General features: G+C 33.4%; 2 protein-coding genes and 2 long non-coding RNA genes across 6 annotated transcripts; 2 read left to right on the top strand and 2 right to left on the bottom strand.

Moving 5' to 3' along the window:
* Positions 1-44899: 44899 nt before the first annotated feature.
* On the bottom strand, positions 44900-48514 carry LOC139431347 (uncharacterized). Its single transcript, XM_071199002.1, has one exon. The coding sequence runs from the start codon at positions 48512-48514 to the stop codon at positions 44900-44902; it is 3615 nt and encodes a 1204-aa protein (XP_071055103.1).
* A 6436-nt stretch (positions 48515-54950) lies between these two features.
* Positions 54951-56183, top strand: LOC139431348 (uncharacterized). The gene has a single exon (XM_071199003.1). The coding sequence runs from the start codon at positions 54951-54953 to the stop codon at positions 56181-56183; it is 1233 nt and encodes a 410-aa protein (XP_071055104.1).
* A 4051-nt stretch (positions 56184-60234) lies between these two features.
* Positions 60235-60995, top strand: LOC139431169 (uncharacterized). 2 transcript variants are annotated; one of them, XR_011641477.1, is made up of 2 exons: positions 60235-60481; positions 60562-60995. It is a non-coding gene; the product is annotated as an uncharacterized lncRNA (long non-coding RNA). The 2 variants fall into 2 exon arrangements; XR_011641476.1 differs by having other exon boundaries at positions 60235-60477.
* A 4393-nt stretch (positions 60996-65388) lies between these two features.
* Positions 65389-66456, bottom strand: LOC139431172 (uncharacterized). 2 transcript variants are annotated; one of them, XR_011641480.1, is made up of 3 exons: positions 66036-66456; positions 65688-65982; positions 65389-65592 (listed from the first exon to the last, which is right to left on the bottom strand). It is a non-coding gene; the product is annotated as an uncharacterized lncRNA (long non-coding RNA). The 2 variants fall into 2 exon arrangements; XR_011641479.1 differs by having other exon boundaries at positions 65688-66456.
* Positions 66457-72089: the final 5633 nt, after the last annotated feature.

Below are 72089 nucleotides of genomic sequence, written 5' to 3' on the forward strand. Positions count from 1 at the left end.
CTATAGAAGCCAGGCTGGTTGGTCCGCGTCGGGTTAATCCGATACTCGCCGAAGCGAGCGTTCCCCTATCCGCCACCTGGGGACGCGCCCGGTGGGGGTCCAGCTCCCCCGCGGGAGTAATTAATTATTATTTGTCTTATTATTGGTTCTTTTGCTTTATAACTATTTATTAAAAAATGACATACATTTATAATTTTAGATGCCTATTTCTTGCGCAATTAAAAATTGTCGCTCATCTTACTATGTGTCCAGGGTTATTGGGTTAAATATATCGTTATAAACGCATAGATTTTTTAGCGGATATGGCCATATTGGAAAACTACAATAGAAGGATATATAATTACATTTTATGGACTGATGAGAAACGATTTGTAAGTAATGGACTTCCAAATAGGCAGAATGAAAGATACTGGGCCACTGAAAATCTTAATGAGATTAATGAAGTCGAAAATCAAGGCCACTTGGGAATTAATGTATGGTGCGGCATAATCGATCGATATTTAGTGGGTCCATATTTTTTCGATTACAATTTTAATGCACCAATCTGTCTCCATTTCTTAGAAAATGAAGTGCCCGATTTATTGGTAGATATATCTCTCATGCAGGAAAATGTATAGTTTCAAATAGATGGAGCGCTCTATCACAATTCTGCAATTGTTACGCAATATATGAACCGCGTATATCCTGAGAGATGGATAGGAAGATCTGGTCCAGTGCATGGACTTCTTTTTATGGGGCACAATCAAGAATATTGTATATAGTACTCCCACAAACAACGTTGAACATCTTAAACAAAAAATTCGTGATGCCTGTAATACGATACTCTTAGAAAAGTTACTCATAATGAAGTGACAAGCCGGTTTGACGGCGAATGGTGGTCAACTTGAGCACACTTTGTACGTGCAACATATTATGTTTCTGTTGTTTTAATTTATTAAAATCAAAATTTATTGTTTTAAGTTTTAAAAATTTTATGATTGTCTCAACAAATTGTTCTATACATTTATTTCGTTGTTATTTTGTTACTATTCAGTTTATTAAAATGTTTTGTAAACCAACTTCCTGATCTATTATATTATTATTTTATATTAGTAAATTATTAATCCATGGCTACCTATGATAGAAGATATATCAGGATAACACTCGTCAATATTAATTTATATATCCCGCTCTATATTAAAAACTATTAGAGATATAAAAAAACGTTTTTATTCAATATTGCTAAGAATTATATAGGCATCCTATTTCTAAACAGAAAAAAATATGTGTTCGTTGAAAAAATAAATTTGTGTACGTCGCGACGCCTAGCGTCGTCGTCCAAAATTTGTAACGCCTGATGTTTCTTAAAGCTGAGAAGATACTATTTAAAATGGTCTCCATTTTTTTTTTTTGAAAATTTTACCTGTTTCCCATAAAAGAGGTGGGGCGTCGAGTTTCGCTGACCCTGTACATTGGAATAAAAATTAAATGGTCAAAGAATCTTAAATTTAAATTTACAAAATGAATAAATAATAATCAAATTCCAAAGAAAAAACAATAAATACGACAAACTTAGTTGTTAGGTTAAAAATATAGAACATAGAAAAATATAAGGGGGGGGGGAGGAAAGGAAATTAGTCACTGGGACCCCAAGATCTGCGAAACATCTGTGTGGCTAAACAGATGAGTCCTCGGTATCTTGGGGAAATGGGTTAGATAAGAATTTGTATATTGGGATCTTTGAGTTAAATACCTAGTCATTGAGACATTCTACATCGTTTACATTATTCCTAAACCTGTCTATCTCATAATTTTCTAGTAAATTTAATTTATGGCCTTTATTTTGAGAGTGTAGCAATTTGACATTTTTGTCTATATAAAAATCATGATTATGAGTTAAAAGATGTGTACCAAAATTTGACTCTTCTCTTCGGAGGTGTTCTTTTATTCTATTCTTTAATGGGCGACCGGTTTTACCTATGTAGTAGGCTCCGCAAGTATCACAGGTCAATTTATAAACCCCATTCTTGTCTAATATATTTATTTTATATTTAGCGTTAATAAGAATTCTTACTTTTAGAATTAAATAAATTAATTACTTAATTTAATTTTTGTAGGATAATTTAATACCGTGATTCTTACAAACATGTTTAATGATGTGTGCTACTTTTCCAGGATCTATAAATTTCATCTTTGGAATTAATTGGTTGAAGAGCTGTGGAATTTTTAATATTTTATCTATTTATGGGTGTGAAGCCGTTATTTGTGCCAATTAATTTTATTATGTTTAATTCTTTATTTTTGTTTTCTGCTGCTCTATTTCTATTGTAAAATTAATGTTGCTGTGTAAGTTATTAATGTATGAGTGGAAATCCTCAACCAAATTTAGACTATCATCATTCCATATTATTAAAGTGTCATCCACATATTTACGCCAAAGAATGATGTTATGTATGTTAAATATTCCAGTATTTGTTCAATACTTTTATTGTTAATTTCAATTACCTCTATCCAGTTTGAATAAAAATCTACCAAGACAAAGAAAATGTTACTTTTATATTCACATTTACACTTTTATATCATAAATCAGATGACAATATGTCCCATGGTCTTGTCGGAATTTTTCTGTTCAATAATGTTAGTTTAACTAACAATATTTATGTGCACTGTTAATTAATAAAGATGTTATATGAACATAACATAGTATGGTAATATACTACCATGGAAATTTGGTATCATGGTCATGGTCAAGAAACAGCAAACGGTTACATTATCAACAGCCGAATCTGAATATGTGGCAGCTGCAATGTGTTGTACGGAAATTCTGTATATGTATAAGTGGGCTGGTTAAAGACTTCGGAAACAAAGATGGTGAACCAGTACTGTATGTGGACAATCAAAGCGCAGTGGCCATGATCAATAATCATGAAAATACAAGAAAATCAAAACACATTGATATTAAATGGCATTTTATTAAGGACGTTTTGCAAATAAACAAATTCAAGTAAAATATTATAATATCACAGCTTCACTTTAGTGTTAAGAGATGGCGTTAATAAAAAAAATAAATAAATAAATAAAAAGATAATAGTAAAAAAACATAAAAAAGTGATAAGACGGACTTTTTGAATTAAGCAATTTCTGTTTGAACCTGCAACCCGAAATATTCTATTATAAATTAAAAAAATTGTATTTTGATAAAAAATAAACGATCATCACAATTTTTGGCGCCCAACGTGGGGCAGGCAAACAAAAAAAGCAGACAAAATAAATACAGTGTGTCCGCGGATTGTGTCCCCGTAAGGTATAATTGACGATACATTTTTGAATTCAAATTCCATCTTTTGCAATTAAAGTCTGGATGTCATAAAACGAAATATAACCAAGTTTTATGTCAAATGTCCTCAAAGTACCAAATAACCAAATAAAATACCAAATTGACAATTGTTATATTTATTGATTATAATTACTATTATTTTGTTATTTTATTATTGTATTTTTTTTGCCGTTGTTATTGTTATTACATTTCCGATCTTAAGAGCTAAAAGCAATTACCTTATAGTAAGTAATAGTATTTAGCACTGGTGATTCTGGTGAATGGCAGGGGCGGGTGTTGCGGGGGCACACGCACGAATAAATTTGCAGTAAAACTAAAATATTAAAAATTGCACATTTAAATGTGAGATCACTCATACCTAAATTTAGTTTATTATTTGACTTAATTAATGCTCATGATTATGACGTACTAGCGGTATCTGAAACTTGGCTAAAGAGTGAAATTACGGATAATGCTGTAAGAATTCCAGGGTTTGATCTTATGAGAAGGGACCGTGTTGGTCGCGGGGGTGGCGAGGGTATCTATATTAGGGCAGATATACCTTTTAATATTATTGAAACGGACAATTCCGTAGAGCAAATCTGGGTAAGGATAAAAGTAAAAAATCAGGTCTTGAGGGTTGGACTGGTTTACAGGCCCCCAGGTGATAATCTACCAAATTTTGTGGATAACTGTGAGAACTCAATCTCGGAATGCATGACGTCGTCGGATTGTACGTTGTGTGTTGGGGATGTAAATGTTGATCTGTTGAATTCTCAGTCAGGATCATCGGTGCTGCTTGAGTCATTCCTAGCATCTGTTGGGTTGTATCAATTAATTGATGAGCCCATCAGAATTACCTGCACATCGCAGACACTTCTTGATCTTTTGTTAGTTTCGAACAATGATCTCATTAAGAATGTAGGCACTTTGCATGTCCCTCATATTTCAGATCATGAATTGATATCATGTCAAATTATACACGATACTGGTAAAAAGCCTGCAGTTTACCGTACATATCCAGACCTCAAAAATATTAATTATCAGCAATTTTATTCGGATTTAAAATCAATACCTTGGAGAAATATTTACTATTTGTCTGATGTAAATGATAAACTAAATTACTTGAATGATAGTATCCTGACTTTGGTAGATTTGCATGCACCCATGCTGACTAAACGTTTCACCAAACCGGCAACTCCATGGTTGACAGATAATGTAAAATCAATGATGGCTCTGAGAGAAGGCGATGCCTTTCATAAATTTAAAAGAATTAAAAATACAACTGATTGGACATCATACAAAATATTACGAAACATAACTACAAATGCCATAAGGACTGAAAAGAGGGTGTATTATGCAAATGCTTTCTCACGAGATGACTCAAGAACGCTTTGGCGGAAACTTTGGAGCTTAAAAATTGACAATAAGCACAATAGTGAACCTGTGTCCATTAGCGTAACTGCAGATGACTTCAATGATTATTTTGTTGGCGGTGTGACTGTGGCCAATCAGTGTGACGCTGAGCTGCTGAATTTTTATGGTACTTCTGTTTTTAGAAGCGATTGTTCAGAAATGATCTTTTCATATGTGACTGAAGAAACTATTTTAGGAATAATTAACTCCATAATGGTTGTGATCATATTAATATCGACGTTATTAAATTTTGTTTACCATTTTTATTACCATATCTTACACATATTGTTAATTCTTCTATACGTCAGTTGGTTTTCCCTGGGATTTGGAAGCAATCCACTGTGATACCTTTACTAAAGAAATTACCTCCAATGACAATATCGGATTTCAGGCCTATCAGTCTTTTGTCAACAATGTCAAAAATTTTGGAACAAGTGTTAGCTAAGCAAATTTGTCGCCATTGTAATATTAATAACGTATTACCCAGTCACCAGTCTGGGTTTAGGCCGGGTTATAGTTGTTCTACAGCCCTGTTGGAGGTCACTGACAATATATTCGCGGCTCAGAGTGGCGAACTGGCTACAATGCTGTAGGCTCTGGATTTTTAAAAGCCGTTCGATACAATAAATCACAAATTAGTAATTAATAAACTTCGTTATTTTGGATTTTCAAATTCTGCTATTCAGTTGGTTGCTTCTTATTTGCATGGTAGATCGCAGCGTGTACGCTTTGATGGTTCTTTGTCATCGATATTGAAAATATCGTAGGGTGTACCACAAGGCTCGGTCTAGGGTCCCCTCTTATTTGCTCTGTATACTGCTGATATTCACACTGTTTTAAAACATTGTAAAATACACTTATACGCGGATGACATGCAATTGTACTTGCATTTTCCCCCATTGGATGTGGAAAAGGCGTGCGAACAACTTAATGATAGAGCATAATTTGAATCTTAACCCTCAAAATTCGTTGTTGGGACTGTTTTGCTCAAAAAATTGTAGAAATTCCTTAAAAAGCAAAATATCTAATGCAGTATTAGTGGGTGGCGTGGCTGTTCCTGTAACCGATACTATAAAAAACTTGGGTGTGATAATTGATCATAGGTTGAGATTTGAGCAACATGGTATACTGTTTGCGGGGGGCGTATACTGCATTGCGATTGATTTATGGGAATAGGCATGTGCTGAATAAACAATTAAGAACACGTCTTTGTGATACCTAGTCCTGAGTCGCATGAATTACTGGTGTATGCTCCTAATCCTACAAGGGTGACTGCCTGCCGGATACAGAAACTTCAAAATTGTTGTTTAAGCGTGATCCATAGCAAAAGGAAATATGATCATATATCACATACGTTGATGGACAGCGGTTGGTTAAATATGCAACAAAGACGTGAGTTGCACTTTGCTTCATTGTACTGCAAGGTAATTAACTATAAGTGTCCGCCTTATCTGGCTGAGAAACTATCATATAGAACAGATGTTCACAATGTGAATATATGACGGAAAGACGTTTTAACAATTCCGAGACATGCTTCCCGAAGGTCTTTCTCCTATTTGATTGTAAAGACTTGTAATAATACACCCATTATCACTAGTACTAGATCTTTCAATTTATTTAAACGATATTTTAAACGTCAACTTTTCACTGATTTGTGCTAATGTGCTTCCGCTTTGCTCTGTCCTTGTTCTTGTTATTGTTATGGTTATTGCTGCTTTTCTTTTTTTTGGTTTATTAGTGATTTTTTATTTGTATTTAGCTCTCTCGAAATAGGTATTAAGTGGAAGAGTAGACGTTCGTAAGAACAGTCTGAACTTCGTCCCTTGAAAACACACATTAAATTTTATTTTCTATTATGTTGTATTGTTAAGTTGTACCTTGTTGGTTTTCAATAAAGGCATATTATTATTATTATTTTATGTTAAATTATAGCGATATGCCGAATTTTATTAATTTAGGTTATAAAAGCAAAATGCAGGTTTTTAAATCATAAGATTAACAAAACATTTTCGATCTAAACTAAATTAACATAAAAGCTTATTCAATGATACCACCACCAACACTAATACATAATCAGCCCTCTTTCGACATTGTTTATAACTTTTTCTAATATGGTCCAACGGAATTTCTGTAATAACACCAACAAAACAAATAAAATGTCTGAGAGAAAAATAAGAACTAAAACTTTAGTAGAAAAAGAAAGTGGTGAGAAAGAAACTAGGATAATAGCTACTACGAGTTTTGGGAATGAAGAGAAAAAAACGGGACAGACAAACATGATGGACATGATTAAGCAAATGTTAATGGACATTAATAAAGAAATGAAAAAAAAGTATAAGAAAATATACTGGAAATGAAACAAAATTTAGAAGAAAACAAGATTGAAATGAAACTAAATTTAGAACAAAAATTAGAAGAAAACAAGATTGAAATGAAACAAAAATTACCTTTATATGTAGAGAAGAGAGTAGAAGAGAAATGCAAAATCATTTTAGAAGAAGGAAACGAGAAGATTACAATTATAAATGACCAAGTTATTGAAACTAATAACAAACAACGACAGATAGACAGAGAAATTGAATTGATTGAGGACCAAATTAAGACGAATATCGATAAGATTGACAAGGTGAAAAATTTTGGGATAGCTCTTGAAGGGAAAATAAATTTTAGTCAAGTTCAAACCGAAGGGAAAGACCATTATAAAAAGATGACAGAAGAAATTAGAATTATTAAAGAACGAGGAATTAAAGTTATGAACAAAGAAAATATTTTATATGAAACTCAAAGAATAATAATTATTATATTTTATTAATTGGTACGACTCTTACATGTTGATTTAACAATAATTAATGACTACTTAATATCTAGTTTCACAATTTGTAATAATAATTTTCCAATAAGCACAAGTCATCACATTACCACATTTATTAATTGTTTTGTAAAATATTAATGTGCTTCCTTTGCACCTTTCCCCTTAAAAAAAAATTGAAGTGGCACAATTAATTTTTTTTTTTATTTTCATTTTACATATAATAACGCTTAACTTTATTTTTATGTACTTCCATTAACTTATTATCTATTTTTAACGTAACGTTCGTCGCCTTATCACTAATTACCTTATAAGGTTCTGTAATGGTTCTAATTTATTGCCGCTTTTATTTCTTAACAGTACCTTATCATTAAACTTAAAATCAACATTTGAACTCTTAATATCAATAAACAAACAACCGGAAGGAAGGATTTTACCATTAACACGTTAAAGAGAGGAATAATAGAAAGGAAACATTAGCAGCGACGGGAATCGAACCCAGGTCTCCGGTTTGCCGGACGGTTGCAGTGACCTCTATGCTATGCCACAAGATGTAGGGAAATTGATGAAGAAGGATTCCTTTTAACGTGTATATTTTTGGACCGATTTAATGTCATTTACATGCACAACCATCATGCAATATATTGTTGGGTAAGCTACATTTTTCCCAAAAACTAACTCGTATGAAGTGTATTTCGTTTCAGTATGAACACTATCGTTATATGCGAAACACCGAAATTGTACCCATGAGCTCCACGTTTCTGGAAATTTTGAAATTTGCATGCGTAAATAGGAGCCTAAATGTTTGTGAGAATTTTCCAGTGATCCCAAAGTTTGATGACGATATGCAGTTGAATTAAGTTGTTTAATACTTAATAATTTTGAAGTTGCTCGGAATAATTGAGGTAAGAATTCTGTACCTTGATCTGTTACCACCTCTTGTGGTATATCTAATCTTAGCACAAAATTATGTACAAAATCTTTTGCTACTGTTTCTGATTCTTTATTTTTAATTGGATATGCTTCTATAAATTTTGTTAATTCACACTGTATAGTTAATATGTATCTGTTATCATCATCATCCTGATTAATGGGGCCCATGATATCTAAATAAATTTTTTGAAAAGCCGACGAGGCACGAGTGGTGATGGTCTGAGGTTCTATGTGCGATCGCGAATGTTTATACCTCTGATAATCAACATACTTCCGCACAAAATTTTCCACATCGCTTTTTAAATTTTGCCAAAAGTAGTATATCAAAAGTAGTGTATGCAAACACTTCTTGATGTTTGCATACATTCGATTTACACCTGCGTGTCCTCCTGTAGGCAGTAAATGGAAATCATTAAGTATCAACTGTCGAGTTTCTTTACACTCTTCTATTCGTTTTACATTGTCAATAATCGAGATTTTAATGTCGCAATCATTTAATATTTTTGGTACCTTGAAATTTTATGACCTAAGTACAATATTTCTTTTTTTAAAAATGAATATTTTAATGGATTTAATTTTAAGTTGGTTTCTCTTAGTCTCTGTAGAACTTTAATTAAATTTTCGTTATGGTTTTGCAAATCTTTACCAAAACAATCAAGTCTTCTAATTATATAAAACAGGATTCAAAGTTCAAACCTGACATTGCTACGGGTATTACTCTTGAAAAAGAGCTACGGCTGGTTGTTAAACCCATCGGTAGTCTTGTCATTCGAAACTGTACTTTACGTGTCGTAAAAGCTGTACAATTTCTCCTTTCCACATCTAATTCCACTTGATAATAACCTTGTGATAAGTCTAGGTGAGAAAAGTAAAATGCACCAGACAATGAATCTAAAATTTCTGAAATATTTGCTAACGGAAATCTATCACTATCAAAATTGGAGAAGACCAAATAGACCACCGTCATTTAACATTTTATCAATCTGCTTATCAATTTCTGTCTTTTGAAAATGATTTGGAAATGTATGATTTATTGTTAATGTTTAATTTTATTAAGACAGAGTAATTCGGTGCAACAATGTTTCAGCTGACAATCCAGCCTTTATCAAGCACGACTATAAAAAGTGAAGGAGAGAAATTATTACTATTAGTAAAAAACATGAGCCATTTTGTAAATTTTCTTTTTTTTTGTAAAATAAGAAAGATATTTACCGTCAATGAGAGTGCCACAGATTAGGAGAGAACGTTATCGAACTGTATATTAGATGATTTGGGATTAACTTCGCCACATTAGCTTTGGATACAATTTAACAAATGTTTGAATCGTGAAACGCACGTGTTGGTTATAAAATTGGGTTAAGTTTATTCAAACTGTAAACTGAAATAAAAAGTAGATGAAAGTATATGAGGAATAAGCATTTTGGTTTGACCAATTATCATAGTAGAATATAAAGTAAAATTAAACAAAAACGTAAAAAAAAGATGAAAAATTCGACAAAAATGTACAAGTTAAATTTAAAAAAGGTAAAAGGTGATTCTAGCGTGAAGCGCTAAGAACGACTGAGGTGAAGAAGAAGAATGAACTTGAAAGTAAGAAATTGGAGGGGTGAGATACGTGAAACATAAAAAATATAAATTTAAATGAATTTAATAAATTGTCTATAATTATTTATCTCTGTATTATCATTCATGATTAAATGTCCGTCCCTTAGTTTACCGTCATAAATGTAATATTCCTTATATAACTCCCTTGATTTTTTAAAAGTTTGACATTTTGAAATGAAATTTTATGATCGTCTGTTGAAATATGTATGTTTAAAAACGGCAGATGAGTCTTTAGTTGTGTGTTCTCTGAATCTTATTTTTAGATTTCTGCCGGTTTGATCTATGTTTAAACTCCACTCGATTGTTCGATTCCAAATCTATGTTTGGTATTGTTAATAAGTTTGCAAATTTTTAAGCCTGATGAAAACGCAGGAATAGTGTTAAATTTTTGTAGATTATGTTTAAATTTAAATTCAAGGGAGGGCATGTATGGGACAGATATATTTAATTGGTGAAGTAAAATGTGGATATATTAATTTATTAATGTAAGAATTATGAGTTTTATTATAAATTTGTTGAATATCATAGACGCTGTAATTGTTGTTAAGACCTATTTTTATTATGGTTTTTAGTTCTGTATTATGATTATTATCGTTAAGAGGTGTGTTAAAAAGCGTATTGAACATGAATCTGAAGGCAGCTTCTTATTGCTATTTGCAGTTAAAAGAACTTTTAGGTATTACAGCTTCGGTGGTAGTAATATGTTAAAGTTAAGAGTATTATCCTTAAGATTTTTAGTAATTGTGAGATCCAAGAAGTTAAGGCTATTTTGTTTTTCTATTTCTACTATAAATTGTAAATTGCTCCGAAATGAAACCTGAAATAGGTATCATTTCCTTGTTTCATATGGTAGTATTGTTCGTTAAAAAGGAAAAAATTCTGTTCACATACGACTCCAAGTAGGGCGATGAATGAATTAATTTCTATAATGCTCAAGTTTAAAATGTGAAGGTTATTTATTAAGTGTTGTTTGATGATTTGAAGTGAGGTATTTATGGGTGTATTTATGTCTAGTGAAATTATTCTGTGTTTATCAGTGTGCGCTCTAATTATAGGCGACAATAACAGCGGAGGTGCTGGTTTCAAAAATTAGCAATAATAAAAAAAAAACAAGATGATTGTAATAAAAAAATATAATTCTTAATTAAAAATAAAAATTTAAATAAAACAAATGATAATTGATTAATTACCTTCTGAAGCGGCGTAGCGATGCGGTAGAGAACTAAACTGAATTTTTGGCGGATGCGAAGCGGATGCGTAGTATTCAAAATGCGGGTTAACTGAACTGAGTCGTAATACGTATTAAATTAAAAGCGGAGTGCGTTAAGGGTGCGCATGCGGACCAAGCGGGTGAAACTCACACTGAGCGGGGGCGAATGTCGCACATGCGCACTAATAATATAAGCGGAGCGAACAATCAGTGATATGTATCTTTTTCAACTTTTCTATAAGTTGTGATGAATTTTTTATGTTATATGAAAATTGATTTTGTAATGTCTTGTATAGAAAACTTTGTATTGTTTTGGCTATTTTACTAGAGGGTGTAGTTGGCAATGTTGGGTCTAATACTTTTATCTTCTTTATGTAATTTAATCAGGCTTTTGAGAGTTGGTATTAGAGGATTTATAACTATGGAGTTGTATATATTTATGTTAAAGGTATGTAATTCATGTTGATGGTCTTTGATACATTTCTTTAATCTATTGTTATAATTATTAGTGGGGTTTTTAGTTATAGTGGTAATGTTATTTTCTCTGTATTTTCTTCTATGTAGGTGTTTTTGTTCATTATTACATATCCTGCGTTTTTATCACCCATCGTGACGATAATTTCGTTATTATTAAGTTTTTGTTTAAGGAGCTTGAGGTCTTTATCAATCGAGTGGAATTTGTACACTTCGTTTTGTTTATCATTAATGTTATTTATAATGTTGTTATTTTCAAGAAATATTTGTTTGATGTTAACATTCAGTAGCTGTGACTCTATTTCTATGGCAAGATCCACACTGTTAAAAATTTTACGTAGAGATTTAACTCTTTCGGTATAATGTGAAATATTACCACGAAAAAGTGATAGATTTAACTAAATTGTAGTAACTTGTAACTCTTTTTAGAGTGAAATTCATCTTTTTAAAGATGTTAAAAATACGGAGTTAATATACTTACTCCATATGGGTGTAATTCTACACTTTTTAACTCCGTGTGTTAGTTCATATTAGAATACAAATAATTCGGTGTAATTTAACTAAATTTAAAATAGTATTCACTCCGTTAGGTAGTAGTTGTAATCACGTGATTTGCCATGGGATTTAAAGAAAAAGTATGCTATCTCTTTCTCATGTATGTGCCATAAATCTATCTCTCTCATTCGCTGCACCTCTAGCGTTGTTGCACTGTCGGCGTTGCCGGTGGCAAACGAAAACGAACGAACTTGGTTTATTCAATCGGCTATGGAGTTTATCGAAGGGTGCAAACACGCATAACGTCAAACCGCGATATAATTTATTGTACCATTTATAGCAGTGGCATTATAATAATTATCAAAATGTACGATTAGTTTGTACGCGTAAAATACGGCGGGCGAAAGAAATGGGTAAAGATAAGTGGTGAAGAATTGTCTTAGGAATTAATTGATATATCCGGTAAGTACATATATTATATTTAGCTATAATTTGTTAGTATAAATGACTATTATTCGTTTAATTCATAATATATTCAATAATGAAAGCTGCAACACCGTAAAATTTGCATGTAACTCTATTATAATTGTTCCCAATGCCTAAAAGTCGCGCCACATGTTGCACGCCAGTACTGTTTGGCGCTCTTACCGGACGCCATTACGTTTAGGTGTTGATTTTACTCATTTAAGGCATCTACTCGCTAATGGAAAGATTCGGAAAGGTAACATTTCAATCGATTCAATTGTTCTATCGATAACAGTGTACTAGCATTGGACTCTCTATCGAGCATTGGACTGCACGGTGAAATTTGATAACGATATCTATCGGGGTACAATAGATCCTTAGGGTCGCGGTGCAAGGTTGGTTGGTCCGCCTACCCGATATGTATTCTATGTAATGTAATGTAATGTAATGTAATGTAACAGTGTACTAAAATATTGTTTTCGGAAGCAATCTTGCTAAACTTTCAAGTGTTGCAATGTTGATCCAATATTGTTAACTTTTTTAAATTTACTAAATTTACCAGTACTATTATAACAAGTATTTTAAATTACAGTTAAACAACGTTTCGAATTAAACGAAACAGATACTATCGAATACTTCGACGACGCACGATTTGATATTGGAAATATCATTTGTGATTTTATCTGGTTTAGCGCACGCGGAGTGAACATTGAAATCAAGCTTCAAAACACGGAATTTGAAGAACTGTACAGGTTAATTGAAAGTACGTATAACTTGCACTCAATAATTACTTCTTTTAGAATTGGTTATGAAGCTCGAATTTTCTGTCTTTGTTTCTAATTATGCATTCGCTTAATTGTATATTTAATTAAACTTCATAATGAAAACTTTAGAGACTTTATAATCGAGTCGAAATACGTATCACGTGTGAATGTTTTGCTCCGAGATAAAACCATAATAATTTGGGAAATCTCGAGTAATAATTCCATTAAAACGAAGTAGTGAGATTGTTCTAGTGTTTATGCAGTGTGATTAGTTGGGGAAAGTGGAAAGAAAGCTAAATCTGTTAAATATCGGCAGTTAAATAATATAAATTGCGAGGAACGGACAGGGGACCGGTTTTCGACGGGTCGACCGGAACCGACTCTCTTGGCGTGGAGTTGATATACGGGGTTGATATGTCTTGTATTAAATGCAACTTATTAATTAACGAGAAAGCAGATAAATTTATTAAATGTGATGGGTGCTGCAGAGTTATTCATATTGTTTGTTCTGAATTATCTGAAACTGAATTGAAGTGCTTTGCATTGCGTCCAAATACTAGACGTAGGATTAAGTACATTTGCATGGAATGTGAACAGGGAGTGCGTCAAATTCCGAAACTAATTACGTTAATAAATGAATTGAGGGATGAGGTTCGGGAGTTGAAGGGTAAATATGAAAAACTACCTAATGCTTCAATTGCTGCAGATTCTACTGACATATTTGTTACTGAAGAAATAATAAATGAAATCTATGAGAGGAATAAACGCTCACAAAGTATTATAGTATATGGTAGTGTTGAGGATGGTACATCTAAGGCTGATCAAATACAACGTGACAACGTCTTAGTAAAAAACGTACTTCAGGAGGCTAATGTGGTGGTTGAACAATTAATATCGATTAGAATAGGTAAATATGATAACACAAAACAATCTATTGCACGTCCAATTAAGGTCCGACTGTCCTCCTCTGATAATGTATTTGCTGTAATACGCAAATTCCGAGAAATAAAAAAGAATACTCGTTACTCCCACTTATCTGCCTCACCTGATCGTACGCCGAAGCAGATTTCTGTGTTTAAGGCCGTAAAAGCGCAGTTGGATACTCGTATTGCGGGTGGCGAGACTAACTTAAAGATTAAATACCGGAATGGCATTCCTTCTATTATTCAAGGCAATTCGGAAAACTGATAACACCCAACAGGCAAAATAGTTCCTTCTCTTTTTATTACCAAAACGTTAGAGGCTTGAATTCAAAAACCCACATTTTCTATAACAACGTTATTAATGTTTCTGCTGATGTGGTATTGATTGCGGAGTCATGGTAGAATCAATCAATTTATAACAACGAACTTTTTACTAATTATTATAATGTTATTCGTAAGGATAGGGATTTTGCAATGATTAATCGTGGGAGGGGCGGTGGGGTTTTGCTTGCACTAAAACATACCATACCATTTGACATTATCGATACTAGTCATCTTCGTGCAACAGTACCTATGATAGATTTAGTAATCTGTAGGTGTCTTATTAATAACAAGTCTATTTTAATCATACTAGTCTACATTCCTCCCGATATATCTTCTGATGATATGGAGACATTTACTACTGCTCTTTAGGCTATTATAATTAACCATTTCTTTGTATTGGTTGGAGATTTCAATCTCCCCGATTTAATCTTACCTACTAGTCAACATTCAATTAAAACCAGGGCTTTTATTGATTTTTTAAGTGTTCTTAATGCCAAACAGTACAATAACGTTAAGAATGAAGATGGCAGAATGTTGGATTTGTTGATCTCTAATGCTGACCTGAATTTTCACATAATAAGATCTGACAATCCAGTTGTACCAGAAGATTCTTATCATCCCAGTCTTGAAGTGGAAGTTTACTACTCTACACCTACTAATTAACAGCGGTTCCCATCTTCTGATAATTTACGCTATGACTTCCATCGAGCAAATTACCCTGCATTATATGATCACTTCTTTAAGTATGATTGGTCCTTTTTGCTTTCCCACACCGATGTCAATGAGACTTTGGATGCCTTCTATGATGCCATTTACTCCGTAATTAATACACACGTCCCTGTTAAAACCAAATCTGATAGTTCTTACCCACCGTGGTTTTCGCCGGAAATAAAGAGACATATTAATATCCAAAAATTCTATCACAAAAAATGGATCAAAACAAAAAAAAATTGTATTTTATAATGAATTTAAGCGACTAAGGAGGTTGTTAAAAAATGAAATAAACGACAGTTACATTAAGTATCTTAACAACATACAAAATACCATCAAGACTGATCCGTCCAGTATATGGAATTTTCTCCGAGCTAAGAAACGTACCATAAGAATACCCTGTAATCTGATTGATAGTGAGAGCAATGTTCTTGCTGATCGTCAAGATATTGTAAATGCTTTTGCTGACATGTTTTCTGCTGTTCACACTGTATCTACTGACCGAACTTTCACTGAATCTAATTTCAATCCGTTGCCATACTCTTTTCATCCCACTACAGAAGAGGAGCTAATTAAATTAATGGCAACGTTTTCTAATAAGCATACTGCTGGAGATGATTTGTTGCCAAGTTTTATGGTCAGAGATTGCCGTTATATATTTGCTTGCCCTCTTAAATTTATTATTAACTTGTCCATTACGTCCTGTGAATTTCCTGAAAGATGGAAACGATCAAGAATTGTGCCTGTTTATAAAAAGGATGATCGTACGTCCCTCTCAAACTATAGACCAATTTCGATAATTTCCAATTTTGCTAAACTATTTGAAAAGTTATTATATTCTTTTATGTACACCAGCACGTGCCCCTTTGTGTCAGCTTCCCAGCATGGTTTTGTTTCCGGTCGCTCTACAGTTACCAACTTGGCTACGATTTCCGAGTTTATCTGTAGCACCTTGGATAGACGTGGGCAGGTGGATGTTGTATACACTGATCTATCCAAAGCCTGTGATCTGATTGACCATAGAATTCTCTTGTATAAATTGAGCTCTTTCGGATTTGTTCCTTCAGCAATTCAACTTCTGGCCTCTTATTTGCAACATAGAAAATGTTATGTTGCTTACAATGGATATTTTTCTAATGAGTTCACTCTTACCTCAGGGGTTCCACAGGGATCAAATTTGAGCCCTCTATTATTTATTCTTTTCATAAATGACTTACTTCTAAAAATTGATTGTCGGATGTTGGGATATGCTGATGATATCAAGATCTATGCCGAAGTCTCATCGATGGCAGATGCAGATAAGCTGCAGCACAACTTAAACACAATAGTGCAATGGTGTAAGACCTACAAACTTAACCTTAATATAGATAAATGTTGTGTATTTACTTATAGCCGATGCTCGTCACCATGCATATATCCTTACAATATTGCCGGCAGCATTTTAAGTCGTGTTGAGGAGTGGGATTTGGGGGTCCTGTTTGATGCAAGTCTTAATTTTAAAAAACATATCAATAATGTGTGTTCGGAGGCCTTTAGGTCCCTAGGTTTTGTGATGCGTATGTCTAAATATTTCACAAGTGTCAGCTTATTAAAGACCTTGTATTGTGCTTACGTTCTGAGTAAGTTAGAATACGCTTGCCTGATTTGGAGTCCCTTATATGCATGTGAGTTCTTAAGCCTTGATCGAGTCCATCGTAGATTCTTAAAATTTCTTTCTTACAAATCTGATGGAATTTACCCTGAGCGAGGTATACCACAAAATGATTTGCTTGCACGACACAATATGATTTCCTTGATGGACAGAAGAAACGCGTTTTATGAAAGGTTTCTACAAAGGCTTATCGAATATAACATCGATTGCCCTTTCATTCTTGAGCGACTAGGGTTTGTTGTTCCAAGGAGTAACTCAAGATGTAGCTGCGTATTCGTCATTCCTTATGCTAGGACAAACATTATGAGACGGGCGCCAACATACACCCTCTGTAAAGTGGGCAACGGGATTCCAGACAATCAGTGATCACCTGCATGCAAATTCACTTATACATGTAAATTCACTTATTTAGTTTTTATTTTTATTTTCTTTATAATTCGGTCAATTGTTAATTTCTTGAATTTTTTGTAATTCTTGTTTTTTTTTTCTCACATACAGATACATATTATTGTATTATTACATTATGTAATATATATTGTTATCCTTTTTTGGGCTATGCCTGTTGGGTAATAAAGGAATATTATTATTATTATTATTATTATTATAATGGTAGAAACTTGGCATTTCTTACTATAATATATAACTTCAGACGTGCTAATTTTTCTGACATTGATTCGTACCTGTCTACTATTAACTGCTATTGATTTCTTTTATTACCATTTAAATTTTGCCATTCAAGAATTTACTCTGATCAAGCGCAAATTCACTAATGGTTTTCCGTTGTGGTTTTCGCGAGATACTATCAGAGTGATCAGAGAAAAGCGAAGGGCTCATGTTAAGTGGAAACGGTATGGAAAACTAATAGATTATTTAACTTTTTCATTATTGCGAGGGCGTTCCAGGTTTCTCATTCGGCGCGACTATGGGAAGTATGTTGGTGGTGTCGAGAGCAGTATTAAAGCTACTCCTAAATACTTTTGGTCTTATATTAAAAACAAGAAAGGTGCGGATTCCTACACCTATGACATTAAATGGGGCTGTTGCCGGGGACGGTAAGGGTGTCTGCTCGCTATCCGCAACATATTTCTCTTCGGTGTATGTCCCTCCCTCTGTTAATTCAATTAATTCACTTCACTCTGTTAATGCTGACCTTAATAATACTACATGTTTGGGTCCGATGCACTTTGAGCGGCCTGAGGTTGAGGAAGCACTTATTGCTTTAAACATAAATAAGGGTCCAGGCACTGATGGTATTCCTCCTATCCTAATAAAATCATGTTTTGAATCTCTTTCTCTACCACTTTACATCTTATTTAACAAATCTGTAAATGAAGGTACGTTTCCTGCCTTTTGGAAACGTGCATATATTTTGCCCGTTTTCAAATCCGGTAGTCGTAACCTTATATCTAACTATCGCCCAATATCTATATTGTCTGTGTTTAGTAAGGTTTTGGAGAATCTGGTTTATACCAGACTCTTCTTTAGCCTTAAATCCAAAATCGATCCCAGACAACATGGTTTTTTTGCGAATCGGTCAGTGGAGAGCAACCTGCTTGAATACACAAATTATATTTTAACATCATTTGACCAATATTGTCAAGTTGATTCTGTTTACACCGATTTTAGCAAATCTTTTGATCGTGTGGACCACAGCCTTCTTTTATCAAAACTTCATGGTTATGGTGTTCATGGTGGGTTGTTCCGCTGGTTTGATTCATATTTGCGAGATAGGAGCCAGATTGTGTCTGTTAACGGATATAGCTCTGACCCTATGTCAGTTCCCTCGAGTGTCCCTCAAGGTAGCCACCAAGGACCCTTGCTATTTAATCTTTATGTTAACGATATTTTCAAGGTTGTGAAGCATTGTGAATGTCTAATGTACGCAGATGATCTCAAGCTTTATTTGTATATCTTCTCTCCGATGGACTGCTCTAGACTGCAGACTGACCTTCTCAGGATTTTTTACTTTTGCACTAAAAACCACTGTCTGTCTAAATGTAATGTTATTTCTTGTTCGAGAAGGAAGAATACTGTTCATTACGATTACAACATCGCTGGCGAAAACTTAACACGTGTTTCTTTTATTAGAGACCTTGGAGTGACTCTCGATTCCAAGCTTCTCTACGCACAGCACATTGACACTACTGTTAATAAGGCTTGGCGTATGCTCGGTTTCATTATGAGATCCACCTCTTCCTTTGTAAGCGTTGACGCGACTAAAAATTTATATTTCGCATATGTTTACAGTATTTTTAATTTTTGCACTGTAGTTTGGAATCCCCAATACCTTATTTATATTGACCGAATTGAAAAAATCTACCTTATATTAATTATCATTCGTCTTGCAGATCTTTTCGGTTAATGCCTCTTCGACAGCGTCGCCTGTGTAACGACGTATTGCTCTTCTACAAGGTTTTACACAATATGTGTGATTCCACAGTTCTTTTGAATTCGGTCAATATTCATGTACCTCCCCGTCTTCTCCGCTTTAATTTCTTGTTCTGTACGCCTATTCCGCACACCAATGCTTTTCGAAACTCTCCTATGTTGCGAATGGCTCGACTGATAAGCTCGATATTGATTTGTGTCAGCATTCATTTTTTTGTGTAATGTTTAATTTCGCCGTTACTGTTAAATGAAACAATGCCTAATTACTGTTGGGCGTTGTTTTATTTTACTTTACTTTTTGGTTTTTTTGCTTTTTGTATTATTATTATTTTATCTTTTTTTGTATTCAAATATATTAATATTTGAATTTCCGATGTTTTTAGTTTAAGTTTCATTTCATGTTTAATTTTATTTTTATTGCTCGCCTTAATTTTGATAATTTTTATTTTTTGGTTTATACATTTTTCCTTGGTACACGTTTTCTTTTTTTATTGTAATTTTTTTTTGTGGTACAGATCATTTGGGTTTGTCCAGTTTCTGTACCCATAAATTGTAAATAAATAAATAATCATTTTGTCAACTAAAAATCGATATGGGAAACCATCTAAATAAGCCTGAACAATAAAAAAAGAGCGTAAATTTTACGGAAAATTCGACCAAAAATTTTCGAACCAAGCTCAATTTTTTCCTAAAAAAATTATATTTTTAGATTGATTTGGCTTACAATTATGTCTGTTCTTTTACTTACAAACAGTCATTACCCTTTTTTTCATTTTTGCATTGAATTTTCCGTAAGTTTTTTAACCATTAAAAAAAATTGGCGGTCTTTGAGCGACATAATGGTTAGTAACAAATTCCTTAAACTTTTACTAATGTGCTGTGTAACACTGATATGTACAAATAGCTGTACAAGAAACCTAATTAGACAACTAGTGTTACAGTGCGACGTTTTTCACAAGAAAGTAGAGAATTATTAACTTTAAGAGAGTCTATTACAAAATGTTTTTTAAACTCATTAAATATTAATTATATTAACCCTATTGTTGTCAATTGCACTTACTACTCCGGTAATTAAGAAAATAGAGAGTGGGTGTTTTCTTTACGTCCGGAGTAATGAAACAAATGTTGTGCACTTATGAACGTATTAATTTATATTTTCTCTACCGGTTTCGCAGTTTTTAAGAGAAAATTAACTGCATCATCAGGAGAATCCTTAAAATACAAAATTAAATCACATCAATGTTACAAAATTCTTTTTAGTTTCTAGAGGTATTTCAATTGAATAAATCAAACAAAACAAAAATCATCCAAGTAAAACTTACGTCAAATCAAAAACAGGTTAACATCAGTTGAAAATAAAACATAGTAAATTACATTTAACTAGTCAAACTAACAATCAAAAGGAAACGATTAAAAAACGATTGAAAAGTATAAAAGGTGTTGTCGCTAAAACAAGAAAGTGAGGTCAAGGAGTAAAATGTATCTGGTGGAAAAATCTATATAAAACTTAAGTTGGTACTTATTGACAAATTCAAATTATAAAAATCAAGACTAAATATGGAAAAAAATTATTAGTATTTACTACTGCAAATCAAGCTTGAAAATAAATGGGTGGATAATTAGGTAACAGGGAGAAGGGAAATGTCAAAGAAAGCCGCAGCAACGGACACCAGTGAAAAAAGGAAAAAAAGGGGGAACATGAGTAAGATGTAAGGGAGGGAAGGGGGAGGTCAAGGAACTCAAAAGCTGCAAAGTTTAACCATTATCTTATACAGGAAATTATATAGGAAATTTGGAAGTTCCGAGGTGGATGTTTTAGAAAATGTTTTAGATTTTATTAATATTAGGTGGTTTTTTCGGAGGTGGTGTAAACGGTTGTTTCAAACTAAGGTATAATGGAATCTGTGTGGCTTGCGTTTGATTATTGAGACATTTAATCTCGGGATGATTCTGCTTGAATTTATTAATTTCATAGATTTCCATAATGTCCATGAGATCTCCCTTATTGAGATGATGAATTATTTTTGAATTCTTGTCTTCATCAAATTCGTGTTGTTTATTGAAGATGAGATGTCTTCCAAAGTTTGATTTTTCTTTATTTTTGTACTCTTTAATTCTAGCTCTTAGGGGTCTCCCTGTCTCTCCGACATAGGTGGCCTCCTTTAGCATTACATAAAAGTTTATAAATCGTATTTTTATTCTTAAAAGTCAAGTTAATGTCATATTCTTTAAGTTTTGTTTTTATTCTATTAGTTATGTTACCCTGGAACGTGATGGCTCTATAGTTTTGTTTCTTAGGTGTGTTTTGGGTTGTCAATGTTGTGTTTTGTGTTGTGAAAAATCTGATTTTTATTTCGTCAAGAATCCTTTCAATGAAATTTATAATATATTTGTTGTTTATAGCAATTTGCTCAATGATTTTAAGTTCTTTTTTCAGGTAGCATCAAGGTTTGAATTAAAGGCTCTATAGTATAAAGCGTTGAAAGCTGCGCATTTATGATTGATACTGTGGTGAGAATCATAAAGTATAATAGGCTATAGTTTGGGTAGGCTTTCTGTATATATTGTAAAATATGGATTTATTTTCTTTTCTCAGATTCAAGTCTAGGAAATTAATTTGGTTATCGTTTTCTAATTCCATTGTAAAGTTAATTTTGGGGTGTAATCGATTAATATAATTATGAATCTGATCAATTATCTTGGTAGAAGTATCTTGGAGAATATGTTCATGAAAAGGACTAAGTGAACTTATAATAAATTGATTCTCCAAATTGTTCAAAAAAATTTCGCAAATTAAATCACTAAGTGGAGAATCCATAGCCTTCTTGGTATGTATATAGGCATTCATTAAATAAACAGAAATTTTGTTTAAGACAGATGTCAAACAGTTTATATATATTATTGACATCTTGTTGATCAATGATATTATTTTTCAGAAATTCCTTTATAATTATTAAAGTTTCTTTTGTAGGTACATTTGTGTATAGATTAACTATGTCGAAAGAGAGAATTGTGTAATGCTCAGGTAGTTCTATGTTTATCAATTGTGATATTAATTCGTTACGATTTTTAATAGAATGTGCAGGATGAAATTCAATGAAATATTTGAAGAAATAAACTAAGAATTTGGAAATATTATAAGTGCTGAAGTCTATTGAACATATGATAGGTCTGATTGGACAGTTCGGTTTATGTAATTTAGGTAAAGAGTAAAGTATCGGAATTTTAGGGTTCATGGGGATTATTCCATAGAGATTTTTATTATAGAATTTAATGAGAGTAGGTTTTGTTTCTTTAACTATTGTTTTTACCGATGTATGATATTCTTTATTTGTTATTTTTGTGGATTTTTGAAAGTTCTTCTCTCTTAGAAAAAAGTCTGTTTTCTTAATATAATCTATTTCATTAATGAAAACCATCCCTACATTTTTGTATGCTTTTATACAAATTACCTTATTTTCTTTCAGGTTTCGTTTTATGCTTACGTCTTATAGTCTTCATCTCCTCTCCTCTCGATCTTTCCCTCTCGTTATTCATTCTTTTTCTCTCTTTTCTGGACTCTTCTTTGGTTAATATCTGTTTCAGGTCTTTCGTAATGTTTCCTTCCTGTGGATATCTTCTAATTGCGGTTTCTAATTCTCCACTTCATTAAATTGTATATTTGAAATGTTGGTAAACTTTCCATGGACTGTATGGTAATTAGTTCCATTTCTCTGTTTTGATGGTTGCTTTTGGTTGGGTTTTTTCTTTTTTCGTAGTTCCTCAAGCATCTTTTCCTTTTTCTTCCATTCGTTTTTCAAAATCTCTTCCTGAATTATATGTCGTTCTATGATAAAACTTTCTATTTGTATGTAATGCAATCGTTGATTGAGATTTTGGAATGAATTGTAAGCGAGAATATTATTTTTATCTAGTTTTCTGTAATGGTTGTTAATTTCTTTTTCTGATCTGACTTTTCATGAGTCTTCTTATTTCGTTCGTTGTTAAGTTAAGTTAAGAAAATGCCTAACAATTTTCATTAACACATTTTTTCATAAAAACAAAGCAATTAGTAAAAAAAGTTGCATAATTAAAATGAAAAAAAAGTTGCTCATCTATCATTAAAATTAATCTTAAGAAGCCTGTTTTTTTAATAGTAACATAAGTAACTTAAAAGCATAATCAAGGGGTTTGCATAGGACGACTATGAAAGTGGCATATACAACGTTTCATTTTATTTTGTTCAAAAAATAGATTAAAAGTACTTGTATTGTGAATTTACATGACAATGTCATTAATTCAATAAATCTCATAGAAACGATGAAAATTCTTTATTTAGATATGTTTCAGTGCTGTTTCAGTGCACTGAAACAAATCTAAATAAAGAATTTTCATCGTTTCTATGAGATTTATTGAATTAATACTTACGATGAACACCGAATCCACTTTAACAAAGAATGTCATTAATGGCATTGAGATACAACGAAACTATGACGCCTGTGACGTTAGCCCCCATTTTTAAAAATGTTAACAACGATTACCTGCAGTTCTGCTTGTTGCAGCTTCAATTGTCCCTAAAGAGTTCTAGAGTTCTGTAGTGAAATAAAAAGCCCCTCTAAGAGTTTTATTTATTGTTCTGCTAAGTAAAATCGTAGGTGTTTTTTATTTCACTACAGAATTTCAGAACTTCTTGAGGGTAATCCGAACTGTTATCGTTTTTATCATTCTTTGAAAATGGGCACTTTACAGACATGAAACTGTCAAAATTACAAGTTGTTTCATTTTTCTTATAAAAATATACAGTTCTGAGTTCGCTCTTACTCTCTTCGTCGTTTCTATATTTCTTCATAATTAATAATAAATTAAATTTAGTTTTGTAATTAGCATTAACATTAAAGTTCCACAGTTTCCATGGTAATTTAAAGCGTAAAGAAAAACCCTCTACTACGCGCCGGGGTTTTCTTTACCCTCATGCCGCAAACCCCTTCATTATGTCCCTAATACATAAATTATTATTATTTCTGTCGTCGTTGTATGTAATGTAAACAACCATTGTTCGAATGAATTTATCTGATTCGTTGATGGTCATAGCATTACTTTAAAATAACAATATATTTTTTTAAATAAAAAATACATCTTTTCTAAACACTTTGTTAAATTTCATTTAAAACAGGGGGTCTTTTAAAGTAATTTTAATACTAAAAGTGTCACTTTCATTAATAGAAAAACAGGTAGCATTCGAATGCAGAGCAATAGGAATCCGATTTCAATAACCGGTGTGAAGACAGCAGTAAAAATTTCCGATGATACCCCAACGCCCATAGACGGAGTCTCAATTTTTTCGAACAAAAAAACATTACATTATCAACTTAAGAAGTTAATTACTTTTAATAACAGTATATTAAAAGTAATTAGACAAAATTAAAATATATTTGTCACTAATATCAAGGTACAATCAGCAATTTTAATTAAAATAACTGGCTCCAGCTCCCTTATTGGTTCGAAGATGCGAACCTAACTTTATATACGCCTTCTAGACATGAAAGAAATATATTTATCGAAAGAAATTCCACTTGCAAATGGTCCGCGGGGATGAACTACCCCGCAGTAGATTATAATTTGCTCTACCGCCCTTATTGGTTCGAAGATCCGAACCAAACTTTACACAAATCTTCTAGACTACATTAGAATCAAATATCCGTTAACAATTTTCACTTGCATAGGGACCGCAGGGGTGAGCTCTCAGTAGATTATATAATATTATAAATTTATATATTAATTTTTGTTATAATTAATTTATATATTAATATTATTAATTTTTTTTTTTTTCATTTAATTGTAATATATGCAAACATACTGCCATAATTATAATATATTATTTTATAAAATAGTAGGTAAATGCGCCATCTATTAAATTTATTAGTAGCTTATAATAAGGATTTGAACCTGGTTCAAAGTTTACCGACTAACAACTTGTTACGTTTTGTTTGGTTGACGTTCAAGAATGGCAAACTTTTGTTTCGGGATTTGTTTTGTTTTTTCTACAGAGCCATCTAGGAAGAACTTTCCTTTACCACCTTTCCTTCTTATTTTCTAAACATTTTTAAGATTTTAAAAGGTAGATGGGGTTGATTAATTTAGGAATTTAATTGTTCAAATTTTAAAGAATTTTTTTTTGAGGATCAATTGGGAATAAAATAGGAATTCGGTTAACTTAGTTAAAACTTTTTTTTAAGTAATATCAGAATAAAGAACAAAAATAGAAGGAGATTTTAGGGAAAAATATAATGTACCACTTTTTTGGTAATATGAGTTTTTTAAAGTTATAAAACGAAAACACGACAAAATTTAACTCTCTTTCGTCATTCAGCGGTATAACGTGTAACATCGTGAAAAAAATTAGTCGTCGACATTTTGAAAATTTGAGTTTTGAGAAGTTTAGTCGAGATTATTAATCCATAATTTTTGGGAGAATCACGCATGTTATAATATTAAATCATAATTGATCGTTTGTGATTTTGGTAACAGAAGTTTATTCTGGATTTAGTTGTACTGCAAAGAAAAAAATTGTTTGATAGCCTCAGAACATCCACGAGGTACTATCGGCCAAACCTTATTTACTACATGGCGTAAGGGACAGAAAACAAATCCCCCGCACGGTCGCTTTGCCGAGTACGGCCGAAGAATCGAAGACTGGAGGGGCGTACTCATTTTCTCTCGAACCTTTGCTCTAGCCTTGTCGTCTCTTCAACCCTGAAGTGCCGGGCGCCCGATGCCAGCTTAAAGTCGAGCGCGCCTTGGATTCGATCAAAAATACACAATTTCGTTTTTACAATTCAAATAACTGTACCAATGTTATGACGTAGTCGATTTTAAAAATTCATAAAATAGTCAAATATATTCATTAAAATAAAATAATTGAACTTTAATAAGTGAAAAAAATTGTTTCTTAATTTTAAATACGTTTCTATACTGTATATCTTCGTAAAGTTAAAGAATTTAGTTAAAATTCGATGTAAAAATCGTCTCTTAATTTCCATTAGTAATATTTTTTTTCTAATCTCATTTAAAATGGCATTTTAACCGTTTAATATTATAGAAAGTCTCAATAATTTCAAGCCATTTACGACCATTAATGCGTTTACGCACCGTTTCTTCACATTTTTTTGCGTATTTTTGACATAAGGCTTTTGCGAATTTTTTTTTCTTGAGTTAATATATTTTTTTTGTAATAAGTCTTAAAATTTTACAATAATTTCTCACCTTCATCGTAAATGGGTAAATAATAAACTTTTTATTTTTTGTACACTTTAGTAATGTTAAAAAATTTATTACCTTATTCACATAAGGTAATATAAAATTTCTGTTGAAACTACCTGTAAACTGAATTTTATAGATTGTTATTTATGAGCATGATAATATTCCATATTATAATGAAAAACCATTTGATATTGAGTATATAATTCATTTATTTACAAAGAAAATTTTATTAATAATAAAACATTTTATTATATATATATATTTTTTTTTTTTTTGCGCAGAGGAGGCGAAAATGCCTTACGCACCCCGGCCTACTGATGGCGCCTATACTTCGTGGGTCGGAAAAATCATATTTCGGCCGGGAGTGTGGGACTACAATTAATTAGCCCCTGCTACCCACTAAATACCCCCTCCCTTCTCCCGGACCACCCGGATTTCTGCGGAAGTCGTTATATCCAGGATTCAATTGCAAGAAAAAAAATATTGATGGTTACTATTAATTTTATTAAGGTTGTCTTAACTTACCGGCTTTGGAAGGGGCTCTTCATCCCGCGGAATGAAGAGTTTTATCTTTTTCGTCTTGAGGACCACAGCCAGGTATGCGCTTATTGTTTCTCACTTGATATTGTCGGTCAGCATTGAAAAAATTAAAAAGATTTCATCAAATATTAAGAACAGTTTAATAATAAAAATTATACCTACTTAATAATGAATAAAATTTGTTATGTCAAAATTTAATAATGGGTGTATAACCTGTTATTATTTTGACATTCTTCTAATCGGGATGTCATTGAGCCGACCAATCGCTGACATAAATCCCCGCCACGAAGACTATCCCATTTCCGCATAACGTATTCTTCTAAAATATAATTATATATATATAAAACGTTACAATAATAATAAATAAATATTAAAAAAAAAAGTATTAAAAATATATTAAAAATAGTTTATTGTAATTATTATTGTAACGTTTACTTTTGATTGAAAATTATTATTTGTCAAAATTTAACGAAATTCCTTAATTAAATCATTCATAATAATAAATTAATGAATTTCTCCATTGTCTTCAGGTGAATTATAGTAATCGGTGAAAATAATACAGAATGTATTTCTGAAGATTAAATTTATTTAAAAATTTTTTGTTCTCAACGACCGGTTTCGATTATTCTATAATCGTCTTCAGGTTGTTCGCTACGAATTAAAACATGTATTGAAAATCTAAAGGAACATAATTAATTAATTAACAAGTATTTACCGTGAAAAGGGAATTCAATTCTTGAAGAAAACTTGGAGGCATGTCAATTCTATTTATTACACAGAAAATTCTTAGAGGTTATGTCGTGTTCACTTGTCAAAAATCACACAAAATAAACGTTAAATTTTGATGAGTTTTAACGTTTATTTTGTGTGATTTTTGACAAGTGAACACGACATAACCTCTAAGAATTTTCTGTGTAATAAATAGAATTGACATGCCTCCAAGTTTTCTTCAAGAATTGAATTCCCTTTTGACGGTAAATACTTGTTAATTAATTAATTATGTTCCTTTAGATTTTCAATACATGTTTTAATTCGTAGCGAACAACCTGAAGACGATTATAGAATAATCGAAACCGGTCGTTGAGAACAAAAAATTTTTAAATAAATTTAATCTTCAGAAATACATTCTGTATTATTTTCACCGATTACATTCATAATAAAATACAACAAAATATTTATTTTAATCCAATTCTGGGAAACATCCCCGTCTCTTTAAATGTCTCGCGGTAAGATTTTACAAAGGGTTTGCGATGGTCATAAAAAATGAGATAACGCAATTACCTAGAATTTTAATTTTTTGATGGTATTTATTCTTTTAAGTTTCGTTTGGACATCACTTTGCTTTTGGCGATCGTGAGCGGTTGTTGATAGTGTTTTGCTGAGCGTTTTCTTCGTTATATTTGATTTTGATAGTCTTACGACTGCGTTATTTTTATATTAAGATAGTATTAATTTATTGTTATTTTTCGTAGCGGTTTCTTGTTTTTTTTTGCTTTTGATAGTGTTAAATTAGAGTATTAAGGTAGTGATAATTTAGTGTTAAGTATTCACGATGAAGGTGTTAGGTCAACCGGAAAGTAGTTTTGCGCAAAGACTGCGAATATGTGCTCTGACCGAGGCCGGAATACCCATTCATCAAATTTGTAACCAAGTGAATTTGTCGGTAAGATTGATTATTATAGAGCTCCTTAAAATACACCCAAGTTTCATTAAAAATCGGGCAAATTTTACTTCAAATCCACATAGATTTTATTGCCTTCTAAAAACAAAATTGATGGGCAGATCAAAAGCACAAAATTATTTTATTAAAAGTTAAACTATTGTGTATTTACATTGTCAAAATAATTATAATTGGTAGATGATAAAATCGGAATTAAGCTTACTATATAATCATAATATTCAAAATTATTCAATCTTACCGACAAATTCACTTGGTTGTAAATTTGATGAATTAACACTATCAAAAGCAAAAAAAAACAAGAAACCGCTACGAAAAATAACAATAAATTAATACTATCTTAATATAAAAATAACGCAGTCGTAAGACTATCAAAATCAAATATAAAGAAGAAAACGCTCAGCAAAAAATAGCAAAACACTATCAACAACCGCTCACGATCGCCAAAAGCAAAGTGATGTCCAAACGAAACTTAAAAGAATAAATACCATCAAAAAATTAAAATTCTAGGTAATTGCGTTATCTCATTTTTTATGACCATCGCAAACCCTTTGTAAAATCTTACCGCGAGACATTTAAAGAGACGGGGATGTTTCCCAGAATTGGATTAAAATAAATATTTTGTTGTATTTTATTATGAATGATTTAATTAAGGAATTTCGTTAAATTTTGACAAATAATAATTTTCAATCAAAAGTAAACGTTACAATAATAATTACAATAAACTATTTTTAATATATTTTTAATACTTTTTGTTTTTTAATATTTATTTATTATTATTGTAACGTTTTATATATATAATTATATTTTAGAAGAATACGTTATGCGGAAATGGGATAGTCTTCGTGGCGGGGATTTATGTCAGCGATTGGTCGGCTCAATGACATCCCGATTAGAAGAATGTCAAAATAATAACAGGTTATACACCCATTATTAAATTTTGACATAACAAATTTTATTCATTATTAAGTAGGTATAATTTTTATTATTAAACTGTTCTTAATATTTGATGAAATCTTTTTAATTTTTTCAATGCTGACCGACAATATCAAGTGAGAAACAATAAGCGCATGCCTGGCTGTGGTCTTCAAGACGAAAAAGATAAAACTCTTCATCCCGCGGGATGAAGAGCCCCTTCCAAAGCCGGTAAGTTAAGACAACCTTAATAAAATTAATAGTAACCATCAATATTTTTTTTCTTGCAATTGAATCCTGGATATAACGACTTCCGCAGAAATCCGGGTGGTCCGGGAGAAGAGAGGGGGGTATTTAGTGGGTAGCAGGGGCTAATTAATTGTAGTCCCACACTCCCGGCCGAAATACGATTTTTCCGACCCACGAACTATAGGCGCCATCAGTAGGCCGGGGTGCGTAAGGCATTTTCGCCTCCTCTGCGCAAAAAAAAAAAAATATATATATAATAAAATGTTTTATTATTAATAAAATTTTCTTTGTAACTAAATGAATTATATACTCAAAATCAAATGGTTTTTCATTATAATATGGAATATTATCATGCTCATAAATAACAATCTATAAAATTCAGTTTACAGGTAGTTTCAACAGAAATTTTATATTACCTTATGTGAATAAGGTAATAAATTTTTTAACATTACTAAAGTGTACAAAAAATAAAAAGTTTATTGTTTACCCATTTGCGATGAAGGTGAGAAATTATTGTAAAATTTTAAGACTTATTACAAAAAAAATATATCAACTCAAGAAAAAAAAATTCGCAAAAGCCTTATGTCAAAAATACGCAAAAAAATGTGCAGAAACGGTGCGTAAACGCATTAATGGTCGTAAATGGCTTGAAATTATTGAGACTTTCTATAATATTAAACGGTTAAAATGCCATTTTAAATGAGATTAGAAAAAAGATATTACTAATGGAAATTAAGAGACGATTTTTACATCGAATTTTAACTAAATTCTTTAACTTTACGAAGATATACAGTACAGAAACGTATTTAAAATTAAGAAACAATTTTTTTCACTTATTAAAGTTCAATTATTTTATTTTAATGAATATATTTGACTATTTTATGAATTTTTAAAATCGACTACGTCATAACATTGGTACAGTTATTTGAATTGTAAAAACGAAATTGTGTATTTTTGTTCGAATCCAAGGCGCGCTCGACTTTAAGCTGGCATCGGGCGCCCGGCACTTCAGGGTTGAAGAGACGACAAGGCTAGAGCAAAGGTTCGAGAGAAAATGAGTACGCCCCTCCAGTCTTCGATTCTTCGGCCGTACTCGGCAAAGCGACCGTGCGGGGGATTTGTTTTCTGTCCCTTACGCCATGTAGTAAATAAGGTTTGGCCGATAGTACGTTAAAATTAATTTTCTTATCCTAATTTTCATTCATTCATTCATTCATACTTTAGATTTCATTCAAAACCTTTCATGCTATTAAAAAAAAAAAAATATAAAAAAAAACTTAAAAACTATCTTAAAACTATACTTAAAACTATCTTAAAACTATTGGATTCTTTTCTTAATTAATTTTAATTGGTTAGGCTTTTGGAGGGAGCATTTTAAGAAAATTTTCTTCATCCACCTCGTGGGGAATAAAATCACGAGGTCATTCAGTCGCCTAAAAATCCCCAAAATAAGTATCCTGAAGGAAGAAGGCGTTATCAGAAATATCCTACCTTAAGTTCTTCCTGGATGGTCATCTGGAGATTCTTTATGGTAATCTTATTTAGGGAAAAGGTCAGACGTTAAGTTTTGTTATAAAACATTCAAGAAACAATTTACTATTTTGGAAATTTAATTTAAATTATCTTTGTTTCATTTTTTTTTATTATTATTAAATTCATTAATCTCTTGATTATCTTCTTTTGTAAAATTTTAATTGGAATTTTTTTTTTCTTTTCGATTCATAAAAATTCGTTCTAAATTAAATTTAATTTTATCAGACGAATACGGAAATTTATATATTTTTTTTTTGCTTTGGCTTTCTGATTTGGAATAATTTAATTTTCATATTCACATTTTCCAATTTCAATCATCAGTTTTTTTATATTTAATTTTAATTTTCATTTATTATTTTGGTTTGTGTATTACAAACTTTTATATATATTTTTTTTTTCCTCCAATATATTTCGTATTATTTTGTTTGCTATTCTTGAATTTCAATTATTTACTGTTGTGTTTGTCTCATCCTGTATAACTGAAAATTTTGAATTTTTAATATTGTCACGTTTCGGCCTTGGTTCAGGGGGGTAGTGCTCCTAGCTACTCGCTTGAATTCTTATTGCGGAGGTACCAACGCTAGCTAACCCTTCTAATCTGAATATAATAGTTAAGGTACTTACCGTGTTTCGTACTGGGGCTTAGTATTCCGGACGTCGGGAAGATATTCGGATTGGAAATCAAAAACGGTATCACAAATAACTTTTAAATCTTTTTATTCCACCGAACTTAACCGCTTCTTACTCCCAACTCCCGGACAATCACTGGTATTCTTCCGAGGCGCCCCCCGCTATCGAGCAGGTCGTCGTTCCCTCGCGACGTTGATAAAGCATTATCTAATTATATACCATCGATTGTCTTACAATAATGCTCGATAAAATATTGTTTTATATCGGTGTTAAAACTTTTCGTGGCAATATCTTCTTTTCGCCATTATTGTGTTATCGTGGTTTATTCAATGGCGTGGCGCTGTATAAATGAATCACCCCTTCTCCATTGAGCTGGTCGAGGTACCGCGATAAAATTCACTTTTCAAAATTAAAGTTAGGAAAATTGGGTGGGATAAGTTGAGTATAGGTATAGTATATATTTTTGTGATACAGCGGCAACAAACTGATACATACGATCTCACGGGGAATAACCGTTTCGTCTGTTTTCGTGTTTACTAGGTCATAGTGGTTGAGAACCAGTCGAGAACTCACATAAGTTGACGCATTGAAGTTGTTCGAACCAGTCGAATTGTATTGTTTACAGTGGGTAAATTTTGGATGTGTCCATTTTTAATTTGATTTTGTTATTTCGATTAATGCTATTATTGCTTTCGGTATATCAGCTGACATTTGCGAGGGTGTGATTTTTATTGGTTATTTTTTATTTATCTGTTTTATTTGAGTGCTTTGGTTGTGTTTTACGTTCATATATTGGTATTTCTTCAGATCTCATTATCGCGTTTAATCAATAACTGTTGTTGATTTACTATTTTTAAATATATTTCTTTATTTTATTTCATTTATTTTCGTTTTCTTTTTCGTTCTTATTCATTGTAGGTATTGCTTTTTTAATATTGAGTTGACATTATTTTATTATTTTCCAATAGTTTTTAAGAATTTATTATTAACTTTCCTAAAATGGCACAAAAAATGGATGCACTAACTTGTCAAGATTTAGCTTCCTACATAAAAATGGTGATGCCATCACTTTCATATGAGGAATTGGTAATACTGTAAAAACAGAATCCTCTCTTTTCAAAAATATCTAAATATCTTGCTGATAAAAATATTTATTTGTATCCCAGTGTAATTGAGCGAGTTTTGAAAAGAAACAGTTTATTTAAGAGAATATTTTTAGGAGGGATGCAAAACAGAAAATAAAAATGTTGAAACCGCGGATATTTTGGATATATTACGTAGTTTAAGTTCACTAAAATCACAAAACTATAAACGTAAGTATTCCATTTATGGTGACTTTTATGCCAATATTTCAAAGTAGAAAATATAGTGAAAAATAGATTTCGTTTCTATAGACAATGGAGATTGGATATATCTACATTTATAACAAGTAAGTTGTCTATTATGAGTAGCACAAATGGTATGACAAAAGCAGTAAAAAAAATTCAAGTCTTAATGTAATGAAGGTTGTGAATCAGTCGTTTTCAATAGTAGAAAAGGGCATCCACTTAAGTAATTCATTGAATAGTTTGACAACCCCTGACGATTTTAAGTTACTAGACATAGAAAATGAATCTGTAAAAAATATTTTACCTAACAACGATGTTTCTGATCAATTATCTTCATTTGAGGGCGAGACTCTCAACTTAACAGATTCCTTTAAAAACCTGTCTGTGCCTGATTGTTTAAAATCATTATTGATAGAAGATAAGTCGGAAATAAAAGAAATTTTACCAAAAAAATTCACAAAATTCTTCAGTACCCATTCCTATTACAAGTAAATATACAGTCAAAGAAGGTTATTTTGCAATACCAGAAAATGTTTGGAAAGAAATTAAAATCTCTGTATTATCCTACTTACATTAAACACGGTTGGTAACAATACGTGTGAGTTAACCGTATGTTATGTTAATTATTTAAAATCATATATTAAAATATATTGTAAATGCATTCACAAAGAATGTAAAAAGTTTTGTATTTCAATACAATTAAACGATCGTGTTGTAACAGTACAAAGTACTTCATTAAATTTCTACCATACAGATAGTGCAACAAGTTATGTCAAAGGTCTAGACCGAATAATTAAAAAAATGTACAAATGTACAAAGAGCGAACAAATTATATTAAGGAAATATCTTTGCCATTTAAGGTGGAACTGTTTATCATCGAACAACTTCTAGTGGCTAGTGAATACAAAAAATAATCAAACTTACTTCTACATTTTGACGCCACCGGAAATATAATAAGAAATATATCTTTATCAAAAACGCGTATATTTTTTATACTGCCATTATTACTTTGAGCGATGTAAAACGATATTTTTCAGTATGCGGCTAGGCATAATTCACATACAATTTTTAAATTTTTGAGCGATTTTAATTTTAATTTTTGCTAACATTTGTGCTGTAGTCGTTTTATGAAAATGATATCTAAAGATATTGATTTAATAGTCAACAATAAAGAACAACATATGTTTTTTAAAGAAGTCATAGCGTCTGCTGTAAATTTTAGCGCACTGTTAGAAATTGAAATGTGGTTTATTAATCTGTGGATTATTTTAAATTGTAAAATTTATTGTAAGCGTGTACAACTGGCGCTTAAGGATCTAGTAAGCATTTGTAGAAAACATCCACTTCACTCTAATTCTTTCGAACATTTTAATCATATTGAAACTATTGTCAATAAACGTCCCATTGCTTTATACAACTCCAGTCCATTTTTCAAAACATTTTCTGCCATTATAAAAAATATTGTCATACCAACTGAAGACGAAGAAACTAATAAATATCATAATGTAAATTTGGCGAATCTTATTCTGAAAAAATATATCCCATACTGTCCCCTGTGGACGGCAATTATGTCGCCATTACAATAGCGAGTCAGTAAGGCTGCAGTGGAGAATTATTTTGGTAATTTAAAAATAAATGTTTTAAATGGTGAAAAAAATATAAAATGTTCTCGTTTTATAAGTTTATCTTTATATAAAGAATATCGGCTAAACATAAATAAAACTACTTTAACAACGAAAGGGAGGAAGAAAATGCTAGACAATGAAATACATTGCAAAGAAAATTGGAGGAAAAGAACAAAGAAAATAGATACACATTTTTCGGGACGACATTTAAAACAGGATGATAAAATTATTGATAACATAAATCCCAAAAACGTAATAGAACTTGACGATGATATTTTTAATGAAAAAACAAATTATCAAATATTCTCCTGCGAATTGGCAACGTATTTATTTTCCGGGGCAGAAATAACAAACTCTGTGTTAGATAAACTGACAACCATAAAACATGAATTGATTTTTCCAATTGTAGAAAATGATTGCCATTTTATATTAGGTATAGTGAATACTAAATTTAAAACATTTACCTTAATTTTTTGATGAAACCTTAATCATTTACCTATTTAATTTAGAAATCTGAAACCTATTTAAAGAAATTTTTATCTATTTGGGCACTAAAACTAAACACCAATAATATTTTTTTTAACAATTGGAATATTAAAGAAACTAATCATATCACACAAAAGGATGTACATTATATATTTTTGCCAAATATTATGTGAAGGTAAACCGCTAACTATTTGTTTAGGCAACCCATTTAGCAGCCTTTGTTGCTATGACATTTTGTTGATTTATTCATTTGTTTTTAAAAACAACAGCCATTTTTTCTATTCGTTATTAAAACGACGTTTTTTACTCGATCTTCTGAAGAAGCCAATTTCCAAATCCAATTCAAGTAAGAATTTTCCTATTTTTCTTTTGAATCACACCTACATCTATTCCCGACATTTGTCGCGCGAACATTTGGTCCTTCGAGCCGGATCCTTCAGGTCCTCGAGGTGTGTCTTTGGCCAGCGGGCGTTGATTTCCTTATTTCGGCTTAGTCCATACGTATTGTTCGGGCACGATCAATCGCCCTCTCTTGAGGGGCGCCCAAGTTATGTTTTGTAATTTATTATGAGTGATTTAAAAATGTACCAATAGATGGTACACATTTTATACGGGTTAATAAGATGTAAAGTTCAAGACACACTCGGGTTTTGTACTTCAAACAGAACGGCCTCAGTTCGCCTATATCCATTTACGCCAATACATTTATATTAAATTCATTGTGACGGGGAGGGAAGAGAAGAGAAAGACTAATTAAAGATAGTTATGAGGTGAGATTTGATTTTTATTGAATTTTACAAGAGCCTTATCCTATTACAAATCGATTCACAATTGATTTTGCTATTTCATAAACCACGTTTAAATTTGAACCAGTCTTTTTCATTATTATGTTGCTGGGATTTTCCTACGCCAACACGTATTTTCATTTGCTTAGCTTAGTCTATCCACAATTCTTTTATTTTCTTACGGCTTAGTCCATCCTAAATTAGTCAAATTTATATAAGTTTAGCCTATACTCAACTATTTATTTTTGTTTTACATACCTTAAATCATCGTTTTATTTCATTATTGGCCTTGTCCACATTTCATCACAGTTTAAAGGATTTTCAATCTTCGATTTATTTGTTATTTTTTATAATTTCAAATCCGTCCTATCATGACAGCTACAGCTGAAAAAATACAATAATTGTTATTGAAGCAAACTGGTCATCTGAATCGTTTGAATGAAACTCTTACCTGCGGTCAAAAACTTGTCACCGAAGACGATCAGTGCATATTTTCCGCCCGAGTAGAAATTCTTGACCGTACATTCGATCAGTTTCAAGATGTACATAATCAAATTATTGGGTTGATTTCCGATGATTTTTCCCAGCATGATGAGGTGCGCAAGCAGGCTGATACTGCCTACTTCTCCATCAAATCACTCATATTCAAAAATAAACCAACTACTTCAGCACCTCTTCCAATGTCTTCTCCGAAACTCAACAAAATTACCATTCCTATCTTCGATGGCAACTATAAGAATTGACCAATGTTCTTTGACTTGTTTAGAACGATGGTTCATGAGAACGAATCTTTGTCCGACGTTGCCAAGTTTCAATATTTGTTGACTTCATTAAAAGATGAACCTCTGAATCTTTTGAAATCGTTGCCCGTAACAAACAGCAATTATGTTATTGCTTATAATACTTTAAAAGGAAGATACCAGAATAAAAGACATCTAGCTACCATCTATTACAATGAGTTAATGACAATGAAGCATTGCAGTGAAACATCTCCTAAATACTTACGGCTCCTGGTAAACACTTTTAAAGAAAATGTCGAAGGCTGTCATGTGTTGGGATTTCCAGTGGATACCTGGGACTTTCTTTTGTTCAATATTCTTCTACAAAAATTAAATGATACTATCAAAACGCAATTTGAAATAGAGCAGAGTAATGTAGAATTGCCATGCTACCAACAACTTGTCGATTTTCTAGAAAACCAAGCCAAAGCTTTGGACTCGGTAAAGTGGACATCGAATGAAAAATCTCCTGTCAATTGAAAGCTCAAACCGATGATTAACCTGAAAGTTGAACAAAATCTAAAGGTTGATAAATGCTTGATTTGTTCAGAATTGCATTTTATTTATCGTTGTCCAACATTTAAAGGCAAATCTGCTACAGAAAGACTCACCTTTGCGAGGGAACATAATCTCTGCCGTAATTGTCTGAGCTGTCAACATCACACTCATAAATGCCCATCTCAGCGTCGATGTTTCCATTGCCAACAAAATCATCACACTTTGCTGCATCTTCAAAGATCAACACTTAATAAAGGAATCTAAAATCAAAGAAACTTCAGTTATCTTACCAATTGCCGTTATAAAAATTAAAGACCATTATGGAAACATTCAAGCCGTGCGTGCGCTCATAGATTCTGGAACTATGACTAACTTCATCACTGAAAGATTATCCAAACGGCTTCGTCTGTTTCGTCGTAACACTTCATTGGAGATTAGCGGATTGAATTCAATGAAATCGGTCTGCAACAAGGCATCAGTTGATTGTTTGGTGCAACCATACCATGTGAGCAATCCATCTTTTGAGTTCCGAGCAGTAATAACTCCTAACATTTGTTCGAAGCAACCGTTTTCTGATGTTATCATTAAATCGCATCGTCACCTAAAGAACTTAAATTTCCATGATGCTCAGTATTCCGACGCTAAAGAAGTTGATCTTTTACTTGGAGCTGAATTAGTTCCACAGATACTAACTGGTGATCGCGTGATGGGAGGTACTGATGATCCTATAGCTGTCTTTGGCTGCTGATCTCTCAACTTGTTTGTCTACGGTTGATTTGTCATTAGATCAATCACTCCAAAAATTTTGGGAATTAGAAACCATTCCTGAAACATCATCAGTAAATAGGGACGAGCAATTATGTGAAGATTACTTTCAAAAAACATATTGCCGCACTGAAACTGGTAGATTTATGGTTTCTTTGTCATTTCGCATGGACGTAAAATTTCTTGGAACTTGATATCAAAATGCGCTCAAACGATTCATGTCATTAGAAGCTCGTCTGTTAAAATCACCTGTTTTAAATTCAGGTTACACAGAATTTATGAGAGATTACCTGCTTTCCGGGCACATGACACCGGTTCCACCAAACCAAATTCATACTCAAACATCGTATTATATTCCACACCATTGCGTTTTGAAACCAGAAAGTTCCTCCACTAAATTGAGAGTGGTTTTTGACGCCTCTGCTGACTCTTCCACAGGAATATCATTAAATGATTTGCTGTTCATCGGATCAAAATTACAACAAGACATCGTTCACATATTACCGAATTTTCGATGTTATAAATTCGTTTTTATGTGCGATATTAAGCAAATGTATCGCCCGATACTTGTCTCACCTGAACATTGCAAGTTTCAGCGCATTTTATGGCGTTTTTCTCCCGAAGAGCAGATACAAACATATCAGCTAAACATGGTTACCTATGGAGTAGCCTCGGCTCCGTTTTTAGCTCTGAGAACCATCCAAGAACTTGATATAATCTATGCCAACGAATTTCCCAATGTTAATGAAGTTCTAAAAAAGAACATTTATGTGGATGATATCGTCACTGATATCGGTGCTCAATCCATAGAAGAATTGCTAAACTTACAACAAGATTTAATCACGGTTATGAGATATGGAGGTTTTGATCTTCGGAAGTGGGCCAGTAATGCACCAGAGATTCTTTCCACGGTGTCCACTTCTGATTTACAATCACCAATCTCTTTGAAAAATAGCGAAATCAACTACGTGAAAGTCTTAGGCCTACACACACACACACACACATACAGTTCCCTTTCATACGGCATATAGGCTTCGCCCTTTGCCGTCATTTTCTCCTTCCTTTCTCTCGACCCACTTTGCCCCCGATCCAGAGCATTGATCTTTCACGGGGTTACCATCCCTAAACGCGTGGAGGTGGGGTCATCCTACTATCCCGTACACAGACACTTTCCTCCCCTCATTCATCATCATACGTGTCTTTACGACCTCTCGTGGACCATGCCGGACCATTGCCGGTTTCACAACGGCCCGACACTTCAGGGGGGCGCTTATACTCCTTCCGTAAGTGGCCGTCGTACCTTTACGGCCTCTCACGGCCCATCCCGCTTTCAAGTCTTTCCACTTGTTGGCGGGACTTTAGCGGAATCGCAGCGGCCGTGCGCCCTCACGCCTCTCGCCGTACATTCACCCCACCGTATATCCTTCCCCACACTAAACATGAAATCAAATTATCACATATTTACATTTGTATTTCCGCCACTTTATAATTTATTAATCTTTTCTGTTTCATCTTATTTGAATCCATGTTGCAAGCTCTTAGATAAATTTAAAATGGTGATTAATTAGAAAAAATTAAAATACTTCTTGTACTTGCTATTTAAATATTTATTGAAACCGAGTTCGAAGTATTACTTCATCATCAGTCAAAACGTCAAGTCCTTAAAAAAAAAATGTAAAACCTCATAGAACAACACACCTGTTGAAAACAAACAATCAACTAACAAAACATCACTAAGAAATTAACGAAGCAAGATCTTATAGTTAACACGTTACAAATTTGTCATGAGACAAAATGTTTTTCAGATGCCGCCCAAGGACAGCACCATCCACATCGTACGTCGCAGCCCAGTACCGGACCTTCTGTAGCGATCCGCAGATCTGTTCAGATTTTATTAATTAATTATTGATATGTTCATTCACTCTCGAAAGGAGGGAATCGTTGCTCGACTCATCCTTCCCTTTCTTTTCTTTTCTCTAATTGTTATAGTTGTAATTGTTCGATTGGTTAAACCATGCGTTGGCCAATAAGATTATTCTTAGAGTTAAGAACGTCCAGGGGAAAAACGTTTTCCTTCTGTTTTCCTTCCCTCTCTTTTGTTTAATTGCTGATATTGCAATTTCTAATTGGTTGAGCCATGTGTTGGCGAATAAGGACTTTCCTAGAGGAAAGAGCGTCGAGAGGGTAAAGGTTTAAATATTGAGGAGGAGCGCCTTTTGAGTCAGTTCGGTTTGGATTTAAATGAATTTCTTCGGCGAAACACCCTATTCGGTTTCGGTTAAGAGTCTTAGTGGAAAGTCCGAGTAAGACTCCGGTAATTCTTAAGTTTGATGTAAGTTATTTAATAAATAATTATTAATTAACTTTTATTCGATCGGATTAAAATTAAAGTGTTACACTTTTTAACGAGTTACTCCTCTCAATATTATCGCTTTGACCCTTGGTAAGTCGTTAATGTTTTATTTTACATATTAACTTGTAAAGATTGTAACTAATTGCTTTGGCTTTTTCTGATTTGGTATGAACGTACTATCGGCCAAACCTTATTTACTACATGGCGTAAGGGACAGAAAACAAATCCCCCGCACGGTCGCTTTGCCGAGTACTGCCGAAGAATCGAAAACTGGAGGGGCGTACTCATTTTCTCTCGAACCTTTGCTCTAGCCTTGTCGTCTCTTCAACCCTGAAGTGCCGGGCGCCCGATGCCAGCTTAAAGTCGAGCGCGCCTTGGATTCGAACAAAAATACACAATTTCGTTTTTACAATTCAAATAACTGTACCAATGTTATGACGTAGTCGATTTTAAAAATTCATAAAATAGTCAAATATATTCATTAAAATAAAATAATTGAACTTTAATAAGTGAAAAAAATTGTTTCTTAATTTTAAATACGTTTCTGTACTGTATATCTTCGTAAAGTTAAAGAATTTAGTTAAAATTCTATGTAAAAATCGTCTCTTAATTTCCATTAGTAATATTTTTTTTCTAATCTCATTTAAAATGGCATTTTAACCGTTTAATATTATAGAAAGTCTCAATAATTTCAAGCCATTTACGACCATTAATGCGTTTACGCACCGTTTCTTCACATTTTTTTGCGTATTTTTGACATAAGGCTTTTGCGAATTTTTTTTTCTTGAGTTGATATATTTTTTTTGTAATAAGTCTTAAAATTTTACAATAATTTCTCATCTTCATCGTAAATGGGTAAACAATAAACTTTTTATTTTTTGTACACTTTAGTAATGTTAAAAAATTTATTACCTTATTCACATAAGGTAATATAAAATTTCTGTTGAAACTACCTGTAAACTGAATTTTATAGATTGTTATTTATGAGCATGATAATATTCCATATTATAATGAAAAACCATTTGATTTTGAGTATATAATTCATTTATTTACAAAGAAAATTTTATTAATAATAAAACATTTTATTATATATATATACATTTTTTTTTTTTTTGCGCAGAGGAGGCGAAAATGCCTTACGCACCCCGGCCTACTGATGGCGCCTATAGTTCGTGGGTCGGAAAAATCGTATTTCGGCCGGGAGTGTGGGACTACAATTAATTAGCCCCTGCTACCCACTAAATACCCCCCTCTCTTCTCCCGGACCACCCGGATTTCTGCGGAAGTCGTTATATCCAGGATTCAATTGCAAGAAAAAAAATATTGATGGTTACTATTAATTTTATTAAGGTTGTCTTAACTTACCGGCTTTGGAAGGGGCTCTTCATCCCGCGGGATGAAGAGTTTTATCTTTTTCGTCTTGAGGACCACAGCCAGGTATGCGCTTATTGTTTCTCACTTGATATTGTCGGTCAGCATTGAAAAAATTAAAAAGATTTCATCAAATATTAAGAACAGTTTAATAATAAAAATTATACCTACTTAATAATGAATAAAATTTGTTATGTCAAAATTTAATAATGGGTGTATAACCTGTTATTATTTTGACATTCTTCTAATCGGGATGTCATTGAGCCGACCAATCGCTGACATAAATCCCCGCCACGAAGACTATCCCATTTCCGCATAACGTATTCTTCTAAAATATAATTATATATATAAAACGTTACAATAATAATAAATAAATATTAAAAAACAAAAAGTATTAAAAATATATTAAAAATAGTTTATTGTAATTATTATTGTAACGTTTACTTTTGATTGAAAATTATTATTTGTCAAAATTTAACGAAATTCCTTAATTAAATCATTCATAATAAAATACAACAAAATATTTATTTTAATCCAATTCTGGGAAACATCCCCGTCTCTTAAAAGTCTCGCGGTAAGATTTTACAAAGGGTTTGCGATGGTCATAAAAAATGAGATAACGCAATTACCTAAGTAGTATAGAAACGCCGATTCTAGATAGGAAGTTGCTCCACAGCTCCACATCCGCTCCACATGACGTCATCAACCCAATGTAAAAGGATAGGGAAGGGTACCAACCTATGGCTGTGGAGAAAACAAAAATAGGTTGGTATTGGAAAAGTAACTAGATCTGGTGACTTTTAAAAAAAGTAACGCGCCACCTAGTGGCTGGTAGTGGAACTAAACCACTACCAACCAGGTAGACTGCTACTTTTTTAAAAAGTCACCAGATCTTGTTACCAACCTATTTTTTCCCTCAAGCGTTTGGTTGGCACCCCTCCCTATCCTTTTACATCGGGCGGATGACGTCACGGAGGAGCGGAGGAGCAACAACTTCCTGTCTAGAATCGGCGTTTCTGAAAGATGGCGCGTTGAACGCATAAAGGCGCGCCTCACAACTCTTGAATGCGCGTGCGCAGGAACTTGGGAATATTCCGGAAAATAATAATAACACAATTTAACACAATTTAATTCCCCCCCCAATCAACCCAATAAAAGTATTAATAAACATTTTTATAATAATAAACATTACATAATAAATAGTTACAAAAAAATAATAAAAACCTTAATGTTATGGTACTTTTTTTACAAATTCAATTATATGAGCGGGCTTCGGTTTACCACCATCCTTTATTATTATACACGATACATTGATCTTGTAACTCCAAAAAATTTCTTGATCGGTAGGTAAAAAAGAAACGTTGAGAAGCAAGCCCGCTTCTAACTCCACCACAACGGAAGGTGACGACCATGCGCAGCTCGTAAGACGTTTTCCATTAACAATAAATATGGTAAAAGGGGTAAATCCAACTCAACTTCGAATAAATTTTTTCTTTGGTTTAAACTCACAAAGACTGAAAAAAAAAAACACAGAGACGACTATGAGACATTGCGCGCGGTTTACGTTTGACGGGTAAATCCAACTCAACTTCGAATAAATTTTTTCTTTGGTTTAAACTCACAGAGACCGAAAAAAAGAAAAACACAGAGACGACTACGAGACATTGCGCGCGGTTTACGTTTGACACGTTCGGTTTCTAAAGTAAAACTGATTATGAGTTACGCGATACAATGCTTTCCTCGCCGGGGCGGAAGTGTCAACTTACGACAATCGGCGCGGCGCATCACCAAGTAAAGTGCAATGCACCTCGCCGGCGGGAGTGTCAAGTTACAATCAATGCTGAGCAATGGAATAATTGACCTAAATGAAATGCTATACATATATATAATTAATATTAAGAAAGTAAAAAAAAATAATACAAATTATAAAATTTTTTAATGCGTTTTCATTAACAAAAATGATGTAAGTGAAAAAAAAATACATTTAAATAAAAGAAGGAAATGGTTTAAATAATACAATTTAATTTTCCCAATTAACCCAATTTAAATATATTGAAACATTTTAAAATACAATCTTGAAAGTTTATACACAATTAAATATATACAAAATTTAACAATCGGTAAAATTAACAAATATAGTATTTGCATTACGATACACATGCCAATAGTTATAATTGTAATAACAATCGTTAATATATTCAAAATCATTAACATTAATATGGTCGTCAATAATTAATTTAGCTGATTCATTATCAGGAAAGTATCCGTTAACTTTTAGGAAATCTTTAAATTTTCGATGATCTTCAAAGTCTTCATCACTACCAACATACAGAATATCACCCTTGCGATAAACCCTCCATATGTTATTTTCAAATTCACAAAATTGTACAAATTGCGAATCATTTATTTTATCACCATCGATGTCTCGTATGTCTACAAGTACCAAATCGAGCTGGGTAATTTCTTCTGGGAAATCGGTATTTAAACACTGCTTCAGTTTAAGCCGAAAGTCAGTCCAAGACATTATGACCACGATGTGAACACTTCGATTTTTAAAAGGTAACTGAGGCACATATGATTTAAATTTACAATTAAACATAATTTTTTAAAAGTCAACTAAATAACAGCAGAATTTAACTTACAACTAAAAAATATAAACTATTTATGATAATGGAGTGTTGATACGATAGTGACCCCACGCTAATGTACTCACCCCATCATCATTAATATAACGTTTCGAATCACGTGATGAAAGAGCCAATTTATTTTGTAGCATGGTATATATGCTATGCTTTTGACTTCTGAACAAGTATTGTTTCATGTAAATATCTCTTTTTGACGTTAAACATTCCAAATAATGTTCAAAGGTAATTTTGCGTTTAACCACAGCCTTCTTTACACCTTTAGCCTTTTTAGTGATACGGCCGGAACAGACCCTATTAGCGTACAATTTAGAACGTAAACCAATAAATTCTGACATGATTCTACCTGAATTTTCATCTTTCATCAACCCCAATACCGCTTTATTTTGTAGTGGGATGCTAAACTCATTATCCGGAAGATAATTTGACGTATCGAAGCGTTCTAAATTATCTTTTACGAATGCATACACATCATCTGTGGTAATGGACACAGTGAAGCTGTCGGTATCCATGTAGCACAATTGAATTTCAGAACCAAATTTAGGTTTCAAAAAATCATAATAAAATTGGTACATAAGTAATTTAGAAATTTCCAAAACTGCAAACCCTACATATAAGGGTTTATCGTAAACCACATGCAGATGTTCCATTTGAATAGCCGAAAATGTTTCCGTAAAAATTTTTATATTTTTAAAATTTAATTTAGCAATTAGACTACGTGCCCCTAATTTTGGTCTACCCGTTCTCTTACGTATATCTTCCCAACTTGTCACTAACCTCACATCGACCCTTTTATCTACATTTTCCATAGTTTTACCGAAAACCGCATTATTCATTAATTTAAAAAAGTCCTTTTCAAAACTATTCTTAGCAGTTTGACGTAAATGTGTGTTAACGTCGATGTAAGGTTTAAGCCAAGCTGATTGTTTAAAAGATAAAATACGATTAATTTTTCTAACTATAAGACCGTGAGCGACGGCATGGTTTAAATTTCTATAATGAATTACATAATTTTTCTTATTAAATAAATTTGGAATAAGTCTTTTATCGCTTACGCTTTTAGAGTTTGGCGGGCATATATTTTCGGCTAGAAATGGTAGATCGTTATGCAAATCGTGTAATTCGCGCGGATATTCAATATCAACGTCCAATATATACCTGTAATCTGAGGTATCGGATACGTTTCTAAATTCGAAACTTCCAATTTGGGCCGCATCCAACCAAACAAACTCATTAACGGGCATATATTGAGACATTGCCCATCCATAGAGGTTATTTGCATCCCAATACATTAAATAATTTGAAGGTAAATCGGTGTTGAAAGTACCATCGGCCATATATTTATTATTTCCCTTAGCGTGACGATGACCGCAAAACGAGATGCCCCCGCGAATTCCCTTTTTAATGAAATGTACCTGATCTATATCTGTTAAAAGTTCGAGTTTGATCTGCGTGAACTTAAGCATAGCATCCCAAGATAAACCTGGCGCTGTATAATAATGGGCAGGGTCTAACCCATAAGTACTAAAACAAACCTCTCGAAACTTTTCAAAGATGTCTGCAAGTAAAAGTACATCGGTCTTTAGATATAGATCTGAATACTCACGTAAATTTTGACACCCGAATGTACGCCAAACGGTTTGCGCATGATTGTATTCATCTTCACTTATACCATCGAAGCTCAGCTTATTCATAAAAGCATCTTTAGAGGGTAATGATGTTTCACCCAATCTATCAATAGAATCAATATACTGATAAGGAAAAATACCCTTTCTTGTTAACAATTTAAACTGTTCGTGACGTATGAAAAATTTTTTAACGTGGATAAAGTCATCGTCCACAAGATTGCTGGCGAGCGAATCGAGAGAGGATGCCATGAACCTAAATGAATCTACAAAGCGCATTTTCATGTACACGTTTTCAAAATCATCTTTGTGCTGTTTTTTAACGCGATCAACTAAAACGTTTTTACTAAAGCTAATGTATTTTTCCTTGTTGTTGGGTAAAACATCGATACCACCCTCCGAATCGATATCAGCTAATTCCTTTACGAATAAGTGTGAATCATACCCGCTAAAATTGTGAAGAAATATCGGAATGAAATTAGGGAGTTTGAAATTAAGGTTACACGTTGAATGTGCGGCACCTCTAAATCTGCCGGTAATATGACAATGGTCGTGAACCTTATTCTGATTAAAACCATCAAACGGTGACTTACAAATATGGCATAACGAAGCCGAATTAAATTTCAATTCCTCTTCAGCGGTTAGAGGTAGCATTGGTTTAATACATTTTAAATATTCGTTGTAAATAAATTTAACGTCCTCGATTAATTTTGAAACAAAAACTTTACCACAATCGAGGCCCGTATACGTTTCGAATTTATAATATTTAACATCGGATGTTGAAACGATATAATAAGCAAAGCTATACGGCATGTGTATATCTACCGCTTCGGTAAAAGATGTTGAAGTACTAGGTTCGCAAAACTCTACCGGCTTTAAAATCGATTCAAAATCCGCATATATAACAAAGGGAACGTTTTGAGTATTTTTATAATTATTAAATTGTAAAATATTTTCAGGCGTATACGAACCTAGAAAGTTTGGCCTTGAGCGCACATTTTTCGATGGTAAAATGGTTTTAATATGATTACAATCATGCAGTTGATGATCGTTTAACAACTTTTGTGTGGAAAAGCGTGTTAAACAACCATCGCAAAGGTGTACAGAATGACCGTGGTTGTATACTTGTTTAGAAATCAAACGTGATAGATTTACAATTAAAACGTAATGTCCGTGTCCATTTTCATATAAATAAAGTGAATTTATATGGGTATCCCGTCGATTTTTTGTAAAATAAATTGGCCCTTCCACCACGTATTCTTTGGATGATTTAACTAGTTCATAAATATTTATACTTAAATTATTTAATTGTTCAATTTTAGGAATGTCTTTTAAATGCACGGGAAAGTTTATATCTTTTAAATTTAATACGGTTGAAAAGTGCGGGTACGATGATGTTAAGTTTCTATTACTTTCAACCGGTCGCAGATGAGATACGAGACTCCAAGCTAAACAAGCGTTGTCATCGTAGTTTTTGATGTTGATGCACGCTTTCTTGGTAGCGATTGATTCAGGAAGCGGGATGTACGACGAGCCGGGTATAGGTTGGAATTTGTTGATGTTTAGAAGAAGGTATGAAATAGAGAAGAAGGCCCAACCGGACCCCCTCTCCTGAAACTCTTCAGCTTGATGGTTAATACTTGCCACCATCTCATCATAAGTTTCAATAAAATCGGCGAATTGTGTAATTACTTCGAATTTGGTATTAAAATTCTTTTCGGACGCGGTAACGGTCTCATCTCCATTTTCATTAATTGTTGTTTTAATAAAAATGGATAAAAGCTCGAGTTGCACCTTCACCGAGCCGTTCAGGTTCATGTAAGATGTGATAATATTTCCGACAGTATTTCGGGAACGCGCAAGATATGTGGAGATATCATCATCATCATCATCACGATCTCCGGATATTTTATAAGACGCAACTCGATCTTTGTAACAAGTTGCAATCTTCTCAACACCTTTCTCAACCTCTATCGTATGATTCATCCTGAGATGTGACTCCAAAGCCATATGATTTGTGAAAGAAATTCCACACAAATCGCATAGCTTTGATCTATTATCACCTGATAGCGGTTGAGGAAGGTTTAGAAGGTTGCAAAATTGACCTTACCGCCGACGTCGATGATGTAGATGGTGGTACATCGATGGTGGGTTTCGCTTTCGAACAATTTGCCATTGCAGGAGGTGGCGCTTGGCGTTGAGGACCAACTTCTAAACCATTATCACCCGATAGCGATTGAGGAAGACGTTTAGAAGGTTGCAAAATTGACCTCACCGCCGATGATGTAGATGGTGGTACATCGATGGTGGATTTCACTTTCGAATAATTTGCCATTGCTGGAGGTGGCGCTTGACGCTGAGGACCAACTTCTAAACCATGCACTAATCTTTTATGTCTTTGAAAACTATCGAATCTCGAAAAAGATTTATCGCATAAAGAACACTCGTTCTTAACGTTATTAGTATGCGAAAGTCGCGTGTGCCGATCGAGGTTCCTTTTGGCAGTGAACGACTTTTGACACTTATGGCACGCGAACATCTTTAAAGAGATTTGAAATTGACAGTGTCAAATATAAACTTTAACGAGAGCAACCGCTTATTAAAACTGCTGATGTTGCGAGTACCACAGATGACTGTGAAGTAAAAAGTTTCTAGAAATAATAGGTATTTATATTAGATAAAAATGCAAACTAAGCAGTTTTTATTAAATCGTCGAGGTTCAGTAAAGTTCAATGCACCACGTCAGTGGAAGTGTTAAATTACATTGTGGTTACAATAATGCTGAGCAATAGAATTATTGGTGTAAATGAAATACGGATAAATAGAAATTTAAAACGCTAATTAATTATAAGGATGTAATAAATTAAAAGTTTTTAAATAAATAATAGGATTTATTAATATTTAAGTTGACAATAATGTAAAGTAAATATACGTTTTACTTAGAAAAAAACATTTAAACCTAAACGATATTGTCTTTCGGTATCCAACTGTTATGGGATGAATCGAATCCTAACCACTTAACGAACACTTGATTCTTTCTTCTGTTTAACACTTTTTCAACAAGATACACATCAGGTTGTTTGGATCTTTGAAGTTCGAATTCATAAAAAGCTCCTTTAATAGGTTGTCCACTCATATCTTCTAATAAATAAGAAATTGGATTCGTAATTTGTGTTTTAACTATTTTAAATAACTCAGTGGTCCAGTTGGGTAAATATCCCTTATCGAAGACATGCTTATGCTTGCTAATGCGAACTACATCTCCAACATTAAAGTTTCCCTTACCGGCAATTTTAATATGATTGTACACCGTATTGAGAAGTTTATTTTCTACAGATTTCGAATTTATTTGAGATGGTTTCATTTTCGTGGTTGAATGCTTTGAATTATTATATTGAGTTGTAATAGCATCCAATAAGTGTAACCATTTATGATTTCCGTAAAGACTAAACATTTTATACAACTTTTGTTTTATGGTTCTAATTACGCGTTCAGCTATTGCAGCCTTCATTACGCTATACGTTGAATAATGATTAATTTTAAATTCCATCATCAACTTTTTGAAGTGTGTATTGTAAAATTCCTTTCCCTGATCAGTTTGTAGATTTTTAGGTACACGACCTTCAGAGAGAATTGAACGTAACGCGTGTATTACATCTGTTGAGGATTTATTTTTTAACGGCCGCATCCAGAGATACTTTGAAAAACAATCGATAACCACTAAGATGTATTTATGTCCAACATTGATTTTACCAAATTCAATCATTTCAATAAGATCAGCTTGCCATAAATCATCGATCCCCTTCAATATAGTTCTGCGTCTAGGAAATAAACGTCTAGCGGGACGATGAAGTTCTTCAACTATAGTTTGTTTCGCTTTCGATACCTGCATTCTTACGCTCATGGATTAGGTCCAACTTTTTTTTCTCCAATATATCTAGTCGTGAATTTATAGTGCTTTCCATATCAAGTAGACGATCTGCAACACCCTGTATCCCATTTCGTAGATTTGTTGTGAGTATATCAAATGCATTTAAATTAGTGTTGAATGATTTTGTTAGAGTTGTAATTTGCTGACCATTTAATAGGATTTCCGCGTTAATTTTTTTAATGTCGCGTAAGAGTGTAGAGTTTTTAATATCAATTTTTGTTGACACCTGATGTATACGTTTACTATGATCTCCAATAATTCTTTGAACGTCCGCTATTATGACCTTAATTTCGTTTAAGATTGTAGCTTTCAATGTTTCACATATTTCGTCTACATAAATTTTTATCGCACAATCATTTTCATCCGTCGGTTGTTGAACGTTAGATAGTTTACGCCCCTGGATATCATAATCTCCATCTACGGTTAAAGGGAATCCAATATGGCGTTGAGATGTAGTTAAATTCTCATCATTCAATACTTTATTCCGCGCAGAACGTAATGTACGACCAAACTTATCAATGCTCACACCACTCACGCTTGATCCACCGTTCATTGGTACGCATAAATTATTATTATTATTATTATTATTATTATTATATAACGCCGCTCTCCTTCAGTTCTTCTATAATGGATGTGATTTCATTAATATGGGAATTGTTTCCTGCCGCATGTGAAGCGTACAACAATTTCAATCGATCTACCAATTCGTTAACATCATCCCAATATTTATACTCAACGATTTTCGAGTTCACTTCAAGATGTCGTCCGTGTATTAATCCATCCCCCGACTTATTAAATGTAAATAAAGGTTTAATAATTTTAGTATACTTGTACGATTTATTTCCAACTATAGGACCCGTAAAATTTCGCTTATGCGCACCCGTATACGCTAGAACAGATTTGTAACGTTGTAGATCCTCTTCGGTATAGTTCGTAGGTCGTTTTAACTGTATAAGTTCATATAACCCCGTAGAGGCTTGTATGCGTTTTTCGCCTCCGAGAACAATATGAGAAGGTTTAAACTGGACAGTCTTCGATCCAATCATCCAATCGTTTTCATCAGGATCATAACGTATACCCATTCTCTCATCAATTTCTCCTCTTTTACCAAACGTATAATATAAATCCCGAATTTGATTCGGTAGATTTTCTATAGGTAAATCCTCCGCCTTCAATTTTTGTTTTGCATCCGGCGGCGTTTTAAATTCATCATCACTTTCAGGAAAAGTTAATTTTTTCCTAAATGCCGGAGTTTTAAAATCGGTTTCATCAAATTTCGTTTTAACGTCAACACCGACATCATCAGTAGGTTGATAGTGGTGATGGTAATGTACAGAAGAAGAAGGTTTCACTTCACTTAATTTATTAGTCATATCTTTTAATGAATCGCTTAAAGGCTGATGTAGTTTAGCGATAAGACGGTCATCGTTTTCTCGACCGAGTTTAAGCGCTAAATATTTTTTCTTAATAGTATTTGTTATGTTAATTATAGCTTTATCCCTCTCACGTATGGAACGCTTAGTCATTTCATCGTTATGTGACATGCTTACTCTCACAAATACCAGATAACAATGCAATAATTTAGTCCGGGTAAATAAATTTATCCATTCCTATACGATACCTTCCACCCTTTACTTCAAAATCTTTCATAATAATCATAGGGTTATATTTATCATCATTCCAACACCGTTTACAAGCGTCCTTGAAAACATCAAACTTCATGTCGGTGTTAACGTGTTCATCATACACATGTTTTAAATTAACCTCATCTTGTTTGAATAGAATTAAGACGTTTGCATTGTCTCGTATTAGGTGTTTAGGTATCCGCGTATAGGTTTGCGTAAGGTAGAACGAATCAATATTATTATGTCGTCCCATACAGAAAAATGATCGAATCTTATCCTGTTTATCGCATGCTACATCGTCAAATATGAAAATTGAGTTTTGTTTAGCTTCAGACGGATCTATAACGGCATCATTATCGATGAATCTATAAAGTCCTATTTCGGGTAACTGTTTCATAATCATTTCTAAAAATTCATATTTCGGTTGATGTAAGGATTTTGAGTATATATAAATATTTTCAAAATTTAAACCATTTTTATCGAAAATGAGATTTAACATCAAGTTGGTTTTCCCACATCCGCTCGGACCGCATACTATTGCTCGTATACTGTTCGGTATGAGATCGCCATGCCTACGACTGGTTATCGGTTTCATCATCGTTAACCGATCGAGATCGGTTAATGACATTGTGAGAGATGGGTGTTGCACTACACGCATTATAAAACTAAAATGAGTTTTAATCTTCATGTGCGGGTATATAAGGGATGTGAAAGCGTAAACCGCATCAGTTGAGTATGCTGTTTACTCGAGATAGTACATCTGCGACGGCGGGGGGAAGCGGAATACTTAATACACTTATCAATAAACTACCCGTTGAGTTACACGTTCCAGGCTATCAATTTTGTGGACCAGGAACAAAATTGAAGAAACGTTTGGCTAGAGGCGATAAAGGAATAAATCCATTAGATCGGGCTTGTAGAGAACACGATATAGCGTATTCGGACAATAATTCTTTAGAACAACGTCGCATGGCCGATAGACGTTTGGAGGAAAACGCTTGGGGGAGAGTGAAAGCGAAAGATTCGACATTGGGGGAAAAAGCATCAGCTTGGTTAGTTACAAACGCTATGAAAGTGAAACGAAAATTGGGAATGGGTCATAAGGGACAAAAAATAATTAAAAGATTAAAAGATAAAAAAAATAAACCGATAGCATTTAAAAGCGTGTTGGTAAAGCAAATCGCTAAAGATTTACCCAAAACAACAGATAATTTACGGGAAGCGGCTAGATTAGCTTTGAAAAGTGCTCGTATAGCTGTTAAATCCGCGGGTGGAAAGAAAAAAGTTAAAATTCCGCGTACAATCCCGTTACCTATTACAAGTGGTGGTATACTACCGATATTACCAGCCATATTTGCCGGACTATCAGCTCTCGGAGCGTTATCAGGCAGCGCGGCTGGTGTGTATCGCGCGGTGAAGAGTGGTCAAGAGGCTAAAGAGAAGTTGAAAGAAGCTGAACGACACAATAAGGCGATGGAAGCTATCGCGATTGGCGAAACCGGAAGTGGACTTTATATTAAAAAATATAAAAAAGGATTGGGTTTATATTTAAGTAAAAAGCAACAAAAAAACTTGTAACTAGGCTACCTAATAGACCTCTAACAAATCTCGATATAATAAAATACGCTAAAACACTTAAAATTCCAAATTTTCGCGGAGTGTATATGCGAAATGGATTGCCTAAAGAAGGTCCTAAATATTATGAGTCAGCTGTTGTAAATTTAGATGATCACCGAGGTAGCGGAACCCATTGGGTAGCCTATAAAAAAATTGGCAATAGGGTGTTATATTTCGACAGTTATGGAGATCTAAAACCACCTAAAGAACTTTTAAAATACTTTAAAAAATGTCAAATTGTGTATAACCACGATAATTTTCAAAAGGATAACCCGTATAACTGCGGTCAATTATGTATAAATTTCCTACTTAACATAAGAAATAACTCATTTGAGTGAAAATGTCACAGACGTTCACACTGGTCAGTACAAAAAGCGAAATCTCCGAAGACTATTATCCGCCTATAAAATTAGACCCTAACTCGAGTTACTCGCTTGCTCTTATTGGATTCTATACGTATAACAGTATACCAAACATTGAACAAGGAGTAAACGATAAATTTTACTTTACCGAAAAATTGCCCATTAATAAAAGCCGACAATCAACTATAGACGAGGGGGCATTACCACAGGAAATCAAAATTCCTACTGGTGCATATGAAATAACGGACATTGAGAAATTTTTACAAAAAGAGATTTTACGTCGTATCGGATTGAATACGGTTGATGATCCTGAAAAATTTTTTTCACTCAAGGCTAACAATAACACCTTGCAGTGTGAAATAAAAAGCGATTATTTTGAGATAGATTTCTCTCAACCAAATACGATAGCTTCTATATTGGGGTTTTCCAATCGTAAACTAGATGTATCGATAAAGCATAAATCAGATCTTCCGGTAAATATAATACGTGTGACATCCGTTCGAGTGGAATGTAATATAATTTCCGGCTCGTATTACAATAACAAATTATCTCACACGCTATATGAATTCGCTCCAACTGTGGATCCTGGTTTCAGTATAAATATAGAGCCAAGGAACCCCATTTATTTGCCAGTGGACACCGATCGTCCGATATCGAACATTACACTAAGATTACCTGATCAGCGTGGTAAATTGGTAAACTTTCGTGGAGAAGAAATTGTTATTAGATTAGAATTAAAACGAACTTCATAATGGGGCTGTTGTTCCAATTAAAAGCCACCGATCCTCAACAGCGTTCATCTATCAAAAGAAAACATTATAACTCAGGTGGAAAGAGAACATCTAGATCAGTTAAAAGAAAGACTTCATTGCGAGCGGACAACAGACGTTTTCTCGAGCAGTTGGGTTATCATGTCTACACAAAAGTTAAATATATACCGCGAACCCATCGTGGATAATTCGATCGCTAGAGAAGAAGTGCATAGTTACCATCCTTCCACAAATTCTTTTCAAAATAACGATATATTCACCATTGAACTAAACCAAGAAGATGTTTTATTTTCGTTCTTCGAAAGTTATATACGTATTGAGGGAGATTACAAAGAAAAATTAAACGATCCAACTGATACTATCCAGCTAACGCACAACTTACCAACATATCTATTTGAGTATATCGCATTTGAGCATAACGGTACTGAAATCGAACGGGTACGTGAACCCGGTTTAACATCATTGATTCGAACCCTACTTCAACAAAACGAAGTGGAATGCAAATCTTTAGAAATAGCTGGTTTAAAATGGCCACCCGAAGGAAATTTGCCTACAGTTAGTGCGAACAAGGATTTCACGTTTCAAATCCCATTAAGTCATATTTTCGGATTATTTAGGGACTATAATCACGTTATGAGAGGTCGCTTCAAATTTAGATTTGTTAGAAGTCGTACTGACTCCAATTGTTATAAATCTACATCAAAAGCCGATTCTAGCACCGCAGAGTTTACTGTAAAAACGGTTACATTGTTGGCGAAACATGTGTACCCAAGCCCATCTATAAAGATGAAGCTGTTAGATGGTTTAAATAAAAACGCAAACATTCCCGTACCGTTTCGGAAGTGGTCTTTTTATGAGCTACCTTCAATGAGAAAGGGAAATAAAGAGATTTGGTCGGTCACGTCAACAACTAACAGAGGTAGACCTCAATACGTTATAGTTGCATTCCAAACCAATCGAAAGGATCAGCCGAATTCAGATTGTACACTTTTCGATCACTTGAACATTATAGATCTTAAAGTATATCTAAACTCATACTGCTATCCATTCGAGTCGATGAATTTGGAGTTTGCGAAAGAAAATTATCTTGAACTCTATAAAATGTATACCGAATTTCAACCATATATTTGGGAAACATCTCGAAAACAACCGATTATGGATTTCGCAAGCTTTAAAAAAAGACCTTTATTCGTGGTGGATACCACTAAGAATAACGATGAAGAAGCCGCCCCATCCGCATCATGTGAGGTGCGTATCGAAATTCAAAGCGGTAAAGATTTTCCGCCTGATACAAAAGCATACTGTATACTACTCCAAGAATCCATGTATACATACAAACCTTTGAGTGGGGAGGTATCTGTAATTATAAATTAAATTACACATGAGGTCATATGTTAGTTTACAATATGAAGTTCAAAATCGCGGTTGTAGACGTTCAGGGGTTTTACGTCAATTCTAAATTCGAAGTTAAAGAATTTACTCTTGTGGATATCACCACCGACTACATAATACATTTACACTTAAAAGCTAGTATACCATTCCAACAGTTAAACGTTCGAGATCGAAGATCAGTGAGATATTTGGAACGCAACCATCACAGGTTGCTATATAGCGATGGGTGGATAAATCAATCAGAAGGTCTAAATGTAATTGATACCTTAATTTCCTCCTACGATCAAATATTTGTTAAGGGAAATCAAAAGAAGCAGTTTTTGAAAACACGTAAAAGCAATTCAATACTAACGGATATTGCGTTAGAATTTGCGGAAGAGGATGAGACTAAATTAAATTCATCCAACAATCAATGTTGGTTCCACACCGGCTCTCCAGCAGTATGTTCACAAAACAATGTATTAATTTTACAAAAATTTTTATATAATCACAATAATGTTACTTGTATTTAAGTTGTAAATATAATAATTTTTAAATAAAAAATTGATTGTAGTTTTATTATTATAATAGTTGTAAAATTTATTGGGAAAGGGTTTGGGTGTGAGATATATCATATAATTAAAAAATTAATGTATTCAGTTTACAACTAAATTTGATGAAATATGGATGTTAACACTGGGTGTGAAATTTCTGAAAGCCCTTACTGGGTATCAATTAATAAACAATGGAAGAAGTTTCGTGATGATATAGAGAAAGAAAATAAATTTATTGGTGAAACCTTATATTCGATCGATAGATTTAACATAAAAGTTGGTATTAGTGTGGCGAGAGGTTTTATAACATGTGTGAAATTGATTTTTAAATCTTGGAATGATGTAGAATCGAAATCACATATACTCTCTTTTCTACGTGAAGATTGGGAACAATTGATTAATGTATTTAAAATCATTCGTTTTAAAATGAACTTTTCTGACCAAATTATACCGTTAGCGGATGGAATTCTTAGAGTTACTGCAGACGTTGAGAATTGTGTGTGCATCACATATGAAGATATGGACCCTGAAAATAATTTTTTTATTCCGATTATATTAACCTTGATGGAAGTTCAAGACATTTTATCTAAGGAATTTTTAATTTCATACAAATTAAAAGTATTAGACAATTTGCATTTTAATGATTACATTGATTTTATTATGAACACTCAATTTTCGAAGGATAAGTTAAAATTAATTCGAGAATTTTGCTTGCAAAATTTATCTGAAATAAATTATTACTTAATGGAATATATTGATATGATTTCATGAGTTTAAACTTACTACTATTAAGAATGTTGACGAATACTTGCGTTAAAAAATTATATTTATTTTAATTTAAACAAGTTTAAACATGTTGAAACAAGTGTTGGTGAGGTTCAATGAACTTTACATAACTTTGGTGATTTAATAATAAAAACTGCTTAATTTGCATTTTAGATAACAATAACACCTGCGTGCGAATTGCATCATCCTTCTAGAAACTTCTATTACACAAAAACTGCTTGATTTGCATTTTAGATAACAATAACACCTGACGTGCGAATTGCATCATCCTTCTAGAAACTTCTATTACACATTTCCCCACCCCCATTATTTTCATACATATAATTACATGTTCTAAATAATTTATTTAGTATGACAGCTATTTCCAAGCTAACAGGTTACGTTTTATTATTATTAATCTACGAAACAAATCATGTCTCGTCTAAGTCAATTGGGTCAGTGCAATTTCCCACCGAAAAAATCAATTTCTGCGCTTCAAACAGACACTCCATACCCGATTAAGTGTGCGAAACGGCTTAAAAAGTGTTCTTGGCCGTCCGTGGTACTTGAACTGGAGGCTGGATTCGTAATTTATTTACCAAGACGCATCGCAGAAGATATTACCGACGAAGAAATTATGGAACTTAGCAAAATGTCTATAATTTATAAGGGTGCAAAAGACATTGGTAAAACACACCCTGTATATTTATTGGATTTCGTCAAGAAGCTTGAAACGTAAAAACTTTCCGACCGATGACCCTGATGTTCATCTGTATTAATATAAATGTAATTGTATTATAAAAATTATATATTCTTAAAAATTAAATAATAACAAATGTATTTCTTAAACACATCATTTTGTTGTTTCTATTTCACCTTACAGCCATCAATTCAATCCGCTTAAATTCAATTAAATAAGTAAGTTTTATATATTTCTTAAACACGCATCTTTTTTGTTTGTATTTTCGTTCAACTGCTAGGCTTTTAATATTAAATTGAAAAGGTTTCGGTGGTTCAGTGGTTTATTGTCTTTAAAGTATTTATATTTCACCTTGCAGCTATCGGTTCAATTCGCGTAAAATTAAATTAAATTAAATAAGTCTGTATTATATAGTTCGTTAATTTACATCACCACTGAGCCGCCGAAACCTTTTCCTTCTTTTATTTAAATGTATTTTTTTTTCACTTACATCATTTTTGTTAATGAAAACGCATTAAAAAGTTTTATAATTTGTATTATTTTTTTTTACTTTCTTAATATTAATTATATATATGTATAGCATTTCATTTAGGTCAATTATTCCATTGCTCAGCATTGATTGTAACTTGACACTCCCGCCGGCGAGGTGCATTGCACTTTACTTGGTGATGCGCCGCGCCGATTGTCGTAAGTTGACACTTCCGCCCCGGCGAGGAAAGCATTGTATCGCGTAACTCATAATCAGTTTTACTTTAGAAACCGAACGTGTCAAACGTAAACCGCGCGCAATGTCTCGTAGTCGTCTCTGTGTTTTTCTTTTTTTCGGTCTCTGTGAGTTTAAACCAAAGAAAAAATTTATTCGAAGTTGAGTTGGATTTACCCGTCAAACGTAAACCGCGCGCAATGTCTCATAGTCGTCTCTGTGTTTTTTTTTTTCAGTCTTTGTGAGTTTAAACCAAAGAAAAAATTTATTCGAAGTTGAGTTGGATTTACCCCTTTTACCATATTTATTGTTAATGGAAAACGTCTTACGAGCTGCGCATGGTCGTCACCTTCCGTTGTGGTGGAGTTAGAAGCGGGCTTGCTTCTCAACGTTTCTTTTTTACCTACCGATCAAGAAATTTTTTGGAGTTACAAGATCAATGTATCGTGTATAATAATAAAGGATGGTGGTAAACCGAAGCCCGCTCATATAATTGAATTTGTAAAAAAAGTACCATAACATTAAGGTTTTTATTATTTTTTTGTAACTATTTATTATGTAATGTTTATTATTATAAAAATGTTTATTAATACTTTTATTGGGTTGATTGGGGGGGGGGGGGGAATTAAATTGTGTTATTATTATTTTCCGGAATATTCCCAAGTTCCTGCGCACGCGCATTCAAGAGTTGTGAGGCGCGCCTTTATGCGTTCAACGCGCCATCTTTCAGAAACGCCGATTCTAGACAGGAAGTTGTTGCTCCTCCGCTCCTCCGTGACGTCATCCGCCCGATGTAAAAGGATAGGGAGGGGTGCCAACCAAACGCTTGAGGGAAAAAATAGGTTGGTAACAAGATCTGGTGACTTTTTAAAAAAGTAGCAGTCTACCTGGTTGGTAGTGGTTTAGTTCCACTACCAGCCACTAGGTGGCGCGTTACTTTTTTTAAAAGTCACCAGATCTAGTTACTTTTCCAATACCAACCTATTTTTGTTTTCTCCACAGCCATAGGTTGGTACCCTTCCCTATCCTTTTACATTGGGTTGATGACGTCATGTGGAGCGGATGTGGAGCTGTGGAGCAACTTCCTATCTAGAATCGGCGTTTCTATACTACTTAGGTAATTGCGTTATCTCATTTTTTATGACCATCGCAAACCCTTTGTAAAATCTTACCGCGAGACTTTTAAGAGACGGGGATGTTTCCCAGAATTGGATTAAAATAAATATTTTGTTGTATTTTATTATGAATGATTTAATTAAGGAATTTCGTTAAATTTTGACAAATAATAATTTTCAATCAAAAGTAAACGTTACAATAATAATTACAATAAACTATTTTTAATATATTTTTAATACTTTTTGTTTTTTAATATTTATTTATTATTATTGTAACGTTTTATATATATAATTATATTTTAGAAGAATACGTTATGCGGAAATGGGATAGTCTTCGTGGCGGGGATTTATGTCAGCGATTGGTCGGCTCAATGACATCCCGATTAGAAGAATGTCAAAATAATAACAGGTTATACACCCATTATTAAATTTTGACATAACAAATTTTATTCATTATTAAGTAGGTATAATTTTTATTATTAAACTGTTCTTAATATTTGATGAAATCTTTTTAATTTTTTCAATGCTGACCGACAATATCAAGTGAGAAACAATAAGCGCATACCTGGCTGTGGTCCTCAAGACGAAAAAGATAAAACTCTTCATCCCGCGGGATGAAGAGCCCCTTCCAAAGCCGGTAAGTTAAGACAACCTTAATAAAATTAATAGTAACCATCAATATTTTTTTTCTTGCAATTGAATCCTGGATATAACGACTTCCGCAGAAATCCGGGTGGTCCGGGAGAAGAGAGGGGGGTATTTAGTGGGTAGCAGGGGCTAATTAATTGTAGTCCCACACTCCCGGCCGAAATACGATTTTTCCGACCCACGAACTATAGGCGCCATCAGTAGGCCGGGGTGCGTAAGGCATTTTCGCCTCCTCTGCGCAAAAAAAAAAAAATATATATATATAATAAAATGTTTTATTATTAATAAAATTTTCTTTGTAAATAAATGAATTATATACTCAAAATCAAATGGTTTTTCATTATAATATGGAATATTATCATGCTCATAAATAACAATCTATAAAATTCAGTTTACAGGTAGTTTCAACAGAAATTTTATATTACCTTATGTGAATAAGGTAATAAATTTTTTAACATTACTAAAGTGTACAAAAAATAAAAAGTTTATTGTTTACCCATTTACGATGAAGGTGAGAAATTATTGTAAAATTTTAAGACTTATTACAAAAAAAATATATCAACTCAAGAAAAAAAAATTCGCAAAAGCCTTATGTCAAAAATACGCAAAAAAATGTGAAGAAACGGTGCGTAAACGCATTAATGGTCGTAAATGGCTTGAAATTATTGAGACTTTCTATAATATTAAACGGTTAAAATGCCATTTTAAATGAGATTAGAAAAAAAATATTACTAATGGAAATTAAGAGACGATTTTTACATCGAATTTTAACTAAATTCTTTAACTTTACGAAGATATACAGTACAGAAACGTATTTAAAATTAAGAAACAATTTTTTTCACTTATTAAAGTTCAATTATTTTATTTTAATGAATATATTTGACTATTTTATGAATTTTTAAAATCGACTACGTCATAACATTGGTACAGTTATTTGAATTGTAAAAACGAAATTGTGTATTTTTGTTCGAATCCAAGGCGCGCTCGACTTTAAGCTGGCATCGGGCGCCCGGCACTTCAGGGTTGAAGAGACGACAAGGCTAGAGCAAAGGTTCGAGAGAAAATGAGTACGCCCCTCCAGTCTTCGATTCTTCGGCCGTACTCGGCAAAGCGACCGTGCGGGGGATTTGTTTTCTGTCCCTTACGCCATGTAGTAAATAAGGTTTGGCCGATAGTACGTAATATTCGATATTCTTTTGAATTATTCTTTTTATTAAATTGGTCATTGTAAGTTTTTGTTGAACTTAGATTTTGTTTTAATGTTTTTAATTAAAATTGGTTATAATGATTTTCAAGTAAAGTCAGGAAAATTACTAGATTAAAATTTCTTTCGTTGTTAATCAATATAAAGTTTTCGAGTTATTTTTGTAGCTAACTTTATTTGTTCCAATTTATTTTAACTTTAATTCTATTTATTAATTTTAGTTTGTCTTTTATTTTTTTTGCTGTTGTTTTCGTTTGATTTTAATTCATTAAATTTAGTATTTAAATTTGACTTGATTTCTTTTATTAAATTTCATTTAACTTTGCTCCCTAAATCCAAGCCGGCGTGACAAGGTTCTGCTTGTCGCATACGCCTTTAGCACACCCATACAACAAAGTAAGAGTCGCTCCTTACAAATTGGTGTCAGGTGTGCCGCTCCTTACACTTCACTTAGATAGTTTAATCTATTCAGTTTAGTTATTCCGTTCGGTTCAACGTAATTGACACCTTATTTAGTATTACTACTAACCAACTTTGTTTTCTGTTTCAAGTACCGTAGCAGGCTCGGACTCTCATCCATCCCAGGAAGAAGGAATCTCCCAAGGATTCGAAGTTACCAGAGGCTACCCTCTTGGCAGCCAGTTGCGAAAACAACTCTATCAGAACAACAAAAGAACACATATTGACAAGTAACAAAACATTTATATAAATATAAATATAACTCTTGTGTAAATATCTCTTTATGTATAAATATAGTTCTCTGTGTAATTAATTCTTTGTGTAAATAAATTCTCTGTGTAAATAACTACAACTAGCAAACAATAAAGATACGTACATATAATAATGTAATAATTACATCGAACAAACAAAATCATACTAATCTATTTTCTATTTTCTTTTCAGGTATTTCCTTTGGGCAAATATTTCATTACAGTGACAAAACAAAAACAAAATCAAGGCACTTCCTGCCTTCTTTTTACAAAGATAGCATCAACATATCTTTTAAATACCTCAAACCTGTCCCTTCTGGTCATAACAATTTTATAACCCACTGTATCCCATCCTGTAGCCTCCTTTTCCAATTCGTACTCAATTCTGAGATCATTATATTTTGGACACGATTCAATCATATGGAATACTGTTTCTATTTCTCCACACGTGCATAGTGGGGAACCCTCTAATGCCAATTTGCTGAGGTTGTACTTTATTGGACCATGTCCACTTAGCGCAAAACCCATGTTTAGGCCCAGCTTTGCCCACTTGGGCCACTTTAGTCTTACTTTTGGAATAAACTGATATGTAACCCTTCCATTTATACTACCATCCCATCTCCGTTGCCAAACCTTTAGGATTTGTTCTTTCATTATTTCCTTGACTTTTCCCCTAGCCATGCCCCTTTCACCCCCATTCATTCCTAGCATTTGTACACCCTCCTTTTTGGGCCCCCAATACATTACATATCGCGCCGCCAGCTCTATATCCTACGGGGCACAGCCCGCCAGGACTTGGAGCGCATCGTTGGAGATTGTCCTGCATACTGGAAGCATTGCCATTAAAATCGCCCTTTGCATCGAAATTAGTTTTCGGCTGAAATGCACATTAGTGATTCTTTCCCCTCAAACTGGCGCGTCATAACCAATCATTCCCAGAAATAAGCCCTTATAAGGGTCGCTAAGGCTGATCTACTCAGCCCCCATTCACACCTCATTATGCCTCTTTTACAGCCGATTTAATTTTACCTTTTACATGCTCAAGGTGCGGCAAAAATGACCAGCCCTCATCCACGATCACTCCCAAGTATTTCATACTTTTACTGTATTTTATACCATCATCACCAACCTTAATGATTGGCTGTAAATTACCTTTTAATAGAATCATCTTAGTTTTATGTTTTGCAATCGAAAGTTTATTATTTGTTAGCCAACCATTTATTTCGTTCATCGAATGATTCCCTCTCACCTCTAATTCAGTTCGACTGTTTCCTTCAACCAATACGCAAATGTCATCCGCATAAGCAACCACATTGACTCCTTTATATTCTTTATGTAATAATTCGTCCAACAAAATAGACCAGAATCGAGGGCCCAATACTGAGCCCTGCGGGCACCCTCTCGTTATCGCAGTTGTTATTTTGTCTTCACCTGCGCTTATTGTTAGACTTCTATTCCTAAAATAATTATGTATCAAATTATACATTACCTTGGAAACCTTAGCTCTTTCCAGCCTTTGGAGCACTGAGGGCCACCAGACATTGTCAAATGCCCCGGCCACATCTATACATATTCCTAAAACATATTTAGAATCCGTGGTATTTTTAATCTCTCTTACACTTAGAAGTGCAACCATCGTTCCCTTTCCTGCTTTAAAACCGTATTGCCGCGAACGGCCATGATTTAAGACAATGCCCCGAACATCGGTCGTATGAAAAATGCTAACTAAGGGTTTAACGCTACCGCGACCGATGATCGGCGGACATTGAGGGACAATAAAAGAATCGCGAACCGGCCACCGTAGAGTTAAGAGTCATTTGTAGAAAGTAGGATTCGATTAAACATAATTTTGGGAAATAAGTGAAGTTTAATTGTTCAACCCCGCAACAATCCATCCTAACTCATAGCCTTGACGGAGGGTGACGACGATAAATAAAAGGGTAAGTAAGATGTTAATTATTTAATATCTACGCGATACCTCTCACAAAGAACAAAAGATCAAGCGAGTAACCCCTACTGCATAAGAAACAACCCCCGAACGTAACATTTGGTGGAGGCGCTTAGTGATCCAAATTTAAATTAAGTTTTTTTAAATTCAACTGTTATAGAGTAATGTTAAAGATGGCCGACGAAGTTGAGGCTACCTATAAATGTTGTAAAAACAAACCTCTAAAAACCGTTGTGTGTATAAATTGCGGCGAAGCCTTTCATACGGGCTGTAGAGAAAGAGCATGTAAAGATGCTAAAATAATAAAATCGTGTCTAATAAAGTGCTGCGATGCAGGAAAAAGTGAAAAAACCGATGAAGTAGATGTGGACGGACATATATGAACTGTCATCAGCACTAATAAAACAATTAGAACAAATTATAAGCAAACACCTATGTTTTGTTATAAACAAATGTCTACTAGAAGGAGTTTTTCCAAAGGAGCTAAAGTCGGCAAAGATAACACCAGTACATAAGAAGGGAGATAAAAGTGTATGTAGTAATTACAGACCAATATCTATATTGCCTACCTTATCAAAAATATTCGAAATAGTGGTTAACGAAAAATTGGTAGACTATTTCAACAATAACAAATTGTTTACCAATTGTCAACATGGTTACCAAAAACAAAAATCTGCTATAACTGCTCTATTAAGTGTATTGGGAGCGGTAATCCATGGTTTCAATCAAGAACAGTTCACCCAAATCGCCTTTTGTGACTTAAGTAAAGCCTTCGATTCAGTGGACCATTCGATACTGACAGCCAAATTAAAAAAATATGGAATAAAGAACACTGCACTGGGGTTTTTGGTATCATATCTGAAGACTAGAAAACAATCGGTCTTTTGGAGGGGCAAACAATCCACCTGGAGAGAAGTGAGAAGTGGAGTGCCTCAGGGTTCGATCTTAGGTCCATTACTTTTCCTTATATACATCAATGACTTACCAGGTAGTGTTCCAGCAGAACGAATTTGTCTTTATGCAGATGACACATCTTTTATTACGAGAAGTGGCGACATCAAGGAGCTGGAAGAAAAAACAAAACAAAATATAGAAAACGCTGAACATTGGTTCTACATAAATAAGTTAAAGATGAATAAAGAAAAAACAAACATACTTACCTTTCACACAAGACGATGCGATGGAGTGATAGATAAATCCATAAAGTTCCTTGGAGTTACTATTTCAGAAACTCTTAAATGGTCTAAACACATATCAAACCTGAAAGGGCGACTGTCTAGTGCTCTGTATTGCCTTAAAACAATACGTTCAAACCTTCCACCCGAGACATTCCGAAGCGTTTACTTCGCATATTTCCATGCTATCGCGACGTATGGGATCATTACGTGGGGTGCATCTAGAGAGATGGAAGCCATTTTCGTTATGCAAAAGAAGGCAGTTCGGATACTGGCTGGACTAAAAAATCAAGAGAGTTGTAGAAGCCAATTTAAAAAATTAAAAATACTTACCTTGCCGTGCTGTTTTATACGCTCCTGTCTAGAGTATACTCATAATAATAAAGATTTGATGCTGAAACACGTAGACAATCACGAACACAACACCCGATACAAAGAAAATATTGTGACTCCATATCACCGAGTGGTCAAATCACAAAACACATACGATTATATAGCCGTCAAATTATATAACGCACTACCATTGGAAACAAGAAGCATGGAAGTAAAACAGTTTCGAATCACTGTCAAGAATATTCTCTTGGAAAATGAATACTATACTGTGCAAGAATACTTTGAATGGATGACCGAGAATGAGGAAATTGGCATTTCCTTTATGTGAACACTATTAATTGTTTTCTTTTCTTTTGACGTCAATACTGTACCATGCTGTACTTTGTTTAAATAAAGTTATTATTATTATTATTATTATAATTTTTTCATATATATTTTTTTACGTTATGGCTCAGGAAACAGGTGCCAAACCGAAAAAGATTACCCACAGACGAGTAGCTAGTGGAGCTGATATACAGTTAGAATTGGAAGACAATGCTTTCAGTCGAAGTAGACGAACACCTAGATCCCCCCCATTAACAATGAGCACCCCACACTTAGAGAGCGAACCATTTTTTAGCTCAACTAGTGCGCCAAGTGAAACACAACCAATTTTTACGAAACCCCAAATCCCGCCACCACAACCACCATTAGTTTCTATTAGTAATGTCATAAGTAGTATATTGCCAGTTGAAATACCTTTTGATGATGCAGATACGTCTAGAGCTTTTAATAGAACAGTATCACAAAATTCGCCTGAACCCCCGTCTAATGTAAATGTTTATGAAACTCCAACTAGTCGGATACAAAATCCTACTAAAAGAGTTACAATAGTTTCTCCCCCTAGTAATATTACACAAATTAATTCATTTTTACCCCATAATAGTACAATCTCACAATTACAACAAAATCGCGCTCCGATCACACCAAAATTTACACAACCACCATATTTCGATCCACGAAAAGATGACCCCATCAAATTTTTAAAACAATATCACTTGACAGCTCAAGCAAATGCGTGGAATGACGACTTAAAATTAATTTATCTTAATAATTCTTTGTTGGGAACTGCGTCTGTTTGGTTCCGAAATTTTGCAAAATACAATCCAAATGCCGTTTGGGCAGATACGTTAAAAACTTTTAAATGTAAATTCATTGGACCTAATTATGAAGACAACTTAAATTATAGATTAATGACCACACGCCAAAGACCCGACGAACCCCTTTTAGAATACTATTATGCGGTGATAGATTTGTGCGACGAAATTAATCCGGGAATGCTAGAATGTGAAGTAATGCATAGAATTGTTGTTGGGATGTTACCTTATTATAAACATATGTTTCATATTAGTCGTCCTAAAAATTTAAACGAAATGGAACAAATAATAGATACTATAGCGGAAACAGAACGGGGTAGTAATAATCATTATAATTATAATTTGCAATCAATAAGTCAATCACTTAATAATAACATAAATTTAAATCAAGGAAAAGAAATAAATTCCACAATAAGTAATATGACAACGGAAATTACGCAACTTGTGTTGAAAGAAATAAAATCAGAGTTGGCACGTATTAAACCGGATTCGTATCGATCAAATAACGAGCGAAGACCTCCAGTTAACAATAATCAGCAATTCCGTAATACACGAACAACGGATGGTCGTCCAATTTGTTATGTATGTAAAAAACCTGGACACATTGCCGCGATTTGCAGATATCGTAATTCGAATAACCAAGGTCAGACTAACAGAAATAATTTAAACCAAAATGGACAGAGCACTCAGAGGTCCTAAACTCTGTCCTGTCAACAAATAAGGATACTCGGACCTCCTTATCTTACCTTATTAATCAAACCGACAAATTAATGAATCATATAATACCTTCTCTGAAAAACTGTTCTATACTAACTATTAAGGGTTTTGTAAATAACATATATACAAGAATTATAATAGATACTGGCTCGGAATATAATTTAGTCAATAAAGCGTGCGTCAAAAATTTTGAACAATCAGTTCAAGTGCCCAATTTACGATCAATTGGTAATTTATTGGTTTCACCCATTGGAATTACTGATGTTAAGATCATAATTTTTGGAAAAGAGATTAAAACTCCGGCTTTAGTTATAGATACCCTGCCTACATGCCTGTTATTAGGTTGTAAATTCTTGAAAGATAATAACGTTAAAATTAATTTTGAAAATAATACAGTTTCAATTGGTTCCGAGAATACAATTAAAGAGCATTTACTACCGTCGAATCAGCAAATAAATGTCTTAGATGAACAAAATTCCGAGAGGTTAAACTTCGTTATCGCGCGTCCTCTAGAAGTATGCGACCTTCCAGTAAACAAAACCCGAGTAACAGCTGGGATAGTTCGAAAAGACGTTGACTTGTTTTCTTTGCCGAGAGATTGGTGTCTAATAAATACTAGTACGTCACATTTAAAAACGTGTAGTAAAAAAGATAGACAGTTCAAAAACATATTTAAAACTATTAAAAATGTAAATAATATGATGGATGTTGGTGATATATTAACTGCAACAAATGATAGTTTTCACATGTGTTATTTAATAATTAAAGCAACAACTCGAGATAAATTTAACAGGGAATCTTTTCAAAATTCCTTAGAAAAATTAAAACGATATTTGTTAGACAATAATTTCAGTAAAGTCGCGTTCACCACTAATTTGGGAGGTCTCAAACCAAATAAACTTGAAAAAATATTTAACGTTTTATTTTCGGATACAAGTATAGAAACAGTTATTTGTAACAATAAAAACTGCTCTACGAATCAAATTCTAGAAACCGACATAAATGTCGAAAGCAACAACACTTGCGGGTGGGATAATTTACCAAAGAATGATGTTATAGATAGTAATTATAAGAACAATATAATAAAAATAAAATTGAAGAACGATTACGTACTAAAACCTCAAAGTGAAACTTGTTGCATGGTAGAGTTTTCAGAAAACCATGAAAAAACAATAAATTTTATACATTTGTCAGTAGATATAGTTTATTAGGAAAAAACCACTTAGAAATAGTTGATAATTTTCAAAACTTAGGGGAATGGCATGTTAAAATTTATAATTATGGGTTAATACCACGTAAGTTAGTGAATAGGAGTGTTATTGGGTACTTAGATGGAAGTAGGAGTTCCGAACTCGAAGAATTAAATAATAATAGAGAAATAATAGATTCGTATTTAGCTATAGAGTTAAGTTCCAATATAGTTTATAACATTAATAAAGAGCTGGATAAAGCGTTGATAGATAGACTCAAAACATTACTTGACCAAAATTCTGACATAATGTCGTGTAATTCGTCGAAACTGGGGTTAACTAAGTTAAATCAGCACAAAATTGAAACTGGAAATAAACCTCCAGTGAAAACACGTCCATATAGAGTTAGCTTTAAAGAACGGGACATTATTAAAGAACAGGTAGACGAAATGCTCAAGCAAGGAGTAATAAGACCATCAGATAGTGAATAAGCGTCACCTGTCGTTCTGGTAAAGAAACCAGATAATTCATACAGATTTTGTGTAGATTATAGAAAATTAAATGCTACAACTACGAAATTTTCTTATCCACTTCCGTTAATCGATGATATACTGCACTTTCTAGGAGGTCACACTTATTTTACAGTACTAGATTTAAATAGTGGGTATTGGCAGTGTGAAGTAATGGAGAGTGACAGACATAAAACTGCTTTTATAACATCAGATGGACTTTATGAATTTAATAGATTACCTTTCGGTCTTTGCAATGCACCAGCAACTTTCCAAAGATTGACGGACACAATTTTTAAAGACTTAAAATGGAAACAAGTGGCGATTTATCTTGACGATATAATCGTAGTTAGCAAAACTTTTGAGGAACGTCTTACAAATTTAAATACCGTATTTAGTCGTATTAGAGGTGCCTGGCTAACTTTAAAAGTATCAAAATGTCACTTTTGTAATAACGAGCAAAAGATATTAGGTCACACAATCACCCAAACAGGTATTTTACCTGACAAAGCCAAGATTAATGCTATTTTAGAATTTCCAACACCAAAACGAGTTAGAGATGTTCAATGTTTTTTGGGCCTTTGCAATTTTTACCGTAAATTTATTGAAAATTGTGCAAAATTAGCTGCACCATTGTATAAAGTAACCAGTTTAAAATCTAAATTTTATTGGGGAGAAAATCAAGATCAAGCGTTTAATAAACTTAAAGAAAAACTTGCTAAGCCTCCGCTATTACACCATTTTCGACAAGATGCTATTACTGAATTGCATATAGACGCTAGTGGAGAAGGTTTAGGGGCAATTTTGTTACAAGCCGATACAAATAACGATGACTTACACCCCGTCGCATACATTTCTCGCAACCTTACCGCTTCTGAACGAAATTACACGATCACTGAACAAGAGTGTTTAGCTGCTGTATGGGCAATTGAAAAATTACGTACCTGTCTGTGGGGTTTATCCATGTTTACTATAGTCACGGACCATCATTCGCTTTGTTGGTTACACTCATTAAAAAGTCCAAACAAGAGATTACTACGTTGGTCACTAAAGCTTATGGAGTATAACTACAACGTCATCCACAAAAAAGGAATTCACAATAAGGATGCTGATGCTCTTTCGAGATATCCGTGTAATATTGCGACAAATATCGACGAACTACAAGCCTTGGAGGTTCCAACATTTATAGCTACATCTATTGATCTACAAAAATTACAAGAAGAAGATAGAAGAATTCAAGAAATAAAGATGGCCATCTCAGACAAAAATGTTGGAGGTCCATCGATTGAAAAAGTTGCTCAAAATTACATATTAAAAGATGGAGTTCTTTATAAAAGAAATTTCAAAGTACACGGTCAAGAATCATTTTTAGTAATCCCAACAAATCTTCGTGAAGAGATTCTACATACGAATCACAAGGATCCGATTAGTGGACATCTAGGATTTACACGAACATACGATAAAATCAAAAAACGCTATTATTGGGATGGTATGATGAATGACATCCGGAAGTATGTCCGCGGATGTCCTGATTGTCAAACTAGAAAGGGGCCAACCAATCAAAAACCAGCCGGTTTACTACAACCAATTCAAGTCGGACAACCATTTGAGCGAGTTGGTATTGATTTATTGGGCCCACTACATCGAAGTTCGAGTGGAAAAACCTTTATAGTGGTAGCAACAGATTACGCAACACGATGGGTAGAAGCTAAGGCACTACCAAGTGGGAAGGCTGAACCGGTAACTAAATTTATCATTGAACAAATAATCTGCAGACACGGATCCCCTAAAACATTACTCAGCGATAGCGGCACAGTCTTCATGTCCAATTTAGTCACAGAAATTTTACGACTGATGGGCACTGAAAACACATACACAACAGCATACAAACCATCAACGAACGGTCTCACCGAGAGGTTCAACAAAACTCTCATTGATATGATCAGTTTATACACATCGACTTCTGAAAAAGACTGGGACGTTTTCCTACCTCACTGCATCTTCGCTTACAACACCGCGAAACAAGAAAGTACTAAATATAGTCCATTCAAACTAGTGTATGGTAGAGAACCGGTGTTACCAACCGACGCTCAATTAATATTGGATATGTCGACCGAATACGGGTTACAAACTCAAGACGTAATAATAAAAGTAAGACAAAATGCTAAGGACAACATTCACCGACAACAAGAAAAAGACAAACGAAGATAAGATGAGAAACATCGTGACGTAAGTCTTAACGTGGGAGACATAGTTCGTGTGAGAACACCACTCAGGCAGGTTGGAAAAAGTGATAAGCTTCAACCGAAGTACTTTGGACCATACAAAATCAATGTTGGATAATAAAGTATAACAAAATATATTTTGTTTCAGTTGAAGAAAAACAATTCATGTTAGATACAAAGACACCTTTATTATCCACCTTTAGCCAAAATTGCGAAGTTACATTATTAAGACCAACTCACTCCTTACCTCGTATGTGTAAAAGAATTATAACTGTAG

Source organism: Onthophagus taurus, chromosome 8 (assembly GCF_036711975.1).
Source record: "Onthophagus taurus isolate NC chromosome 8, IU_Otau_3.0, whole genome shotgun sequence".
Taxonomy (NCBI): domain Eukaryota; kingdom Metazoa; phylum Arthropoda; class Insecta; order Coleoptera; family Scarabaeidae; genus Onthophagus; species Onthophagus taurus.

Coding starts and splice junctions, on each gene's coding strand:
- LOC139431348 (XM_071199003.1), top strand. CDS start 54,951: ATGTCTACACAAAAGTTAAATATATACCGCGAACCCATCGTGGATAAT.
- LOC139431347 (XM_071199002.1), bottom strand. CDS start 48,514: ATGGCTTTGGAGTCACATCTCAGGATGAATCATACGATAGAGGTTGAG.